The sequence below is a fragment of the Rosa chinensis genome, chromosome 2 (assembly GCF_002994745.2).
Source record: "Rosa chinensis cultivar Old Blush chromosome 2, RchiOBHm-V2, whole genome shotgun sequence".
In the NCBI taxonomy this organism is placed as follows: Eukaryota; Viridiplantae; Streptophyta; class Magnoliopsida; order Rosales; family Rosaceae; genus Rosa; species Rosa chinensis.
Window position 1 is genome coordinate 31,679,813 of NC_037089.1, and position 72,089 is coordinate 31,751,901.

Sequence of the window (72,089 nt, forward strand, 5' to 3'; positions counted from 1 at the left end):
TCGCTCCGACCAATTCTAGATGGACGACACACGTGCACTAATTATGCTCACAATAAGACACAAAGCCACGCTTTGGTATCAACGCCGCAAGAAAACCCTCCTTCACTAGGGACTTCGGGGACTTTTACATACAGCCCAACATAATTAGTGATGGTTATACTCATGCCTTATGGCATCATCCCTAAGCTTCGCCCTCATGAGCTCCAGGCTCACACCTTCACGGCACCCCGAGCTTCGCGCTCACGAGCTCCGCCTTCACTCCTTCACGGCACCCCGAGCTTCACGCTCACGAGCTCTGCACTCATGCCTTCTCGGCACCACCGAGCTTCCCTCTCACTCCTTCACAGCACCCGAGCTCCGCGCTCACGCTTTCCCGGCACCCCCGAGCTTCACGCTCACTAGCTCCGCGCTCATGCCTTTACGGTACCCCGAGCTTCACCTCACTAGCTCCGCGCTCACGCCTTTACGGCACCCTGAGCTTCGTGCTCACGAGCTCCGTGCTCACGCCTTCCCGGCACCCCCTAGCTTCACGCTCACTCCTTCACGGTACCCAAGCTTTGCGCTCACGAGCTCCGCGCTCATGCCTTCACTGCACCCCCGAGCTTCCTGCTCACTAGCTCTAACGCTCACGCCTCCCCGGCACCCCCGAGCTTCCCCCTCACGCATCCCCGGCACCCCGAGCTTCCCGCTCACGCCTTCCTAACAACCCTAAGCTTCCCGCTCACGCTTTCCCAACAACCCTGAGCTTCCCGCTCACACCTTTCCTGCACCCCCGAGCTTTCATACTCTTACCTTCCCGACAATTCCGAGATTGACACTCACGTCTCCTCGACATAGTAAACATTAATGGAACATTGAATTCTTCTACCATTTGTCGTTTGCAACAAATCGAATTCTTTTCGCATTCCATTAATACGAGCAAAAACCAAACAAACACAAGCGTTCGCGTATTCATTATTCACGAAATTACAAACGCTTGCCTTCATGGCACTCATGCAACTTACACCGACCGTAACCTCGTCAACTCGACCTCGTTCGTTCCCTTGCGAGCACCATGCGCATCATATGCAATTCATATTCTTATTCGTGATATGTTCACACAACCATACGCATTCTTGAGTTTATACGTCATAATCGATCGTACTCGGCGCCATTCACATGTATACATCAACATGTATGATGCACCTCATACATTCGTATAGGCCAATGCATATCTATGCAAGTCACATACATTGCCCAATACAACAAGCATTCTAATTGCAGGTTAAAGATTCCCTTATTGATTAAGGAGTTCGGGGACTTGTAGGGGCTCAGTGCCGCCCGGAGGTTACTTATGCCTGATGACATCATGTTTATAACTCCCCAACCAAGAGGCTCCTCTTACTTGGGGACTTCGGGGACTTGTAGATACATCTCATTAGCATGACTAAATTGCTACATCACCAAGCATAAGTAACACACTCTTAGGGGGCCCACAAGCCATGGTGGGGCCCAACCACGATATGCATACCGTAGCCCGACATACAACCTACCCCGTGGTAGTCGGAAGCGGCCAAGACCTCGCCGGGAAGCAACCTTCTCGGCCTTGCCAACTTGTCTTCACAACATGCTTTGAAGACTACAAATGGGACTCTCTGTCCCACATTGAAGAAAATGCAAATGAGAGGGGTTCCCTTACCTATAAAAGGGACCCCTCCTCCCACTTAAACTCCATCCCATTACAACTCATGTAATCCCCTTGGGTCGCAAGGCCCAACGCACATAGTTAAACATTCAAGTGGGGGAGACGAACCACTATACTTCTTGGGTCTCGCTCTCTCTCTCTCTCTCTCTCTCTCTCTCTCTCTCTCTCTCTCTCTTTCTTTTACGTTAATTAGACCCCTTCGGTCACAAACATTAACAGTATGTTTATTTGATCAATTTTTTTTTTATCAGATAAACAACGTTGTAGTGTTTCGTGAGTCAAACTCACAACCTCCCACCTACGAAGGGGAGACTATGCCACTCGACCAAACAGTACTAGGCTTTATTTGATCAATTATATACTCTATTTCAAAAAAATATGAAGCAAATTTTATTAAGAAACAAATTAGGATAATTTAAAGTGAATTAGTATATATTGAGTCACAAAAAAATCTTGATACTTTACTAATTTTCATACATAACATTGGTAGTTTATTCAGATTCAAATTATTCAAATTATTTAAAATAATAAATCTAATTATTTCAAATAAAACAAAGGGTTTTTGTCCATTTGCCCCATTTTTAGAGATTTTTTTCTTACTTACCCCATTAAGTTTTTTTAATTCCCTCTTACCCAAAACACTCTGAGGAGATCTTCCCTAATACCCCATTAAGAATTTTTTTTTAAATTTTTTTTAATACCATTTTACCCTCACCTCTTTGTTACTTAGAGAGAGAGAGTGGAAGAGAGAGAAACCATAGGAGACTTCGGAATCCGGCCAACTGTCGCCTGATTCCGGTCACCAGTCGCCTGATTTCGGTCACCAGCTGCTGCCCACCGGAATTTGCTGAAAATCTCACCAGAAACGTTTTTTTGCCCCCAATAGAGATCTATTGCCTCCTAATAGAGGGGCAATAGAGGTCTATTGCACTCTAATAGAACTTTCAATCGCCGAAATGAAAACTAATCTCTCTAGATTTAGACAAATAAAACTTTAATTAAAGAAAAAGAACGAGAAGATTACATCAATTCAAAACGTCTATTGCCCCCCCTCCCCAACATACCTTTAACAAGCCTCTATTGCCCTAATAGAACTTTTTTTTTTCATTTTTCTTTCATTCTGGTCTTCTGCCCCCATTTTACCAAAAAAAAAAAAAAAGTGAGACAATAGTGAACAGTCACAGTGAACTTGCTATGATAACCTCATCAACACCAACACCACCACCAGCCATGCATTCAGAAGGTCCAGTCTGGCCTCGCCGACCTTCTCGGCGATGAGGAGTTCGACTCCTTCAAAAGGTTCAGCCCTGTTGCGAAGAGTCCGAGCTTCTCGGCGAAGAGGACTGTTGGCTTGGCTTCGAGCCTGGCCCCGGAGAGCACGACGACGGCGATGGTGGCAGAGCCAGGTGACCATGGGGAGAGAGAGAGCCAACGTCGTGGGCAAGTGTCCGGCGAGGAGAACGTGATCTGCTAAAACTAGCATCCAACTTAACCCTACAAAATGTCATTGTTAGTATATAGTAAATAGGGATCGTTCTATTCCGGGGATTGAGGGTACACCTTTCATTGTAAAACAATTAAAGAATTAAAATAAAAACAAAGTATAATATTTACAAAAATATATACTAGTTAAGAAATTAAGGGGGGTTTAGATTTAGATTTTCAAAAATTAAAATAAAAGAAACAAAATTAAGAAAATACAAAAACACAAGTACAAGAATGAAATGTAAGAAACAAAGATCAAAACTCATTCCATGTATCAAATTCGATTCAACCCTACAATTGTTTATCTAAGTCATGAGAAAGAAGTTGATCATGTAAAACATTTGAAGCAAATGATTTTCCATATTTTACTTTACTTTGCTAATTAATCTAAGTGAAAGCACCTAGATCAATCCTATCAAACATGCAATCAAAGTCTAGAAAGCTAGCTAATCAAAATATGTTCAACGTAAAACACACAGAGAAAGGTTATCAACTTAAGTGCACAACCTAGTATGAATAAGTTCATCTATTTGCAATCCTTTTCAATTAAATTCGACATTTGTCCAAAGCCTTTACTATTTTTGATTCAAGTTCACAAAACTATTAGGTGAATCATAAACTTAAATCTAGCATCAATTATATGCAAACCCTAAAAGTTTTGAACTAAATAAGATAAACATATAAAAGATATCAATCAAGCAAATTTAATTGAACAATCTCACATAAGCAACTATAGAATCACAATCATAGGAATAGAAAATTTCATTCAATCATAAGAATACGGATTTAAACTTTGTTCAAACATTGTTTTCAACTAGAAACAATTCCAACAAAAATCAAACAAGGTTACAAAGAAAGAGGACGAATTACACCGTGAGATGGAGATGGGAATGGAGGTTTGACGTTGGATTCTTGAATCTTGGAAGCAAGTCTTCAAGGTGGACGATGGATGATGATGCTCACGGCTCCTTCTTCTCTTCTTCTTCCTTGCTTGAAAACCGTGGAGCTTGCCCTAGAGGATGGAGAGAGCTTTGACGTTTATTGTGAATTTTCTGAATAGGGGGGGAAGTCTGTGTAACGTCAAAATATGGGGAGTATATAGAGGGGACGTTGGCCTTGGCCTCCAAGCTTCATGAATCTTCTTTTATTTTCCCAAAGAATTATCTAATAATTCCACATAGCTTCAACCAATCACGTAGCGCCATGTAACCCCTATTGTGTCATCCAACCAATCAAAACTCTCCAAAATAAATCCCAAATATATTATTGCCAAATTTCCATGAATTAATTCTGATTTCCTTCTTTATTTTCGGCCAAAATTCCTTTAGGAATTGTAGGAACGAATCTGGACTTATTTTTGAACATTTTCTTCCTTAAATCTCTCCATGGACTACCTTTAACGTCATCCCCTTTATTCTCTCTTGATTTTCATGGCAAAAATCTGATTTATTCTCCCAATAATATCTCCAACGTGATCTTCTTATAATTCTCCCTTGAGAATTAACGGCAAAATGCATATATCCTCCAAAAATATCTCTTTGTGCGTGAAAAACCCTAAATCAATTGGGCTTTTATCCATTTTGCCGAAATCCACATTAATCTAGAAGGATCTTGGGCCTCCATGTGTCATCTTCAAGCCATGATGTCTCCTAGTGCCTCTAGGAATCTCCTGCCAATGTCATTTTCCTTCATTATTTCGATCATGCTTCCTGGTTGGCTTAGGAGTCTTGCTTGACAAAGTTTTCTTTTCTGAACAGTATTTCCTGGTTGAATTAGGATTTCCAGGCTGGACCAGGAAAACTTCATATCTTCAGCTCATTTTTGTAGCCCCTGTGCCTTGTCTTAACTCCCTCCAACGTTCTCTAGCTCCTCTTTCCTCTTTTGAGCTCATTTCAGCTCATTTATTCCAAGGACCTGAAAATAGAAACTATTACTAAATATAGAAACTTTCTAAAAATAAGAAATGGAAACTTTCCTAAACTAAAATGGAAACTTTCTAAAAATAGGAAATAGAAACTTTCCTAAACCAAAATGATTTATTTAAGGAAATAACTAAGTAAATATGAGGAAATAACCGTTAAAAAGTCGCATTAAAATGCTCCTATCAGAACGAAGAGGATGACGCCACAGGACCACACGTCGGCCTTGGATCTGTCGCACCCGACCCGGTACAAAACCTCCGGCGCTATGTACACCTGCGTCAAGCAAGCCGTGTGGAGGAGAGCTCAAGGCTGGTCGGAGGGTCCGAAATCGGGGACCATACACTAACGTTTCCGGTGCCTTCAAGGAGGAGGCTGTGCGGTGGGTTACTGAGCTTTCACCCAGAGATAGAGAGAGCAGAGAGAGTTCCAGATCGGGAGGAGAAAGAGAGAGAGAGAGAGATCGGGGTAAGAGTTTGAGAGAGATTGATGTTGATGGCAGTCATTGTAACTCTTTAATTAGTTTGAGGGTGAAATGGTCATTTCATGTTAAATTGTGTATGTGGGAATAAAAATCTGTTGCTGGGGTAAGTGGGATAATTTTTCCTTATTCTGGTGCTTTAGGTCAAGGACCCTAAAACAAACTATTGAAAAATAGAATCATAAACAAAAAAAGATGAGATTTATGAAGAAAGTGTTATATATAAAAGATATTCAATTAATAACCGACTCCAGCAGGAATAGGTGAGTTATTTGTCTTGTCAATAACCGAATCCTCTTGCAGCAGGAATGGGTGAGTTGTTTGTCTTGTCCTTGCAAGACCAAGATTTGAACCTCTGTAAGATTGGCTTTACTCCTTTTCCCGAATTTTGAATTCTATTTGGCAAATTGGGTCAATTTGCGTTGTTGGCCCACGAGACGAAAATGACGAGATTTCCACAATAAAACTGTTTAAAAGAGCTCCTCATTCCTGACCCGAAAAATTCGTCTACATAACCAGGGCCAGCTCAGTGTTAGACAAAATGGATATTGCATGACTAAGTAGATCTTTGAAAGAACCTTATTTCCAACTACCATTGCTTTTGGGCATAACCATAACGCATGAATTATGGTTATTCTCCAAAGCCAGTCGACACCTTTGACACATTGGGGAGGAGAGCAAATGCCTTTCATGTAACACAGTGCACATGGCAATATATCATGCATGACTCTTTAGATAAATGTTCTTGCTACTGGCGGTACTTTCAGTCTCTAAATAAGCTTTCAAACCGGGTCAACTTGAGAAATTGAGCTACCACTTCTATCAACAAACCTTTCTCTAAAATCTTGTGCAACCCGATGACCACTTTTTATTGTATAGAGACCTTGCTAATTGGTATAATTCGAACAAAGTTTGTTCAGCACCGGGATTAAAGGCAAAGGAATTGAAAAAATAGTTGCTGCATCAGTATGCCAAAGGAGTGAAGGATGAGATCAAAGTTCCAAGTTCCGTTCGCCATAATCAAATCAGAAACCAAAGAGCTAAGCAGTAAATTAGGAGGAGATTATATGCGAAATGAATATGGAATTAGTTCCCAAGCATCACTATAGATTGAGATTGAGCAACCATCCCCCACCCTCCATCTAAGACCCTTCATAAGCAATTCTCTACCCCAAAGTAAAGACTTCTAGATCAGTGAAGCAGAGCTACCAACAGGGGCAGACATAATGAAAGATTGTGGAAAATACCTACCTTTATAAACTTACGAAACCAAAGAGTCTGGATTGGAAGTCTCCAACATTGCTCAACCAATAGAGCTTGCTCGGCCAAAATAATGGCCCTACGGCATTTAACACGGCATATGGGATGACATTTTGGGACTACAGCACCCAGGAGCCAAGTCTTGCCAACTTTTTCAATGATGCCATGGCCAGTGATACTCGTTTGGTGACCAGTGTGTTACTTAAAGAGTGCAAGGGGGTATTCGAGGGATTGAATGTTAGGGTTTGAATAGAAAATGTGGGCTATTGTTGGAACTTGTGGGACTCTAGTCCCACATGGAAGAAATTTTGAAGGATCATACCCTTTTTAAGGACACACCCATGTAAAGAAATAAATGGGCAACAAGTACAAGATGTGGGCTTCGGTGGGCTTTCCTATTGGGCTTCCCATAGGAAGATGAATATATATATATATATATATATATATATATATATAAGTCAAAGATGGGCCTTGGGCCTTAGGGCTCTTTGGCTCGGTTTGACTAAATATGATTTTCTTTTTTGCTTTACTGTTCAATTTCGGATATAATCGAACAGTTGCAACGGATGGAATCAAACAACTGCTGACGTAACTCCTCATCTTGGGTTCTATATAAGGACGACCTTCGGTCGTCATCGATAAATCAATCGATCAATCTTCTTCTTCCTCCTCCAAAAGTTATTCTGAGAAACATAAAGTAGAATTCATCAGGGTCAAGTTCTTGTGCAAGAACTTGTACCAGATAGTTGTATCCTCTAGATAGACGTCCGAAACTACAGCACAAGTAGGGGCGAATTTCTGTCTTAGGTCACTGCACTGCAGCCTCTATCTGATCAAGTTAGTTAATTCAATTTCAAATTAAAGTTATTTGATTTCAATTGATTACTTGTTATATATATATATTCAATTTGTGTTCTTTAGATTATATATACTGTTACTGTTCGTATATATTGTTAGAACCAATCAGTATATACAAACAGTAACAGTATATATAATCTAAATATAGAACACAAATTGAATATATATATATATAACAAGTAATCAATTGAAATCAAATAACTTTAATTCGAAATTGAATTAACTAACTTGATCAGATAGAGGCCTGCACTGTAGTGACCTAAGACAGAAATTCGCCCCTACTTGTACTATAGTTCCGGACGTCTATCTAGAGGATACAATTATCTGGTACAAGTTCTTGCACAAGAACTTGACCCTGACGAATTCTACTTTATGTTTCTCAGAATAACTTTTGGAGGAGGAAGAAGAAGATTGATCGATTGATTTATCAATGACGACCGAAGGTCGTCCTTATATAGAACCCAAGACGAGTAGTTACGTCGGTTGCGTCGGCAGTTGTTTGACGTTGTTTGATTCCATCCGTTGCAACTGTTCGTTTATATCTGAAATTGAACAATAAAGCAAAAAACAAAATCATATTTAGTCAAACCGAGCCCAAGAGCCCCAAGGCCCAAGGCCCATCTTTGACTTATATATATATATATATATATATATATATATATATATTCATCTTCCTATGGGAAGCCCAATAGGAAAGCCCACCGAAGCCCACATCTTGTACTTGTTGCCCATTTAATTCTTTACATGGGTGTGTCCTTAAAAAGGGTATGATCCTTCAAAATTTCTTCCATGTGGGACTAGAGTCCCACAAGTTCCAACAATACCCCACATTTTCTATTCAAACCCTAACAATACCCCACATTTGAATAGAAAATAAGAGATCGAATTAGGAACTCATTGGTATTCCAGAGGACTTAGATAGGATATGCATCGGAAAAGGTGTCTTTTGGACTTGAACCTTTCGTAGTGAAGGCTTATCGGATTTACTTTGTGAAGTAGTGAACTCAAGTCTTGAACTATTCACATTTTGTAGTAAACTGAGACAACAAGTATCACACATATCATATCTAGACATAGTTCAAATTCTTACGGTTGTGTTCATTTTGGTCCTGAACAACTCCTTACATCATGAGAGGTTTAGAGAACTTAGCCATGTCGGTTCTCATAGATGCGACCCCACATCAATCTCATATAGGTAATGCCAATTAAGAATAGTCCGTACTATTCCACTTAAAAGCTATTAGCATTATTAAGAATATATATTAATATTCATTGATTTTAGCGTTTTTCATTCGCCTATCGCGTAACAATCAACACGGTTATCAAAGATGGGAAGTATTTACGTCCCGGTTTATCGTACCTCGGGGATTACGAGCTAACTAAGAATCCTATGGTTCTAGTTTACCGAAAATCACTTGCACAAACAAATAAAAATAGAAAAAATGCTAAACAAGGCACCGAGCCTCATTCAAGCATAACTTTGCATCACACAAAGTCACATAGACGGCCTTGCACCAAGCAAGGCCTAAATAGGGCCGTGAAACACACAAAAGTGCTTGTAATGCTCACGCCCACATGGATTTACAAATGAATGGTAGTGGGAAAGTCACAATGTTTTTTTGGATTTTCATAAATGATAAATAAACTAACAAACTACGACATAAAAATAAGATAGATAGAAGGATGGGATGCATCGCATCAAGGGTCACCATGGAATTCAAGGTTCTCCACACAAATCTAAAATCATATGGAATGATGATGATTAATTCAAATGATGCTTCAAATGTTTTGTCGGATTTCCATTTAGCATTAAGAGGTCGAAAAGAAAGCTAAATTAATCGTCATAAAATAGTAGTCAATAAGCAAAAACAAGAAGAGAAAGAATACTTAGTTTTAAGCTACCCTGTACTAGTCTCAAACCTTATGCCTTGTTAGGGCCACAAGTGCTCAAAACTAAATGCTTTATGTTTTGACAATCGATTGTAACACACTCTAGCAACCATCACCACAAATAATAAGGTCGAAAAGAGTATTTGTGATAACAATTACCCTACCCAACAATTCCGAATATTATTCCGACAATCAAGGGTAATAATACTCAAAATTGGGTGACTTGAGAACCACAATCTAAGAAATCCAAATGGAAATAGAGATATGCAATGGGCAAATTAATTCCACCACACTCATGCCATAATTTAAATTGAAATATAAATTTCCCAATTTAATATTCCAATTCCAACACACCAAACATAGATTAAGGAGGGGAAAACCTAAACCATACATCTAGAGTGAAGAAATTAAAGCAAGAGTACACAAATCATATGAATAAACATCAATTTTATTAATTCCTCAACAAAACCATATAAAACTAAACTTGGGTTTCAAAACCCTAAAACCATGAGAGGTCACACACAAGTATATATCAATACACATCAAACAACACCATAAGCAAGAAATAAGAGAGAGAAAGAAGAGGGAAAGAGAGGAGAAATCCATGAAATTTAAGGCAAAGCTTGTCACTAGCTATTGCCATAACTTCATGGCTTCTCTTGCTACCCTTATGAAGCCATGGTGTAGAGATGGTGGCCTAGATACCAGAAATGTGTGTGCCTCCTTGTGCAAGCTTACATGTGAAGAATGGGGGATGAAGAAGAGAAGAAGAGGTGAGAAGGGAGAGAAGTCCCAAATTTCGGCCAAAAAGCCTAGGGTGAAGAAAAATGGGTCTTAAGCTTGTGAAATGTGTTTGTAAAGGTGCTTAAATATCCCATTGGGTTCAAGGGTCAAGATTAGACTTGTACCCTAGATCCAAGGGCTCAAAAACAAGTAGAAAAATGGTAAAATAAAAAGACTAAAGCAACCTAATAAAAATGTAGAGAATTAGAAGTTTAGAAAACATTTTGGAAAATAAAAAGAAAACCGAGGGGTAAAAGTGTAAGTAAGTGTATGCCTAGTGTGAACACAAATAAATATCTCCATTCACATGTGTGATGTGTGTGATCCAAATGGGCTTTTACTTACACAAATAAGTAAGTGTATGCCTAGTGTGAACACAAATTATTATTGTCATTACATCAATTTTAAATTTGAAATTTAAATACAAATATATAATACAAATGGGCTTGGGTCTTCACTTGTGTGCTTCTTTGGTCTTGGGCCCGGACTGCTTGCTATTGGGCCAAGTTGACTTGGTTGACTCGATGGTCAACCAGTTGACTTTTGGTCCTTTAGTCGGAGTTGACTTTTTGCTCGAATTTGCTGCGTCTTTCATCTTTTTCCTCTCTTAACCATAATTTCCTACAAATGAAGAAAACAAAGTAATACTATGAAATAATGCTTGAGTATTCGCTAATTTCAAGGTAATTAGGGCTAGAAACACACATAAATTGCGTGTGAATCATTCATCCCTCAATCGTCAACGGAAAACACACTTTGTTTCATCTTAGGAATGAGCATATATGTGTGTGTTAAACATCTTGAGTCTTCCCCAACTAGTTTAGCAAAGTAGCTTGCTAGTAGAGGTATCTTCAAGTCCCCGAAGTCCCCAAGTAAGCGGAGCTTCTTGGTTGGGGAGTTATAAACATGATGTCATCAAGCATAAGTAACTGGGCAGCACCGAGCCCCTATAAGTCACCGAACTCCGTAAGCAAGAAGGGACTCGTTAACTTGCATAACAAAGACAAAAACATGCATATGTAGAATGCTTTGTTGTATTGGTTACCGTTCGTATTAATGGAATGCGAAAAGAATTCGATTTGTAGCGAACAACAAATGGTAGAAGAATTCAATATTCCATTAATGTGTATGAAACTGTAAAATATTGGTAGTTATATATGTGGATCTTATGGCCATATAACACGCACAATAGATAGTGGCAAGTGTAATGGGTGTCCATAGAAAATTGTGGGAGTAGTCCCGGTGACATCGTATGAAGCGTTTGTGAACTCGGGGCTTAAATAAAGCATGTTGGACATGATCGAGCAAGTTGGGTTGTTCGAGCAAGTTGGGTGTAGTTGAGTGTGTAGGCGCTGTGCGAGCATGCGGGGCGTGGCCCAAGCGCAAGTCGTGGACATACTCGATACCCAAGTGAGTCGTAACCCGAGCAAGTCGTTTATCCGAGCATGTTTAATTAAGTCGTAAGTGTCACAAGCTTCTAGATGCATGTCACATGAAAGTGAATTTAAGCATGTATGTGTGTAGCATGTACTTGTAGTAAAGTTGCTAATAACATGTTGTAGGCATGCTTAAGGGTGATGGAGACATGTATAGTCATGGCAAATGCTCTAATTGCAAGAGCATAAGAGATAAGACATAGTTACTTATCTTATGCCGATTTGGAGGCTAGCGGAGTTGGCCGAGCATGACGGTCCATTGCTTGTGGCGGATAAAGTACTCAGATAATGTCCGTCAACTTGTAGTTATGGTTGAATGAATGTTCATGTTTCCTCTGAAAAAATAAATGATTAGCATTTGGTTGACATAGTTTAATTTTGACCAAAAAAAATTTGGCTTGTTTGTGCACATATATCAATTACGAAGGAGTGCATACAATATAAACATATTGATTATGTACATGTTGTAGCTTAACATTTCAGACTTTGATAATGAAATACTAAAGAAGTGTTTTCAATAAGTCATGCATGTACTAGGAAAAGTAGCCTATATATATATATATATATAGAGGCGGGATCAAGAGAGGACGTCCGCACTTTTGCTAAAGTGGACGACGGCGCTGCAGCCCGCTTAAGCGTCGATGGCGAGGCGAATCGGGCCGGAAGGAGGCCGGAAGCATCCCAGACGTCTTCTGGGCACCTTTCGAGGTCGGAGGAAGTCAGGCTTGCCGGTTTCTGGGTAGCCACCTCACCTGCAACTACAGGTTCTATGCAGCACAGCAAAACCCGTCACCGGCGACTCCACCCGACCGCAGACCCCTCCGCACGACCCCTGGCCTCCCTCCAGCAAGCCGCGCTGCTCCATCATGGCCTGAGTTGGGCTGCAGCGCCGTCGTCGCACTTTAGCGAAAGTGCGAACGTCCTCTCTCGATCCGCTCCGTGTGTATATATATATATATATATATATATATATATATATCAATGCCGACATTGAACAAGTACTAAAAGTAGAATATATTCATGCATAACAGAGCTAGCATGTACACAGCAGCAAATGAGCTTAACGTGGCAGTTAGAAACTTTGGCTTTATATGCACGTATGTACATATACTACAAGCACTTCATGGCAGATAACTACATATCTATATTATAGATAAATGCTTATATCATATGCATGTTAAGGCATACACACCATGTTTATGCATAGGCGGACTATACATGGGAGAAGCTGCAAGTGTGCATGAGCACGTGTTCACAGTCATTTAATCAAAAGGCCTACGACGGTGCGACTTTGAGTAATGAACATATAAAAGTAGGTCTGTGGCTATGTGTCGCATGGGCGTATATGAACAAGCACAACATGCTGTGGCAGTAGGTCACGGGTTTATGTATGGACAGATTATTATTGTTGACTTGTGCAAAGCCATGGGTACGTGGTGTCCATATAAAACTCAATAAATAGATAAAGAGAGAAGGAAGAGAAACTCAGCTTTGTCGGTGGGTGGGTACGAAGTTGCAGGTGGGTGCCTGGGTCTACCATTTGAGCAGAGTGCTTCGACAAGATTGGTGAGAGTAGTTTGGGGAGCTTCGCCAGATGATGACTGGTGCACAAATTTGCTTGTGCTGGGTGAAATAGAGGTGGCCGGTGTATAGAGCTAATTGCTCGGTGGCTGGGTACGAAGAATATGGGTTCTTGGCGGAGCAGGTTTCATCAGCGGAGTGGAGCTTTTGGCCTGTGGATGTTTTTCCGGCAGAGGAGCTTGGTCGGAGGTTGCCAAGCGGAGATTTTTCTCTAGCTAAGTGTGGTCAGCGGAGGAGAAGTTTGGCAGTGGAGCAGCTCAGCGGAGGAGAAGCTGGTGGTGAAGCTTGGTGGAGGAGAAGCTCAGCGGAGGATCTCGGCGGAGGAGAAACTCAGCGGTGTCTACCCCGAGCGGTGAATTGCAGCCGAGAAGCTCGGCGGAGGTTGCCCAGTGGGGATCTTGCTCAGGCGAAGCTTGGTCAGCGGAGAAAGGCCACTGACGGAGATTGGCGGAAGAATATGCCGCCAACTGGAGCTCGGCCGACCGAAGCTGAGAAGCTTGCTTTGCCGCCGACTGGGGTTTTGCCGCTGACAGAGATCGGCTGAAGAATGCGCCGTCAACTGGAGCTCCGCCGCTGGTAGAGTTGCTGCTGGGCCTCTGGGTGCTGGCAAGCTGGGATGCCGAGCAGTGACCTGGCTGGCGGTTCCTTTAGCGGCAGAGCTGGGCAGAGCGGAGCCGCTGACTGGTGGTGGCAGTGAAGCCTGCTACTCACTTGGAGCTCGGCGGAGGGACTGAGCTAAGCGGAGGTTCGATGCCGGCAGAGTTGTGCCGCTGGTGCTTATCCATGGGTGCCCAGAGAAGTCTTCTGGGTGTCAAGAGTAAATTAGTGGCAATTTTTTTCTTTTTTTGAAGTTCAGCGTTGACTTTGTTGTTAGCGTTGACTTTGTTGTTGGCGTTGACCAACAGTGAGTTAGTATTGACTAGCGTTGACTGAATGTTGACCAGATCTACTCAGCATTGACTAGCGTTGACCAGCCCCAATGGGCGTTGACCGGCTGTGTTGGGCGTTGACCAACCTTGATTTGGATTTTTGAGAGCACTGAGCCCAAGTTGCACTTGATGCAAGAATTGTTTGGTTTTTGTTTTACTGCTAGGATGGGTTGCGGCAGATGTAAGGCTTGATTGAGAATACAAGGCAAGGAAGACCAAGTGCTTCTAGCGCCAATGTTAATGTTAGAGATCCACAGGGTCTCTAGTTAGCTTTAGAGAGAGAGAGAGAACGACACAAGCAAAGTAAAAGTATAGTAGTTCGTCTCTGCCTTAGCGGGAGACTACGTCCACTTGAATATTGTACTATGTGTGTTTGGGCCTTGCCGCCCAAGTGATTACAAAGTGTGTAATGGAGTGTCTTGAGTTGTGGGAGGAGGCATTCCTTTTATAGGTGAAGGAAGTCATCTCCTTTACATTTTCTTAGATGTGGGATGTAGAAATCACTATTCTAGTCTTGAAAGCATGTTTGTGAAGGCAACTTGGCAAGGCTTGGAAGGTGGCTTCCCGGCGACGTATTTGCTACTTTCGGATACCGTAGCGTAGCTTGAACATAGGGCTATGGGATGCATGTCTCGGTTGGGCCTCACCATGGCTTGTGGGTGTCCCAAAGAGGGTGTTACTTATACTTGTGATGTAGCAAAGTAGCTTGCTAGTAGAGGTATCTACAAATACAAGGCGCTACATTTTCATCATTCATGAACTCAAAACCCACCTTCTCAAACGTTTAATATGTTGAGAGTGATCCACGTATAAGAAATCTAGGCTATCTATTCATGCAACTGCTTGCATTTTGTCAAATCAAATGGGATTGGCCTTGTGTTTTCTGTAAACACCAAATAGGATTGGCCTACTATCACATGTTATACACCATTGAACCATTGCTTTTGTCAAACCAGTGTTCCTAATTCATACCTACACTAACACATCACCAGGACATAAGAAACATTCCAATTTATCCCAATTCCTTTCAAATCGATACTTATATAATCATGGAGGGATCTAGATCATATGCTTTCAAATCTATCCTTATATAATCATGGAATCCCCAATCTTTCAGATTCAACAGTTTAATCAATGTTATGATTTTCCCAAATAATGAATTTGATGACAGAGAGAGATAGTTACCTCCGAACTGAAGCGAGAAGACAAAGAGAAGCATTGAAGCGTCTGTATGTGGAGAAAATTGAATCGTTTGTGCATTCCAATTGAAGCATCAAAGGTTGTTTTGCATCTGTGACTGGAGAGCGGCTTCTCTTCTTCAGTCGGGTTCCATGGCTGTGCGTAAATTGTTCAAGGAAAGGAGGGTAATCGCTGGTATTATCAAAGATTCATTTATCTACAGTGAAGCGCTATAGTTGCACCGTGCAGCTTCTGGCTTCCAAAAGCAAGGGTTTCCAGGCTTTTGCTTTTCGATGGAAAAAACGATGGCTTCGCTTAGAAGCAGGCTGAACTTTGAGTTACCAAACGCTACACGATATTGTGCTTATAAGCAGGGGAGCAAAAAAGCCCGCCCCCCCCCCCCCCCCCCAAACATAGCCTTAGAGACTTTAAAAGTTGATTTTTTCTTTTGTTCACTTTTTTCATAAAACTTCATTCACAAAAGTTGTATGGAACATGAAACTGAGTTCTTGGGCATTTAGCATGCTATAATCGGAGTAAGTTTCCACCTTGGGTAAGTTCCAATCCAGCTTTACCCAAAGCCTAACTAAGATTCTCTCTCTATGCAACCCGTCACTCGACCCGACCTGAACCCGGAGATCCGACGGGTTCTCCGCCTTCTGGCCACCTCCGGACATCGTACCGGCCCTTTTTGAAGCACCTTCTCTCGCCAATGAGGTTTTTGGTTGTTCCTTGCTCCAATCGTCAACCAGCGGTGCAAATCGAAGCAAAAAGGAGCACGGGCCGGCGCTCTACCAAACCAGAGCTTCCTTTTCCGACCACCACAAGCCGCCTTTGCCTCGCTGATCGTCTTAGTACCCGCCATTTAAATCGAATCGGCTGGAGATGGGAGAATCGAAGCAGACAAGTTTCGGGCTTCCGGCTATTTCGACTCCTTTTTCGGCGGCTCTAGTGACCATTTGACATGCATGAGGTGAGAATCTTGGTCTTCTCTTCACACTCTACGTATTGGTATACATAGCTTTTAATTTTAGTCGAGTTTTGAAGATTTGGTGTTTTGGGATTCTCAGTCTCCATATCTGCCTCAGTCCGTTGTGGAGTTTTTGGATTTCTGAGGTCGTTTCGGGCTCGACTCTATGTGTTGGATAGATATTTTGATGTTAAAGGAAAGAAGTTGTCAAAGGAAGGAATCCCACCATATCAGTTAACTGATTCTGTAACCATGGGAGAATCCCAACCACCCTTTATTTCTCCACTCTCGGATCAGCCTGGTGCAGTACTTGTATCGCAATCCTTGATGGAAGACAATTATACAACATAGATTCAATCCATGAGCATGGATCTGACAATCAAGAATAAGAAGGGGTTCGTTGATGGATCCATTCAGAGGCCAACCAACAGGATTGAAGAACAGCAGCAATGGGATCGCTACAACACTTTAGTCAAGATATGGTTGCTAGGATCAATGTCGAAAGAGATTTTTGGCAGCGTGATTCATTGCAAGAATGCAAGAGAGATGTGGCTTGAGTTGAAGGAGCGTTTTTCTCATACCAATATTGTCCAACTTTTCAACATAGAAAATGCAATCCATGAATGTAAGCAAGGAACCGGATCAGTGACGTCCTTTTTCACCAAACTCAAGAGCCTCTGGGATGAGAGGGATGCAATTTGTGAGATTCCACCTTGTAGCTGTGTTGAGAGAAAATCTGCACACTGTGAGTGTAAATGTCACCCAACATAATTTCACTCGTATTCATTTAGTGAATAGAGTTTTAATTATTTCGGGTTCAACCCATTCAAGACAGAATGTGTCTCTTAATTATATTCCCTTGTTACTGGGAAACACCCTTTGATTCCATTTATGAAGAAACCAATTGTGGATGTGTGTTTGTCTATTTGTTTTTGCGGCTGCACCCGGATATTTGAATGGGTTGCCTACGTACCCTTAGAGAGGGATCAAGCCATTCATAGTTCAAGATTTCCAATGGGTGAATGACCCATTGGAGGGTATTGCTTTTTGGAATAGGAATAGTGTTTGGACGAATTTGGTGTGAGTGAACCAGGGATTCGATTTGTTTGGGAAGGCTATGACGTTTCTTGGTGTTTGGTGGAATTTGACTGATGCGGTCAGGGATTTGGATTGGAAGAACCAGGGAGTCATAGATTTTATTTGGAAAGGCTGTGACGTTTCCTGGTGTTTGGCAGAATTTGACTGATGAGGTCAGGGATTCGGATTGGATGAACCAGGGAGTCATGGATTTTATTTGGAATTGCGGTTGCATCTAGGGAGTCGCTAGATTGCCTACATACCCTCGGGGAGGGATCAAACCGTTGTAGTTCTTGAGGAATTTGTATTTCTGGTGTTGGGAGAATTTTGTGTCGACGGATGTACATATATTTATTTTCGAATCCATCGGATGTATTTCTTCTGCAGACACCGGAATTTAATTTGGGCACCCGATGTGTTGGACTTTATACTGGGTCGTGTGAATGGGCTTTATGTTGTCAACAAACAAATTTTGTCGGACCCGAACATCGGAATAAACTGTTTGGCAATGGGCCTCAGAATTCGTGGATGGGCAATTTAGCAAGCCCACCAATTCGAGCCCAATACGAGTCTTGTACAAGTGTGAAACTCTCAGCCCAATAAAGGAAACCCAACCCGTGTAACCAAAGGAAAGCTTCCGTCTACACAGTAACTCGCTCTAGCTAAGAGACTTGATGGGGTGACTGGTTGAGAGTTTGGCATGAACATTGGCTTGAGTTAGAAGTTGAGTTGGATTGTAATCCCAGACGGAGAAAAAGCTGCAGCGCCAAGGCGTGTATAAATGGATTGGATCTGATGCCCAGGTCTTGCACTCTGTCTCTTGTGTCTGGGGTTAGGTAACAGCTTCGATCTCCATATTTTCCCTTGGTAGCTCCAACTTCTTGTTCACACTTTGACTGATCTTAATCAATCTTACCCAGATTTGCTGCTGTGGGTTTAGAACGAGTCCTCGAGCTATTGCCGCATACTCTTGTACAAACCCAACTTTTCACTTCTTTTCAGTTATAATTGAAAGCTGGAGCCTGGAGCATCTTGTTTGACTGAGAGATGAGCACGTAGCTATTGTATTTCTTGGTCCAACTTGTATTCGAAATCAACCTGCAACAAACTTGTTCAATTATATATATATTTGAAAGCCTTGACAAGCTCTTATTCAATTATATATAATCAAAGCTATTTGTCATTATTTGCAGGTCTTGACCATTTCTCCACAATCAATACTTTGGAAAGGTTGGCCTATTTACTTGACACCTACAGCATTAATCCATCGTTTGACCTTGCTGCAATTAGTCATGCCACCCTTTGTCTTAGGGATGGCAAAAATCCCCAGCGGGGCGGAGCTCCATTGGATACCCGCCCCTAATGGGGGGAGAATTCGGGGACAAATGGGGAATGGGGATGGGGATCCCCAATCCCCGCTATATAAGATTGGGGATGGGGCGGAGATGGTATTGTGATCCCCATCCCCAAACCCGCCCCAATAATATATATATATATACATATATTTAACTTATATATATTTTTTAATTTATTTTTTATAATATAAATCACAAATATACATTTACTACTTTACTTTAATGGCTACACTTTTACTTTAATGGTGTTTTGACTTTTGCACTCACTAAATTATGATTATGAATTTAATCATATTTTAAATTTATTTGTTGTAGATTTTGATTTTAAAAAAGACAATATAAGAAAAAATTATTTTATTTATTAAATTCTTATTGGGGATTTGGGGCGGGTTTGGAGGTTTAGTCCCCAATGGGGATGGGGACGGGGAATCCCCAATATATTTTTATTGGGGATTGGGGCGGGGATGGGGATAGAAAATGACCCCGGAGATGGGGATGGTATTGTGATCTCCATCCCCAACCCGCCCCATTGCCATCCCTACTTTGTCTTCTAGCTTGCAAGATTGAATTAATTAATTGAATCATGCTTGTCACCGTTTGCTTTTTTGCAAGTTCCAGCCATGTTTCTTATTTTCTTGTTAATCATGATTCTAGAAACAAGTTCCATTTTTTTATATTTGTTGCTTCCCAGCTTGCATCAACAATTTCAAAGAAGTCATATAATTAAACTAGCTTTGCTTTGACCATGTATAGCAACAACTAGAATTTGACTTCATTTGATCGCACCACAGCGTCAAAATAGCTACTCCACCACTGCCTCACCACCGCTTCACAAAGCATTCGCTAACTGTTTTTTATTTGAACATCAATCTAGCCTTTTCGCTTCAAAGATTTTATTTTCTGTGTGCAGGCGTCGTTGTTTCTCCACCGCCAAGCCCTGCTGTCAATTTTTACAAAGGTGAGTACTGCAGATAATTGGTAGCCTGCAGTTTTGCCTTTCTTTCGTTTACCTTCTGTTCACAACTCTGCTTTCTTTTTTACCATCATATTTTATCTCTTTTGGTTTGTAGGTTACAGAAACGAATCATTAAGGGTGAGGCTTTGTATTTCTTCGCTTGGCATGTTGGATTGGTAGCTTAGGATTTGTATTTCTTTTTGTAAGTACAAGATTTTGTACATGTTATTTGTTGGCATTCCCATACAAAGCTAGTGAAGTATATCATGACAATTCATCACTGAAGAAGCTGGAAAAGGGCCTAATACTGATCTCAAATACGTTACAGGTAAATGCATCTCATGAGTCAGCATATGCATTGGGATTGCAATCTGTGTTGCAATCCTTGAGTCAGTCCTAGGTTTTAGGAAGTTTGTTTTTGGAAAGTATCTTTCTATTCTTAAATTTTATTATGCAAAGATTTTTTTTTCACCAGTTAAAATCGTCCCATTGAAGACCTAATTGATTTAGGTCTGTTTATTTTAATTGGCAATCTTTTGTTAAAAAGATCTTTCCTAATAGGAATCAATTAGGGTTAGACGCATTGATTGTACACGATTCTTTCTCCATATAATTCTGAAAATATGGTCTAGGTTCAGAGAGCTTTTAATTTGCATATCATATCAATTTGCATGTGATTGATGCATATATTGTGGGTCTAAACTCTCCAATTCAAATAGTGTTTAAGGAAAGGAGTTTAGGAAATCTTATCTGCATTTAGAATTGTTTTGAATACATATCAGATAAAAGATTGTGATTGCATATTGTTTTGAAAAACCTTTCCATGTTTATCTCAATCGGTGTTTAATGTGATTGGATTGAGGGGGAGTCTTTATCTTCTATAAAAGGTTTTGAAACTGCATTATGAGATGTAGAGTTTTCTGATTGAGAATTTTAATTGTGCTGCATAGTCTGCACTAACTGTTTTACAAAACTCTCATTGTTTGTTTGATTGATTGATCATACTGCTTGTTCACTGCATTCATCACTTGCATATGTGATTGAGATCAGTGAGGCTTCAAGGCAAGATTGAATTTGAAGGCGTGTCCAGATTTCTTCATCTATACAGATTGCTTCATAGTTGTTTAGAATAGGTCTTTTACAGTTGTGAGCAAGTTAGCATTGTTGCTAGTCAATGTGGTTGTGTTGAATACCACTACTTGTGATCTGTAACGATTTGATTCATATTGGATTTGATTCTCGTGTTGGCTACGTTAAAAGCCACGCAGTGAAGTTTCCTCAGTGGAGAGGTTTACACTGCGTCAGCAATTCTTGTGTTCTTTTATTTGTGTTGTTGCTTGTTTGAATAACTGTCATTACTCAAACTCTATCAATTTTGTTCCATCCGGTAATTACAATTGGCATCAGAGCGGGTTCTAAAGCTTTTTAGTAGATCCGAGGACATGATGGAACATGAATGTGACAGAGCTGCTAGTTCGATAAATTGTCCCCCATATTTTGATGGTGAAGATTACTCGCAATGGAAGATCATGATGAGGTTCAAGCCTAAGAAAAAGGTACAAAAGTTTGCTATCTCTTCTGTTAAAATGAAAGATGTGGATGATAGTGATTCTGTGGATTTAGCTTTACTAACCAAAGAGTTTAAAAAATTTCTGAAAAATAAAAACTCTTATGGTAGTACTTCAAAAAGTATATCTGAATCAAAAAGGGGGCAATTATCTGAAAAACGAATTGACAAAAACCCAAAAGTCAATAATTTTGATAAAGAGAAAAGCGTTGTTGAAAAACCTATACGTTATGAATGTGGTGGTATTGGTCATATCTCTTCTGATTGTGGAAATAGAAAATATAGCTCACGAAATAACAAGGCTCTTAAGTCAACTTGGAGCGACAGTGAGGAAAATTCTCAAACTGAGAATGAAGAAGAGAATATTGCTTTCATCTCCTCACCTTATCATGAGGCATCTGACGATTCCAACAGTAAAGGTAAGATTTTTGATATATCAGATGATGTGACTAATGATAAGTGCAGGGAACTGTATAAAGCTTCAAGAGTGATGTTCAAAAGAAATCTTAAACTTGAGAACGAGATTGAGCAAATCAGAAAAGCAAAGATCAAGGCTGAGTTAAATCTTGAATCATGCAAAGAAAAATGGGAAGGTGAACGCTTTGCTTACACTGACAAAATTGATATTTTGCAGGATAAGATGAATTCCCAAAATTGGGAGGTGGAGCGTATTGAGTTGATTGACAGGATTAAAACCCTTCAGGTTGAAGTTAAAGCCCAATCAAATCTGAATATCTCACTAACCTCTAAAATTGAGAGTTTGCAGGTCAAGCTTGAAGAGTCTCAAGAAAAGTTCAACAAATTCTCAATAGGGTCAGATTTGGTTTCCAAAATGATTGGAATTGGAAAACCACACACCAACAAGAAAAGGTTGCGGCATAAAGGTGCAAAAATCAATCGTTCTAACTTTGTGAAAGGTGTGAGCTCAAGTGTGCACTCAAGCTCATCAAATGACCAAGAAACTCATCCCCCAACTCTTCCTCAAAAGCCTAAATTTGATTCAGCACCTCCACCTCATCAAAGGAGAACTCAGGTAAGTTCTGACAGTCACATCTCTGTGCGTCAGCCTAGGTATGTTCATAACTCAAAAAGTTTCACTCCCACTTGTCATTTCTACGGAAAATTGGGACACATATGTCCTAGATGTAATATGCTCCGCAGGGTCACTCAAAATCAGAGGAAAGCATCAAAAATAGATTCAACTGCATCGCTGCAAGCAGAGCTGAAAGAGCATCTGAAGTTGATTAGCAGGATTGCAATCCCCAAAGAGCAGAATTTGAAGCAGAAGCAAATCTGGATGAAAAAAGGTTCAAATAATTATTTTTCTGCTCATATGAATAATCTTGATAATATGCTTGAGCTTGCTTTCGTTCCTACGTACTGAACACAAATTGTCTAATTCATTTACTAGGCCTTTAGACAGAACTCAATTTGAATCACTTAGAAGCACCGTTGGTGGATGCTCTAAGTATTGATACTCTCACTTCGCTTGATCCATTTTGCATGCATTCATGTTGTATGTCTTCATGGTAGTATAGGTGCATTATTATTTCCGTTTCTGCATTGTTAGGATCAGTTTCTAGAAATTCAAGATTGTGATTTGTATCCCTAAGTGTCTGACAGATTAATTTGAACTTAGATTGACGAGGGCTCTACTTCTTTTCTTAAATCTGTGTGCAATGAGCTGCTTAGCATGTTTTGAATTTGTTCCTGCATCACTCTGTAATTGTGAGCTTGAACAACATATTCTCTATCACCTTGAATCCTCACATGCACACATACTCTAAGTGGTGGTAAGTCATATTTGTTGGTTGGCCTGTTCTCAATACTCTTGTACGGAATATTTCCTTATTTTTGCTGCTCCTTGAAAAGAAAAAAAAAAAAAAAAAAAAAAAAATGTTTTATGGAGCATGGCCAGGCTATTGCCAAAGTAAACAGCCCTCGGTCGTGACGAACGATATGAGGATTGGGAAGAAACGGGAATGGTTTGGTCACCCCGGTGGATTATGAGACTATTGACTCGAGTAGATGTGCTCTTTGGGATGTCCTTGTTACATCTAGTACCCTAAAGTCATCTGACTTGGAAGCTGCTAGCTTAATACTCGTTACATGGGTCGTAGTCTTCTTGAGCAAAAAGGTTACTTTGTGTGAAAGGCCAAAAGAAAAATTCAAAATCATGCCATCACGGTGTTATAAGGGGGAATATAGTTTACGTGCTTAAATTTGTTTCGTATGTGAGGCTTGGTTTTCAGGTTTCCACAAATATTACACACCCTATCTTGAGATATGTTCACTCTTCACAACAAGAGGTATAGAATACTCGATCACCCTCTATCTTACCTTGTGATTGTCGGAATCAATTCACTCGTGTGAACTTATTTTGTTGCACTCTTGTTTATGATTAAGTGGTATTGCTCTTGTTGGAAAAGCTATGCGAATTAAATCTGTTCTTAACATTTGGATACAACCCACTCATTGTGTGTTTGCATTTCATCCTTGCATCTCTCATCACATGATCACACTTAGGGGGAGTATTGATACTTGGGCTATCTTTCTCTGATTGATTCTTCTTGGGCTGGTGTCTATTGCGAAACATCTACTGGTGATCCTCCTTCTACATAGCTTCCGCTACATAAGTTGCATTTGTCATAAAAATGTCAATGTTGCATCGCTTTTTTGTGTGTTCTGTGATGATATCATATTTCTGATATACATATACCAGAGATGGGTCTATCCCGTGGACAAAAACCGTGTAAATGATTTTGGTTTCAGTGGTGAAGCCAATCAGGTCACCGATCAGGTCATTGAATAGGTCACTGATTACTGAACATGAGAAGTTCAATGAATTTGGAAATGAAAGTGCGCTTGTATGACATGAAACCAAGCACTAATTGGGAGGCAATCCAATGAATGGATGAGGAGATGGCAACGGCGTAGGAAACTTTTATGTTAAAAGGGTGTTATAGTTTACCTGAATCTTCTTTTCAATTTCATTGCTTCTTTTCTGGTTCCTTTTTATGTTTTTAGTGTGTGTGCAGGTCATATAGTTGAGGAAAGATAGAAGAAGATCACTGTTGACCGAAACAGTTTTTCTGGCTCGCGGATCAGTTCATTTTGAACGGCTAGGGTTCACAGCTCACTTGGAATCAGAAGACGTGCCATACATGGATCAAAAGCCCCAGGAGTCTATTTTCCAATGGAGTTGACAGATAGAAATTCTGAGTTCTAATGAGTCTGCAGTTTCCAGTTGAGTACAGAAAGGTCAGGGCAGAAAACCAGAAAACTGGGCAGCTGAGCCACATAAAGCGCAAAACAGGGGATAATTCCCGGGGTCCAAATGAGACAAGCCTTATATGTATTTGAAGCCCCAGATGTCTACTTCATTCATACCAAAGGGTTTCTGAATGTGACCCCTGTAGCTTCCGGTATTCAGGTTTGAATGGACAAAGGACATTCTGTCAGCATTCTGACAGTTTTCTGTATTTTTTTGCTAACTTTGCAGGTCTCTAGTTTTCACATCCCTTGGACTTAGAATTCGCGCCACATATGTACAGAAAGCCCTGAATATGAACTTTCATCTCCAAGTAGGATCTTTGGATTCCGATTCTGAATGGATGAGCTATAAGCCTCGGAAGTAGGACTGCTGCAAGGTTTTAGCTGAAATCAGTTTGTGACAAGTGATGTTTCCTATTGTCTTTGAGCATTATTGGAGTACCTTTGGAGCATGTTTGGCATGGAGCTTATGTTAGGAAGTCAAGGCTTAATTAGCCTTGAGGTTTGTGTCTTTAGTTCGTCTCCAAAGGTTGTGTGCATTGGGAGGTCTATAAGAGGGAGCATTCTCTACTTTTCTTAACTATACTTGTTTTTGTTGTTTTCTTTTCTCTCTCTTTCTATACTTAAATCTTTTCATTACATGTGATTATTTGTCAAACATTGAGGACAATATTTGGTTTATGTGTGGGGGAAGAAAATTGAAACATTTTTGCTATTTTTAAGTTGTTAGTTTTGTGTTTTCGATATATATATAAAAATTAAAAAAAAATATATATAAAAAAAAAAAAAAAAAAAAAAAAAAAAACTATATTCAGTTTTTGTGTGCTTCATAAGCTAGTTCATTATCTTCCTCTATCTACTTGACAATGAATTCATGGATGGTTCTTGCAAGCTCTGGAGTTGGCTGCTGCATTAAATTTTGGAAAATTGGGAAGGCCATGCACATAGAGATTGATAGAAGTGGGAAGATACCAATGTTGAGGTTCTGAGTCCCATGCAGGGAATAAGACAAAGGAATATGATGATATCGGAATGAAATATTTGAAGTATGTGCTTTTGTTCCTTGCTGCATGCTCCTCTATTTATTCACTCAAGTACGAGCAGCACAAGAGCTGGTATTCTTGGATTCATTCACAAGCTGTGTCTACATGTTCGGTTTTATTATGTTGTGCTCTCACTTGTTCATTAACTACAAGCTGAAGGTTGCCTTTGTCATTCCTAGACAAAAAGGGGGAGAATATTGGTGAATTTGATCAACCTGTGCTTTGATTGTTTAAATCTTTTGATATTGATCTTGAAATTGCGTTGACATTCCTATGCCTTATCTTTAACTTGCTTTTTACAAGGTGTGTGTGATAAGTGTTACAGGAATTGTAGGCTTCTTCCCAAGTGAGGATCCTCAAGTACTTGTTGAGGGGGAGTTTGTATTAATTAGATGTGTTTTGTATAGGAATGCCAAAGGGGGAGATTGTAAGTACAAGATTTTGTACATGTTATTTGTTGGCATTCCCATACAAAGCTAGTGAAGTATATCATGACAATTCATCACTGAAGAAGCTGGAAAAGGGCCTAATACTGATCTCAAATACGTTACAGGTAAATGCATCTCATGAGTCAGCATATGCATTGGGATTGCAATCTGTGTTGCAATCCTTGAGTCAGTCCTAGGTTTTAGGAAGTTTGTTTTTGGAAAGTATCTTTCTATTCTTAAATTTTATTATGCAAAGATTTTTTTTTCACCAGTTAAAATCGTCCCATTGAAGACCTAATTGATTTAGGTCTGTTTATTTTAATTGGCAATCTTTTGTTAAAAAGATCTTTCCTAATAGGAATCAATTAGGGTTAGACGCATTGATTGTACACGATTCTTTCTCCATATAATTCTGAAAATATGGTCTAGGTTCAGAGAGCTTTTAATTTGCATATCATATCAATTTGCATGTGATTGATGCATATATTGTGGGTCTAAACTCTCCAATTCAAATAGTGTTTAAGGAAAGGAGTTTAGGAAATCTTATCTGCATTTAGAATTGTTTTGAATACATATCAGATAAAAGATTGTGATTGCATATTGTTTTGAAAAACCTTTCCATGTTTATCTCAATCGGTGTTTAATGTGATTGGATTGAGGGGAGTCTTTATCTTCTATAAAAGGTTTTGAAACTGCATTATGAGATGTAGAGTTTTCTGATTGAGAATTTTAATTGTGCTGCATAGTCTGCACTAACTGTTTTACAAAACTCTCATTGTTTGTTTGATTGATTGATCATACTGCTTGTTCACTGCATTCATCACTTGCATATGTGATTGAGATCAGTGAGGCTTCAAGGCAAGATTGAATTTGAAGGCGTGTCCAGATTTCTTCATCTATACAGATTGCTTCATAGTTGTTTAGAATAGGTCTTTTACAGTTGTGAGCAAGTTAGCATTGTTGCTAGTCAATGTGGTTGTGTTGAATACCACTACTTGTGATCTGTAACGATTTGATTCATATTGGATTTGATTCTCGTGTTGGCTACGTTAAAAGCCACGCAGTGAAGTTTCCTCAGTGGAGAGGTTTACACTGCGTCAGCAATTCTTGTGTTCTTTTATTTGTGTTGTTGCTTGTTTGAATAACTGTCATTACTCAAACTCTATCAATTTTGTTCCATCCGGTAATTACACTTTTGGAAGTGGTGGTGGCAAAGTTTTGATACGGTGGAAGGAGAAAAGCAAGGCAGCAAGGGAAGCTTTTTATGTGATGGGTTTTGCTGCGTTTGGAAGAGAATGTACTACATAGGTTGTGATATCGGAACTCAGCCGTTCATGAACGACCCTATGTTCCAATATTTAAAACCCCAGCAGCCATGTTGCATTAAGACGTTGGCCGTTCATGAACGACCATGTGAGTCTTAATTCAAGAGAAGATCATGGTTGTCTCAAAAGGGTATTGGTTGTTCATGAACAGCCCCCTTTTTCTTGAAGAAAACCTGTTAATTCCCTGCCGAAGCAAGCAAGAGCAGCATGATGCAGTGTATACCTAAACTTCTCCCTTCAAATTGCTTTGATTTCGCTCTCTGTTTTGACAGAGTCTTGGCCTCTTGTTTACTGAATATCTCTCTCTTCTTCCCTCTGTCTATTTCTCTTCAGCGTGGCCACTTTTATATAATAGTGGTTGGATAGCTGATGCCTTGTATTTGAATTTGGATAACAACTCAACTTTATCACTTGTTATCTTTCAAATTAATCAAATATCTTGACCAAGACTTGAATCAAGGCTAACAGAATATTATCTCCTCTAACTTGACGTCATTTGAACTTGTTAAAGATAATAGTCTCCTTGTTTGCCGTTTGAACTTGGTCAAAGATGTAACAATCTTATCTCATGTGTGAATTTGAATGAATGAGTTTCTTTTTTCATTCTGTACGGAAGCCATATATGTAGCAACCGATTTTTTTTATATCTCAACAAGCTGCAAGGCAAGTAAAGAGCTTAAGTCGTACATGGAGAACCAGAAGACCATGAAGTTTCTAATGGGACTCAGCGACAACTATGCTGCAATTCAAAGAAACACAGTGGCAATTGATCCACTGCCAACTGTGAACAAAGCATATTCGATGGCATCGCGGCATGAGAAGCAAGCAGAGGCTTCGAATGGGAAAGCAGTTATTCAACCAGAGGCGGCTGTTTTTGCCGTGAAAAAGGGAAGTCGAGACCTCAATTTGGGAGACGGCGAAGCTAGATGTGAAAAGTGCCACAAGACTAATCATAGAACCAAAAATTGCAGAGCTCATCTTAAGTGTACTTACTGCGGGTGGAAAGGCAACACTTATGATTATTGTAGAAGGAGAAAGGCTTCTGCAGAAGGAGGACATGGAAGCTCAAAGGGAAATCATGTTGTTTCCATGGATGACAAGAAATTTGATGGAATCAACTTTCCGTTTGCACAAGAAGATTGCAAGCAGCTTGTTGAGTTGTTGAGTAAGAACAAGGTTGCCACAGCCAACCAAGTCGGTAATATCCCCAATTATGAGGAACTTTCAGGTTTTCCTCAACATGATAAAGCAAGTGTTTGGATATTGGACGGTGGTGCTAGTGATCATATAGTCTGTACTCCTACTCTTCTCACTTCTTTGACAATTGTTCACAATCGTTTTGTTAAGTTGCTGGATGGTACCTCGGCCCAAGTTAGTCATATTGGCAAAGTGGTTTTCTCTCCTCAGTTCATTCTACATAATATCTTATGTGTGCCACTCTTCTATCTAAATTTAATCTCTGTTGGCAAGTTAGCACTTGATTCATTTTATGTCACCATCTTTCTTAGACAACTTTGTGTCATACAAGACCTATGATCGGGGAAGATGATTGGGATGGCAACTGAGAGAGAGGGACTCTACTGCCTCAACCAAGCACAGAAAGGAACATGCAATTCCATTGACAGTCGTACACCCAACCTTTGGCACCAACGTCTTGGTCACCCTTCAAGCAAAGTTTCTTTATTATTTCCATTTTCTGCAAATAAAGCTTGTGATACTAGCAAATGTTCTATTTGCCCTTTGGCCAAACAAACCAGAATGTCATGTCTGTTAAGTACAATCTCAAGTGAGTATCCTTTTGATTTAATCCATGTTGGTATTTGGGGTGGCTACCAGGTTCCTACACTTTCTGGTGCACAATATTTTCTCACAATAGTTGATGATTACACTAGGAGCACTTGGGTGTATTTGATGAAGCATAAATCAGAAGTCCGAAATCTCCTAATTAATTTTATTCAATTGGTTGAGAATCAATTTGCAAAAAGGGTTAAAGTTGTACATAGTGACAATGGTCCCGAGTTTAAGCTTGAAGCCTTTTATTCATCAAAGGGAATAATTCACCAAACTAGTTGCGTCAACACACCACAACAAAATGGTGTTGTTGAACGTAAACATAGGCACTTACTTAATGTTGCTCGAGCATTGCTTTTCCAAGCCAACTTACCTAAACATTTTTGGGGGATGCCATACTCACCTTAGCTTATCTTATCAATAGGACTCCCACGCCACTTCTTCAAGGCAAAACACCCTTCGAAAAGTTGTTTCACAAGGTTCCAAATTATTCACATTTACGGGTATTTGGTTGCTTGTGTTTCACTTCAACTCACCCTACCAAACCCACCAAATTTGATCCTCGTGCAACTAAGTGTCTGTTTCTAGGTTATCCTAACGGTCATACGGGTTATCGAGTCTATGATGTAATCGAGCATAAAGTGTTTGTCTCACGAGATTTATTGTTCTTTGAGGACACTTTTCCTTTCCAGTCTAACCCAGCCACAAAATCTCAACTTCATGTGCCTATATTTCAACCACAACCACAATTGGCGTCCTTTGAAATTGAACCTACAGTTTCATCCTCTTCCAACTCTAGTGTCCCACCCAATGATACTAATTATGCTGCCCATTCACCACATAACTCTATCCCAAATTTCTCTCCACCATCGACCACAGCTAATCCCTCAACTGAACAACTAGTTCCTTCACCACCACCTGATATCACTGAACCACCTTCCATGGTGGCTCCACCACCATCACCGCCACGCCAGTCTTCCCGTCCTACCAAAACCCTAACATTTTTGCAAGACTTTCATGTTGAGGGAGCCCTCCCCTCAAGGCCTGCACCACCATCTTCACCGAGCACAAGTACTATTCATTCCCTTTCCAATGTCTTATCATATGATCGTCTCTCATCCAAACACAAAGCCTTCATTACTCAACTCACTGTCCAGAAAGAACCCACTTCTTTTTCACAGGCAGTACAGATACCAAAGTGGCGTGCGGCCATGAAAAGCGAGATCCAAGCATTACAGGCCAATCAAACTTGGAGTTTAGTGCCTCTCCCACCCCATAAGCACCCCATTGGTTGCAAATGGGTGTACAAAATCAAACTTAATCCCGATGGGACGGTTGAACGATATAAGGCACGATTAGTGGCGAAGGAATATAGCCAAGTTGAGGGAGTTGACTATAGAGAGACTTTCACACCAGTAGCCAAGTTGACAATCGTGCGAGTCCTCCTCAGTCTTGCAGCTTTGCAAGGATGGCATTTACATCATCTAGATGTTAATAATGCATTCCTCAATGGTGATCTTTCCGAAGAAGTTTACATGCAGATTCCTCCTAGGTTCGGACGAAAGGGGGAGAATAGAGTATGCAAGCTTCACAAGTCTCTTTACGGCTTAAAACAAGCATCCCAGCAATGGTTTATCAAGTTGTCAACAGCCCTCAAGTCAGCTGGTTTTCATCAATCTTGGTCAAATTACTCATTGTTCGTCCGAACTTGTTCAGGTAGATTCACAACATTGTTGGTGTTTGTAGATGATGTGATTTTGGCAGGAAATAGCTTGGAGGACATCACAAATACTAAGCAATTCCTTTCGAGCCATTTCAAACTGAAAGACATGGGGCAACTTAAGTACTTCTTAGATATAGAAGTTGCACGGTCAAAGCAGGGCATTGCACTTTGCCAAAGGAAGTACGCTTTGGAAATCCTTGAAGATACAGGCTTTCTAGGTGCCAAGCCATCATGATTTCCAATTGATCAAAACTTATCACTCACACAGATGAATGGTGAATTATTAGAAGATCCATCTCAATATCGAAGGCTTGTAGGATGATTAATATATCTAACTATTACAAGACCAAATCTCGTCTATGTTGTTCATGTATTAAGTTAGTTTATGAACAAGCCTAGATAGCCACATCTTGAAGTGGCACACAAAGTATTACGTTATATCAAGCAAGCACCCGGCCAAGGAATTCTTTTACCTGCCACAGGATCATTGGAATTGAAGGCATTTTGTAATGCTGATTGGGCTCGTTACAAGGACATGAGAAGGTCCGTAATTGGATACTACATTCTACTTGGTCAAGCACCTATTTCCAGGAAAACAAAGAAGCAAAGCACAGTTGCTCGTTCAAGAGCGGAAGCAGAGTACCGGTCTATGGCTACAACTTGTTGTGAGGTAACGTGGTTGCAGAATATATTGAGAGATTTAAATGTGGATCAAACACAACCAGCTAAGTTGTTCTGTGACAATCAAGCTGCCATTCATATAGCCTCAAATCCAATATTTCACGAGCGCAGAAAACACATAGAAATAGACTGCCATGTTGTGCGTGAAAAGGTGCAAAGAGGAGTGGTTAAGACAGCACATGTTCGGACCAAGGATCAACCTGCAGATTTATTTACAAAGCCATTGAGTTCAACACAATTTGAAGCACTACTTGACAAGTTGAGTGTAATTAATATACACTCCAACTTGAGGCGAGTGTTGAAGGAAAGAAGTTGTTAAAGGAAAGAATTGCTTAAGGAAAGAAGCTGTCAAAGGAAGCAATCCCACCATATCAGTTAACTGATTCTGTAAAATAACAATGAGTCAATTGTGTATATATTAGAACTTGATCCTAGGCCATAATTGTGGATCGGGTATGTAAATGAGATGTATAAAACATGTAAACTGATACAGCGTCAATCAAGAATCAATTTTCTATTTCTCTTTAGTTGTTGTGCTAAAATTGCAGAACTGGTGAATTCGTGGAGAGAGTGAGCAATGGAGATTCCCCCATATCGTGAAAGTGCAAGCAGCAGGTGAGAGACCATTCTTTGATTTTGTAAGTATAAGCTGAGCTGGAAATTATGTTGAAATGGCTTTGGAGTTCTAAAGTGAATCATGGTTGTTGTTGTTGGGATTGAATCTCTCAGGTTGTATGTTTAAATGACAGGACTTTGGAGACCAGATTGGAAACCAAAGAATTTGACAATCATTGTTATGGTTATTAAGGATTAGTTGCTGCTACCCGACCAAATCTAGCAGGAATGCTTGAATGTTCAGTTACTCATGTTGTGAAGGTCTGAGAACTAAAGGTTGATTTATGACCACAAAGAGAACTAAAGGTTGATGCTTGTGACCGAGTTCCGATTCGATGGCAGAATGAGATGTATATGAGAAAGGTAAACAATATTTTGAACTTAAATTGCTGTGCATTTGGTTTTGTCGTGCCTTCTATGAAGTTTTTTTGGACTTCAAGACAAAAATAGTTTATGATTTCTTTCTTTTTGGGATTAGCTTGTGAGTTTAGTATGGTCATGGAACCTTGACATATAACTTATGCGTAATTATGGAATTATTTAAATATTGGTATGGAAGCATCTAATTGTGAATTTGGTTTATTGTTAAACGTTGGGTCATTGGGATTTTAGTACAAGAGCTGATGTTGATAAGGAACGAAAGAAAATTATTATTAGGTGTTGTTAGTAGTTTTGGGTACACCTATCATGAAATGGAATTAAGCCGATTCTTGAAATATTTTGGTATGTCCATAATTGGTTGGAAATATATTTGTGGTCGATAAAACTATGTCACATGAAATTGTTGGTTCTTGAAGCATGTTATAATTCATAATTAGTCGTACGTCGGATTTTGTCAAACCCTAGTCAAACTAGGGAAATTGGTCGGGCGATTAGATCGATGAAATTTTCGTCTCTGTTTCCTTAATGAAAGTTATTAATGTTGATTCTGTTGGAAACTATGACTCCGATCCAGTTATGCAAGGAACGAAAGGTTCATAAGTCTTGGACAATGTATCGAGCCATTGCTCGACGAGGAAATCCTTAAGCGTGACTGCTCAAGTTGTATACTGTGAGTGGACTTATTATTTCAAATATATATATAATTTTAGTTGAAATCTCACACTTAAACTTCCATTATGCATGATTTGAGTTGTGTCATTTGAAAATACTATGGCATGTAGGACATGTTAGATTTTTCCTTGGTTTGTCATGAAATATTTCGAGTATGATTGGAAATCATACTCATGTATTTTCCTTGGTGATTATGATTTTATGCGAGATTCTTGGGGAAATTTTTTATACTGGTTGTCGGACACCATACTAGGTTATGATTACAATATCGTGCTGGCATGCTTGCCTTGTATTGTTCCACCTTTGTGGTGATGTGATTTCTACATTCGTGGTACAATCAGGAATGCCCCTTTTAGCCTTTGTGGTGATGTGGTAGCCACCTTGGTGGAGGCAGAATGAAAACCCGATATCCACTCCGCCTTTGTGGTTTATAATGGTTTTCAGATTGTTTTCACACCATACTTGGTGTGGCTCCTTGTATGGTGTTCTTTTATCCTCGTTTTTCTTTAGTTTTCTATTTGACCAGCAAGGCTGGTCCGACTTACGAACCTTAGAGTTCTTTGTTTTTGAAAGATTTTGCTAAATGTTGCATGCATTGGTTTTAAAGAAAGAATAAGCGGAAAAGTATTAAGTTTCCGATTTCGTTTATTTGGAATATTTATTTATTTTTTCTGTCCACTCATGCCAATGTTTTCAAAAAAAAAATTTTCCTTGGGCCCTTCATTGGCAAATGCTTAGTTTACAGATTAGACTAGCTGAGGTCGAATGTACATGGAGTCGAGGCATAGTCGTTCCGCCACTACAAAATGTTTATGTCGAAATCTAGATTATCCAAACTTGTATCTTTACATGAGTAAATTGTTAGTTTGCTCTGATTACCGATTAATTGTGTAAATGTAATTGATGAGTTTTAGATTACTTACTCATTTCTAGATGAGGTTACAAAGATGTTATTTGACTTAAGGTTTTGGGTAGTCCATCTTTAAGAGTGATTTTGTCAAGTTTTGTTAGAGTTTCTCCTACAGTGAACCCCGTAGGGTCACCTTAGATTTCATGGTGTAATTTGAGGCTGATCTTGTCACACTACTAAAAACAATTGCTTTTGCGACGCCTATTTTGCGACGGCAAATTAAGCTACGGCAAAAACTTTTCGCGACGGTAAATTGAGGTTTTTGCGACGGCAAGACAGGCGTTGCAATAGGTGGCGTCACAAAATCCAATTGCTACGGCAATTTTCCGTCACAAATACTTTTTTGCGACGGTTTTCTCTTGCTGTTGCAAATTTATTGTTTTGCGATGGCCCATTTGCTACGGTGACTTCCATCGCAATGACTGTTTTGGGATAATCCATGTGGAGGTATTTGCGACGGTAACCTTGCCGTCGCAGGAAAAGAAATTTAAAATATATATATATATATATATGGTGAAAATTGCACCATATTTTCATTCTAAGAACATGCAAAAATGAAAACTATTATACATGCATCTAAAGTTAAACTACAAATATCAAATCCATTATAACTAAACTAATCAACAATTACAACCTCATATCAGTGAAATAAATAATTAAAGCCCATCGTGGCACATTGAATAGAATTTCTTCACAAAGATTGTGGCACCTATGTACTAGTTTAGGAGGATAAAGAATTGCAGCACCAAAGTAACTGTATGCCAGCTTATGCCTAGGAAACTTGAGCTTTTTTTTTTCTAGCTTTTTAAGCTCTTGTCTCGATGCTTTGGCAGACTCATTATCTGAATATAAGCACATGAAGTAGGTGAAATGCGTATGTAGTGAAGAAGTAACAAGATCAGAATCGTAACACCAAGAAATACAGTTATGAGGATGAAGTACTAACCTGTTAATATCAAGCTCTTGGCTTTGGATTGCCAAAATCAACTCCAGATTCTTCACTACTGACTTGCTGATGAGCTGCCTTTTCAACTAATGGATGGTGTTCTCTGCTGCAGAAAATAAAATATGAGTGTTGCCTGCCATTAGAGAAGCACAAATGCACAAAAAGCTACTACCCAAACAATTCCTCATTTCCCATATAATTTTGAATAAAATAAGCTTTTTATTCTAGTCATTTTTATGAGCATTTATGATCAATTCATATAGAAAACTAAACTCTGAATACCACATTCAAAACAACCAAGTCCTTTTAACACTGTCTCAGATCTACCTTACATTCGGAGATAATATCTTACAATAATTTATGGGTAAAGCCTCACCATGCAAAGTTTCTTAACCATTCTGTGATATCTGGCCTAAGTTTTCAGATACATAATGTCTTTTGTTTTGTCAAGAGACGCATGTATAATAGGTAGTTCAAAGTGAACGTAATACATATGACTAACAAACTTCACTTTATAGGCATTAAAATGATCAAAGAATATATACTTACATCTCTTCCGTTCCAAAAAATTGGACAAAATACTTCTTAGGATCAGGGACTTTCTCCCAATCTTTAGGCCTGCTAATCTAAAAATTCAAAACCCAGAACATCTACTTCAAAGACCAATCACATTGGGGCACAAACAAAAAATTCAACAGAGTTATAATTATGAGAAAATACATTATGGCATATGCTAATGTGATAGAGTAAGCATGAACCAACTAGCCATATGGCAGATTATAATACATCAAACTAGAAATCAATGTATCTTTCTCTTAGAAAGAGTTTGCACATCAGAGGACTTATTCCTGTATAATGTAAGATAATGTAATGTTATATGCCTACATTCAATAGAAGTAGTAACTTAAAAGAATGCAAAGTTCCAAGTACAGCAATGCAAAGACAGGGTTTTCAATGATCATGAACCATTAAACTAATGTATCTAATCTACATCCAATAGAGTTGGGACCTTGCCTCCATAAACAAGAAACCTACCAAATGGTTCTGGTATACAAAGAATACTATATTACACTATAGAACCTCTCTAAAAAGTGGAATAAACTGTAAACATAAGGCTGCAGAAAAATTGATATTCCAAGTCTCTAATCAAAGTTTCCACTTAAAGGAAACTAACACTGAAAACTTGTTGATTCCATGAATGAGAAGATGGAATTGTTGTCAGATTAAGTGTACTTTCTGCCTCTTCCCTTAACTACATTGTTTAATAATTGGAAATAATGTCACTATGCCAATAATGCCTTCAGACGACACATTTCAGACGACATAATTTTTGTTTTCTGTCATCTGAATCTTTTAAACTTTTTTAGACCACATATAAATTAATTATGTAGTCTGAATAGCATGAGAATCCATACTATTTCATTTTTTAGTAAGTTAGAAAATTAAGACGACAGATATCTGTCGTCTGAAAGAACTGATAAATTTGCTTGAAAAAGTGGAAATTTAGTACAACATTCATATGTCGTCTGATTAAATGGGAAACAAGTGGAAAATTAGGACTACATTCATGGGTTAATTACATATAAGTGCATTTTAGAATGTTTTTTTAGCCATAGGGCCACCAACTAGTTTTTTCCCTCTTAAGGCCACTAGATTAAAAATTGTGTTAAATTTTAGATATAAAAAACTAACATATTTACATAAATGTCACTAGAGTAAAAAGTCAACAATCACTCTCCCCCTCTCTCCTCTCTCCGGCCGACTTCCGGCAAACTCCGGCGGGTCTCCAACTGACCCCTGGCCAACTCCGGCAGGGTCTCGGTGACTTCCGGCGAGGTCTCCGGCGACCACAAAAGCTATTGTCACTATCACAAAAAGCTACTGTCACTAGTAACAAAAGCTACTTATGTGAGATTTCCGGCAACCTCCGGCGAGGTCACAAAAGCTACTGTCACTAGCAATGAAAGTTATTGTGACCAACAAAAGCTACGTTCCCCAAAACCAAAAGCTATTATCCCCACCAACAACGAACACTACTATCACCAATACCAGAAAACTATTCTCACTAGTAACAAAAGCTACTCTCACTATCACCAAAAGTTACTCTCATCAATGCCAAAAGCAATAACCAAGCAGAACGAAAACTACTAACAAGCATAATAAACGCTACTCCGAGAGATTGAGAAAGTTATTCTCAGAGACTAACAAAACTATGAAAATGTAAAAGATACAACTAAACTTAAAAGCTATTGTAATTGAGAAAATAAATCATATTTAATGATACAAAAGGCATGCATGGTTCAATAATATAACTATGTAAAAAGCTACTACCATAGTTGTAAAAAACCACTAACATAGTTGTGAATATCTATTACAATAGTTGTATAAAGCTACTATCAATGTTGTAATGCTACTGTCATTTTTCAATGGTGACACTCAAAACCCATAGGCATAATTTTGCCACCTTCAGTGCGAGACTTCATTTAAGTATTTCTTGGTTGGCTGAATGATCTCTTGGTCAATGGAGGCTTCAATATCCAAATTCATATGATTTTCGAAATCTACTACTGCAAATGCAAAGGAAAAGAGTTCTGCAAGAACAAACATATAACAAAATATTAGTATTTGAAATGAAAACTTAAAACTGCAATGGACTGCTGCACCGCAAATGTGGCACTCTTTATCAATTGAATAATAAAAAAAAGCAATTTTAAAAGCAACTGACAGAGGTACAGAAAGCTACTAGAACACATATACAAAACCACTGGACCAGTAATAAAAATCTACAGACACAGGTACCAAAAGCTACTATAAAATACGTATAAAGCTACTTGACCAGTAATAAAAAAAAAACTACTGATATAGGTATATAAAGCTACTATAACACGTGCAAAGCTACTTGAACAGTAGTAAAAAGCTACTAACATAGGTACATAAAACTACTATATCACATGTACAAAACTACTAGACCAGTAATAAAAAACTACTGATATAAATACTGATTACACAAAACCAGCTTATTATACATGTTGGTAGTGTAACAAAAATTTCAAACAAGAAATGCTAAATATACGAAATCACAACAAGAAGAAAATCAAATTTCATTCAGCTTGAAAAGATATTAGCATAGGCATGGATAGCTACTATCATTATGTTGAAAAACCACTATAATAGTCATAGAGAGCAACTAACTTGAAATCAATCAAAATGAAAACAGAAAAGTTACTGACATCAGCTTGAGAAAATACTAACATAAGCATAGAAAGCTACCATCACTGTATTGAAAAGCCACTACAAACATCTTGTCCCATCCTCTCGGCACCTATAATCACACACATGACCTAACTAAACCAGAATACCCTCCCCATAAATTCCTCATTAATCACACAAAATCTCCATACTTATTATTGCATAAGCATCAAAACACACACGTCCACAACTAAACTCTAACAATTAGGCTGTCTTTATTTCTTAGCAAACCTTGCAGAAAGATAAAAATGGTTGATCAATGTGCTCTCTGATAATACAATATACATTATTTCAATTGAATATAATACACACAACATTATAAATTCTGAAAACAATTTGAAATCTTCAATGCTTACTACCAAACTCAAGGAATAATAAAAGAGAATAGTCAAGCACGTTTTGTCTATGGCAGGTGATAGAATTTATTGAAGCCATGAAAAACTCATCTAACCTATTAGCATACCCAGGCTAAACTTTGTCCCCTCATTGTGCAGATCTATACACTCACATCCAGTCCATATTTTAAATCAGGAAACTCCAATTTGTTTGTGGAACTCCTCCCTGTAATTCATCACAACCACAAAACCAAACACTGCATAAGATTAAAATAAGAGCAACGACACATTGACACTACAGAGATCACTCAATACAAATCGAATAGTAAACAAAAAAATTGTTTTCACATGAAGATGAAGAAGGCTCCAGCAGGACGCTTCAAAGCATTAGCATCCTTCTTGCTTACTTTCTAAAATTTTTCCTTCTTCAGCGTCTTTTTTGGTTCAGCCTTGGCTTTCAGCAACTTTCAAAAAAACACACGAGAAATTAGACAAAGAAAATTTAATTTCACAGAAACTCCTCTAAAGCATCTAAAGTGACTGTGAAAACTGAAAACAAAAGGCATTATGCAGTTCAAAAACGCAAAGCTTATAGATAATCATTACAGAAACAAACAAAAAATACACAGATTCAAGAAATTAGATGAATCATAGCTAATTTCAGAAAAATCGAAGTCAAACATCAAAATTAAGTAGCAAAAGTCTGAGAAAACTAAACTGATTGTAAAATAAAAATGCCTTGTTCATTCCAAAACCTCAAAGCAACAAGAAAACAGTCACAAATCAAATAAAAGAGAATATCAAAAACGAAGCACAAAATAGGAATCAAACCACGGAGAAACTAATTCCATAGCTACACTAGCTAAACACGAAGATTAAACAAAGCAAAAATGCTATGAACAAAAACAATCAAAGATGAAGGCGTAAGAAGTTACTCAACCACAAGCTTCTTGCTCGCAACCACGAGCCGTCATATTCTGAACGACGTTCTGGAGGAAGATGAGGACAACCGGAGCTGGAGCAGAAACCAAATAAGGAGGTCGCCTACGGGGAACAATCTGAAGGAGAAGCGTCACCGATCGATGTGCCTGCCGATCGCCGGTGATTCCGGAGATCAGGGACTGGTGCCGGAATCTCATTAACAGAATCGGAGGAGGGAGACGTCGGAGCTACGATGTGAGAGAGAGAGAGAGAGAGAGAGAGAGAGAGAGAGAGAGGATAATATTGAATTGATCTTTTGGCCCGATGCGGTTAAATTTCGATGTAGTTACATTTGGTTGGTGGAAGGGCAAAATCGTCAGATAATGAATAATATGATAATGCAAGTGGCCTTATGTGTACAAGAAAAACTATGTGGCCTTATGGCTAATTAAAGTTTCAAACTGACACTTATGAGTAATTTTCTATACATTCATATGTCGTCTGAGTAAACGGGAAACTGAAAGCTAATTTGCTAATCTAAAGTATTGGATCCCTCCCTTGGCTAAAAAAGAAAAACTCGGGCTCCTTTTGCTAGGACCTTTCCCTTAGCTGAAAGAAAAAAAGAACCAACCCTAGATCTAAAAACTCGGGCTCGTTTTGCCGCCTCTGACTCTCAGCCAATCTCTCCCTCGCTCGCACGCTCGATCTCACTCTCAAGAACCTCAGTCCCTCAATCCACCATCAATCCCTTTCACCCTCTCAAGCTCACACACACTCTCATCCTCCTGCGATTCCGGTAAAGCAAGTTTGGGTATGGAAGTTTTGGGTATAGAAGTTTGGGTAAAGTAAGTTTGGTAAGTCTTCAATCTTCAAGTCTGGTTTTCTCGGTTTCTTTTTTTCACTCTTCAAGCTTCATTCTTCAATCAATCGGTCTCTTGCTTTCTGGGTTTTCAATTTCATGTGTTCAATTTGCAGCAAAGCATAGACGTCCTCAAGTTTGGTTCGATTTCTGGTTCGATTTCGAATTCTTCAAGCTTGGTAAGTTGCTGCCTTTCTGGGTATTCAGTTCTTGTGTATGATACTATGAATAATGAATGATTGGTAACTGAGAAGAGTTGTATGAATATTTGCTTACTCTCTTCCTATGGGGTTTCTGCATGTTAGGGATCTATCAAAGAATCAACTGACTGGCTCATTACCAGACTTGGGGAGCTTGCGAAACCTTCGGTATCTGTAAGTCTCTCAAGTAATCCAACTTGGTGTGAACCGTGTGATGATGTACGTTAACATTTGAATCATCTGCCCCCCATAGATATCTACAGTACAACTTGCTGGAAGGCGCTATATCACCAACCTTGGGTTCACTAGTGAATCTTCGGCAACTGTGAGTACATGACCTCGATCATGTCTTTTCTTTGAATTACTGCTATCTCCTAATTTGTCTGGGATTAATTTGCAGGTATCTCTACTTCAATAGGTTATCAGGCTCAATTCCTGATGAATTGGGAAATCTCAGCAATCTTACTACATTGTTCGTTCTCTGTTCACTGCTCACTCTGCTGAGACCACCTTAAATTATATCACACACAATAATAGTCTTTGGACAATCGTCCTCACAAGTCTTTATCATTTTTTTCAAGGGATATTTCTGAGAACCAGCTCACTGGTCCTCTTCCCAAAACACTTGGAAATTTGAAATCCCTCAGCGGCTTGTAAGTTTTTACTTCCCCCTTCTTTCCCTCATAAACAGCTCCTTGTGCGAAAAGTTTATGAGCTGGAACAATAGAAATTGAAAGTGAAAATATTGGATCGTCTTTGTTGTTGCAGCTGGGCCACAGCCAATTCCTTGAATGATAAATTTCCGGACACTTATGGGAACCTTACGAGTCTAAAATATTTGTAGGTGTTTCCTGTTTTAAGTTTATTAGGATACTCCAAGTCTTTTCAATTTCTACATGTAACCTGATTGTCATTTCTTACGAGTAATTAAGAGTGTTTCCTCAATGTAGTTCAATATCCGGGAATTATATCTCTGGTCCATTCCCAGTTGACAGCATAAAGAACTGGACTAATATTGAAACTCTGTAAGTTACCTGTATAGTCAATTATATGATGCTACGAGTTTACGTCTTTTCTTGCATCGAGTTATCAACAATTATCATATGTATGAATCATACACCCATTTAGTCTCTTACCATTTTTTACAGGTCACTCGTGGGAAACAATTTCAAAGGAAATTTGGCTAAAGAAGTATTCAATTTGCCAGAACTTCGGTATCTGTAAGTGTAGTCTCAAGTCCCAAGCTCATCCTCCCTCTCTTCACTTGATTTATGTTTCTTTATCTGAATACTTTTCACTTTACAATGTATATAGTGACCTGGAATATGCTACTTTCGAGTTACCATCAGAGATTACGAATAACAAATATGTTTCTCTGTGAGTGGTTTGCTGTATGCAATTGAACTTAAAAACATTAAAGGTCCAGCCTCTTCAAACTCTTAGACAGTCATGTACCTATCATCTACCGTTACATTTCCTGAACACATTATACTCCAGCAGTGATTTCTAAAAACATCCACCATGCACCATGCATGTAACAGAAATTGGTGGCAAAGGAGCTCAGTAATTATGACATGACCCCAGCCATTTCATAATTCTGGGCACAAAATACAGACATTGAGTTCTCGGAATATACTTAAAGATATAGAAATATTTACAACAATTTTACAGATTTAATACTCCCTGAGTTCTCAGAATGCATATGGCATATATGAATAATTCACAAACATGTTGTAACTATTAGTTGCCCCAAGGTAATATCTACAGTTATGCAGGCAGTTTAAGTGTTTAAGTAATATCTTGTATGTTTACTATCCTGCTTGCTTGTGATTCTGTCCTTTTAGCTTTGCAGTATAGTCAAAGGCATCTATCTAGACGTGGAAACCTTTACGCCACAAACAGGAAATGAAACAACAACTTTCACACTAGCCCATCCTCTTCCTGACAAAAAAGAGTCCCTGATAAACAAAACAGTTCGCAGGTAAACCTCTACAAAATTTTTCTTCATTCAACTTCATTTTTCTTGACAGCTCAAGTGTGAAAAAAAATAGTAACTATGTACTTGTCTTTTCTTGGATTCTTTCTCCCCTGTGAATATTGTACTGGAAATTTCTTTTTTCTTTTTCTTTTTGGCAATAATAGAATTGCTTGTTTGAACTTCCTACTTCAAGGTGCCTTAGCATATAGTCAGTGATGCCTGTACGTTACACACACAATTATACAAAGACGTGTTTGAACAAAGTAATGCCAGTAGAAGTTGATATATATTCTGAGTTGCTATAGTTTGTTCTTTTGTTTTTAGATTTTGTGAATGGAGTTATGTGCCCTTTTATGTGTTTTTTCTTCTGCTGTTTGCTAGCTATGTGGTTCTTGCCTCCAGTGTTTTGGTCTCTAGTGTTGTGCTTGAAATGAACTGTGTGCTCTTCGATTCTTCTGATTATTCTCTGTTTTGTCCTTTTAAGAGTAACTATTGCCAATAAGCTGCAAATTCTTGCAGTCATTTAAGTTATACCAGATCCCTTAGTCAATCTTATATGTTTTCTGTTGTTACAGAGTGGTAGCTTGGGGATGCATATTCTTTTGTTTAGCCTATTTTGATAGAGGTGGTCTAACTGTATGAATCGTGAGGGTCTTTGTAATTGTGAGGTGTTTGTTGCTGCAACGTTCTTAGAAACAAATTTCCATTACAGAGAAGTGGGTTTTATCTTGACATGTTTTCTGTTTTTCACTATAATAGGGAAGCTGACATTGAACCAGCAATGTCATTGCAGCTCTTGCACCACTTTTTGTGTAGATAGAACTGGAACAAGCAACTTTTGGATAGGCTCAACTAGACCAACTATTTTTTGAAAAATGTTCCAGGAGCGACTGTAACCAAGCAAACCTCAAACTTATATAGCCTATTTTTTGAACAATAAGATCATCTTTTGTTTTAGATGCTCTACAGTAATGAAAACAGTTCTATGATTTTTATCAATTGATATATAGTTATTGTTAAACTGCTTTTGTACTTGATTTAATGATCTGCAATATGCATATAACTTCCATATGAGTGACACTCACGCGCACACAAAAAAAAAAAAAAGATATGAGTATCCTAACCACTTGTAGTCCATAAATTGCTGATCCAAGAAGTCATGGATAGGTGCTAACTTCTTTTGGAATTCTGCAGAAACTGCCTTACAGCACAGCTCTCTTCTTTCGATATTGCATTGCTATTGTTGTTGGAGTGGTGATTAGCCTATAGTGCCCATTGGATGTTGACGATTGTGAACCCAAATGAAGAAGTCGTGCACTTCATGGATCCACTTAAAAGGCGACTCGATACTGGGGAATGGAAATCTATTGTCAACAAGTAAGTCTCTTATATTGTACTATAGTGATTGATCAGTTGGTGTTACTTGGTCATGTACTGGACTTGTTTACTAATTATCATTTTCTGTTTGAAGCTCCATTAAAATCTATAATGCTCACAAGAATCGGAAAGGAAGGAAAGTAATTCAATGGAAGAATCTTGCTGTGAGTCGGTTGAACTTTTTGTAGTGGTTAGTTTTATGTACTTCATTGTATATTTCACCTTCCATTATCTTAATTCTGTATTTTCAGGGTATTCCGGAGCAAAAAAATGACAAGACGTGTGGATATTTCATTATGCGTTACATGAAAGAAATTGTGGAGGACAAGAACTTCGATTTTAGTATGAAGGTAAAATTGATCAACTGCTTACCTATGGACTTTATTGTTTAATGATATAGTACGTGCATGCTCTGTGCATGAAACTTTCATATTTAATTTGCTGCATTTCCTTATTGCAGTGGGGAACGAGGTCAAATTTGGTTTACACAGTCAATGATATTGATGAGATCCGAGCGGAATGGGCTGAGCATGTTTTGAAGTTCCCAGAAAATTAAGTATCAGCCTATATATATGCTTTTGTTTCTGGTAGGTTATGAGCAGTAGTAGTGTCTAGGAACTGCTTTTGTGCATTTTGACAAAAATGCCTATATATATGCTTTTGTTTCTGGTAGGTTATGAGCAGTAGTAGTGGCTAGGAACTGCTTTTGTGCATTTTGACAGAACTGATGGAAAGTGTTGAACAAATGCATGCAGTTGCTGTAACTACTCTATGGATGCTACTAGGTTTTTGTCTTAGTTAGATTAAGATCCGTGCAACAATGGCAGTCATTAAAATCATTTAATGTAAAGGCTAGCATGCTAGCTAGTTTAGTATTATGCTACTGATGGGAATGTATTTTGGTGGGTTGATTTATGCAATGAGGAATTTGTTGATTTCAGATCTTATAATTAATCTGCCTTTCTCGATTGACTACTGTACAAAATGAGGTTTGCTATGGTTCAAATCCAACAAATGCAGGTTTATGATATGTTGTATCACAAATACAGTAACAACAGAAAACTGAAGTTTATTTCAATGTCAAACAACAGAGATGCCTTTAACAGACAACAGAAAACTGAAGTTCAATTCACTATCAAACAACAGATATGCCTTTAACAAACAACAGAAAACTGAAGTTCAATTCACTATCAAACAACAGATATGCCTTTAACAGACAACAGAAAACTGAAGTTCAATTCACTATCAAACAACATAAATACTTCTAACAGACAACATAAAAATGAAGTTCAATTGATTATCAAACAACAAAAACGCGAAGTTTTATTTTCTATCAGACAACATAAAAACTTAAAATTGTGGTTGGAATACGAGACAGACGACATAAAAATAAAGTCTTACAACTACTTAGACGACATATGAGCATAATTTACCCAATTATAAGTGATTTACAAACAACAATTAAATGTCGTTAAAAATGCATTCAAACAATAGATTGTCAAACAAGTCTTTATTTTGGTAACTTCAGACCACATATATATGTTTTCTTATTTGTCTTAAGACGACAGAGGTTTTATTAAATCTGTAGTTTGTACCTCATTTCAACAACATTAATATGTCGTTGTATATGATTAATAACTACAGAAAGTTCCATATCCTTCAAAGTTGGGTTGTTCAGACGACAGAGCCTTACGAAACTTCTGTTGTCTGAGTGAGAACAGACGACAGAGGATATTTGTCGTCTGATGCTATAAGAGATGACAGCTGGATAGACTACATATAATTTGCATATAATCTGTCGTCTGAAGCTATTATTGGCATAGTGTGTGTTCTGTGTATTATTTTGCCAAAACTTTACATATCACTATATAACCTTTACTATTTTTGACCACTTCATCATTCACATATTACACTTTATTTTGAAGACTGAAAATAGTAATGCTCCAATTAGTTGGATCAAATGTGAATAAAAATTTCAGAAATTACCCACCAATAAGGTTCACAGAAAGCATAAGTACATATAGTTGTCCCCAATATAAACCCTCTATAAAACAGGTTTATTGAGAAAGGTCTATAACAACTGAGTGGAAAGATACAGTTGTTTTTAGGTTGTTCAGATGAGCAGACAAAAGAAATAAAAAAATCCAACCAAAAGTAGTGATTTATTTAAATAATTTCAAACTCAGAAAGCCATAGTTCCAACTCTCACTTACATTACTAGAAACCATTCAAATACGGATACTCACCTTGAGGCTTATACGAAGGGAACTAATAGATGTCTCAATTAAGCATTTTTCAGCCTCATTTTGACATATCAAAACCTGTAATAGCAATTCCATGAACAAAAGACTGATGTCAAACTCCTGGAGAAACAACCTTAACAAGCTAGTAACAAAATTCTTTTTCCAGAATTTTCGAGTTTTATGTGTTCACTGACAATTTTAAATTCCTGTAAGCTGTAGCTTAAACTATGAAGTCTATATATTAACTTTTCAGGTGAAGACTACATTTCGGAACCTAAAAAAAAAAGTTGTTCCTACAATATGGCATGAATACTCAAAAGTATGTTTCCACAAGAACAATATTAAAACAAAAATGGAGAGGAACTGCTCAGGATGTTTCCACTTTATTAGCTCTAACTTCCACCTTTTATATGCCTGTTTAACTCTGAAATTCTTCATCCCTACTCAGAGAATTTGTCTAAAAATGGTAAAGATATTGTTAATAAGGCTTAGGCACGAATAGGAACTATCTTTGCCAAACTCTGAAACTGATACGACAAAGTTTACATATTCCAACATGCTTATTTAGATTAAGTGTGGGAAAGAAAAAAGAATGTCAATCCTTGCACAAGACAAGGCAATAGAAACCACATATATGAAAAGAAAAAAATAAAACCATCTTTTGCAAACATAACCATTAAAGTAGGAAGGGTGGGATAAGAAAACTATTTTTTTTTACTATGTCAAGATGGTTCTCACAGGATTTAGCAGAAGTTCGGGGCTGGTCCTGCAAAATGTGAACAGAAGATTACAGCCTTCCTCACAAAATAATTCAGTCAACATTTGTAAATGGCACTTTAACTTTCAATCATATATCTATCTAACAATGAGCAACTAGGTTGTTCTATGAGACCTCGTTCAATCTGCACGCATACTTGCAAAAGAAGTTTATTTAGTTATTCTGAGCTCTATTATTTTAGTCTACTGCTAACCTTTAGTTACTTTAGATACCATTAATATAAAGTAGCCCTATAAAATCCAGAAGAACACTTAAATTTACGATCTGATGCATCATTAATTTAAGTTGCATGCAACAAGAAACCCCAAATGTATAGGTCAAATTCCAACCCCATCAAATCAAGCTCAACCTCAAGCTCGTCAACGTATCGATGTCTAAGAGAAAGATACCCATCTATTTACTAAACATGAAGATTATCCAGGAGGATTGGCCACTGGTGCTCAAATTTGAAACAAAACCCAATTAGTTTCATATCAAAATTGAACTCACAATCTAAATATTGACCTCTTATATACAACCAATTGAATTAACAAAGCCCAATCTCAAACTAAACTAAGACTATAAATATTAATATTCAACAAGAGACAAATGGAAAGAACAAAGGGATTTACCTTATAGATTCCTAAAGATATTGATCGGGATTTGTTGTGTCTAGGGTGTGAGAGAGCTGTTGTTACAGTTTATTTGGTGAAGGAGGAGCTATTCGACGGAAAGGAGGAGCTCGTCGGTCTCGGAGGTATGTTCCGACGTGGGACCTCGTTAACGTCGACAGAGGAGCTCGTCACTGTCAGCGGTAGGTTGTGGTGCGGACCTCATCGATCTCGACGGTAAGTTCCAGTTTGAGGAGCTGCAAAGCTTGGGGAGGGAGGGGGAGAGAGAGAGAGGTGTTGCGGTGTTGTTTGGGAAAAAGAAGGATAAAGAATTAGGGTTGTATTGTTGGTGGGAACTTTGGCCAAAAAAACACAAAAGAAAAAACAGGGGGAAAATAATTGGGTTAGCGCCAAGAGTAAGAGAAAAGTTTACGACGATATGAGAAAAGTTCGTCGCAATTGATTGCAGAGTTACTACGGCAAACATTTTCCATCGCAAATGATAAAGCTTAATCGCGACGAAAGATTTTCCGTAGCAATAGGATCTCAATTGCGACGGCAACTGTTGCCAAAGTAAAAAGGCGAAGCAATTGCAATTTTTTTTAGTAGTGTCATTACACCCACTAACTCATGGTTGTAACTCAAATATTAACTCTCTTATTAAACACACTACTAATTAAAAACATGTTTATTTTCTAATATTTAGTGGAGATGAAGGTGGAGCTTATCTAAGATTGATGAGATGGAGTAGCCATAGGTAAATACACTCAACAAGATGGACCCCTCACTGAAATGAATGCTCAACAATTATGGCTCACCACTAAACTCAACTATGCATGGTCCTTGCTAGGGTTTGTGAAGGTTTGCAGGCTACTTCTTGGAATAGGGTTTAGGCTCACCACTAGTTTAAACAGGCCATGAAAAGTTTTGAAAATTTATTAATTTGTAGAGAAATTCTACGACACATTAATGTACAAATATAGTAAGTAGACTTAGTGTGATATGAAAATTAGATGAATTTGATACGATTAGTTCCAAATTAGTCTACCAAGACAGAGAGCTAGTCTACCTCTAAGAGCATCTTTAGCAGACTCTCTATCTTGGCTCTTTAGCTATTTTGGAGAGCATGTTTAGCTTTTTATCAATTTTAGCAGCTGCATTAGACTCCGAAATGACTTTCCATTTTAACTTTTACCTATTGCACTTCTAAATATAGAGAGTGAGATGTGATTCTCTAATATTTTTGTTAATTTTAAAACATTCTTTTTATAAGTCATTCTATATAATTTATAAATATATTTGAATTATTTTCTGCTCATTCAATAAATAATAAAAAATTAAATCTCTCTAAAATAGAGAGAATTGATACACACGTATTTCTAAAGTGACTAGCTAAAATGACTTTTTAGCTAAAATTTGATTAAAAAATGGCTAGCATTACTAAAAATACTCTAATAGTCAATTTGCTATCCTAGATTTTATTATAGTGCCAATTTGCTATCTTAGATTTTATTTTTGTCAATTTATTACCTTAGATTTTTACAATTAGCCAATTTTCTATTCTAAAAGTTTTAGTTTAGCCAATTTGCTCCCCTATGTTTTCAAATTAGCCAATTTACTACCTTTCCGTCAAATTGACTTGTTATAATTCATCAATTCTTTGTCCAAACATTGATTAATTTTGAAAATGTAGGGAAGCAATTGACTAATTTTGAAAATTTTGGGAATCATATTAGTTAATTCAGAAAGCCTAGAGTAACAAATTTGACGGAAGGATGACAAATTGGCCCTTCCGTCAAATTGGCTGAAATAAAATCTAGATTAACAAATTAGCTTAAATAGAACTCAGGGTAGCAAATTAAGGTTAGGATGAAACGTATCATAGCAAATAGGCAATTATGCCAATTTCTTTTGGGTGACTCTGTTGAACTTCTTTACAATTAGCCAATTTGCTATTCTAAAAGTTTTAGTTTAGCCAATTTGCTCCCCTATGTTTTCAAATTAGCCAATTTACTACCTTTCCGTCAAATTGACTTGTTATAATTCATCAATTCTTTGTCCAAACATTGATTAATTTTGAAAATTTAAGGAAGCAATTGACTAATTTTGAAAATTTTGGGAATCATATTAGTTAATTCAGAAAGCCTAGAGTAACAAATTTGACGGAAGGATGACAAATTGGCTGAAATAAAATCTAGATTAACAAATTAGCTTAAATAGAACTCAGGGTAGCAAATTAAGGTTAGGATGAAACATATCATAGCAAATAGGCAATTATGCCAATTTCTTTTGGGTGACTCTGTTGAACTTCTAGAAGTAAATTATTTTTATAATTCTGCTTCAATCGATATATTGTGTTGTCTTTTGATCAAAAAATAAAATGTAGTTAACCCTTTCTCACAGCATACATACATAATGTAACTTTCTCTCTTATCAGAAATTACGTACTTACAAATATGCAAGAATATATACTAAAACTTCCGTGCACATACACTAAAAATGATGATAGTATATAGTACAATATATACTAATACTTTAAATATTAATTGGAAAACATACACCACTCTAATTATATCTTGCAGTTAATTGTCTTTTTCGTTGAATCAATGAACAACATTTTTCATAAATGAGCGTGGTTTGCACATGACCTCCGATGGTTGAAGTTTATGCATGATGGCTCCCTTTCCTAATTCAGTCATATCAACCTTCTTATCACTGACCCTCCCCCACTCAAAGCATTGAATTAATGAAGCCAAAGTCAATCCCACCTCACGTTGGGCCAAGCCTGCTCCAGGACATGCCCTTCTTCCCATTCCAAACGGCATAAGTTTACGTGCCTCATCGTTTTTGCCGATTTCAAACCTTTCAGGTTTGAAGCTTTCAGGATCATCCCACAACTTCGGGTCTCTATGTATGGCCCAAGCATTGACCAACACCGTTGTGTTACGTGGTATATTGAATCCGCTAACAACACAGTCATCAGATGCAAAATGTGGTACTAACATCGGTGCTGCCGGGTACAACCGAAGAGTCTCAGAAATGATACTTTGTAGGTATTGAAGATTGGAGAGGTCTGATTCGTCTGATAAAGTGAAGAATGTAGCTCATCAAGGTCTGCATAATCAAGGATTAGACTACACAGTTCAAGAACAAATATCCAGTCAACCAATTGAAGGCTCAGGATCTGATCTCAGTTAACAAGCCTCCTCATCAACAGAATGCACACGTGGTATTCATCCAGACAAAGATCAAGTGAGAGAAATTAGTTGTAGTGATAGATTGGAGGAGGATACGTGTCAGCTATCTCATGGTGCTGTTAGTAATTAGTTAGTACAGCTAGCAATTAGTTGGTGCTAATTGATCTGTTAGAGAGAGTTTGTTATTCTTGTAATAGTATAAAAAGAACATCAGCTCATAATTGTTAGTTAGCTCAATTGTAAAAAAACAGTTTCAACGAAAATATCAAAAGTTTGGTAGCTTTTCTCTCTAGCTACTTCGTCTTCCTCATTCGTCTCTGTACCTAGATTTCTAGGGTTTCTGCAAACTCCATAGCCATTTTCTTTGCTCTTTCGCTTTCACCATGATTTCTAGCATGGTATCAAAGCCAACGGCGGCCTGACCATTGCTCCACCACTATCTCTCTGCTGCGTTTTCGACCTCTGAGCTCTTCTTTCTCTTTGTTCAATTACCAGTTTGAAAAACCAACAATCAGTTCAAGTATCAAGAAAATCATATACAAAATCAGCAATTACCAGTGAAAGAGAATTGTCTCTACTCTTAGATCTACTCAGTTTGCTCTTGATTCAAGGAAATCTGTTCGTGAATCAAGGTTTGGGGCTATTCTTCATAGCTATTTGTGGTGCTCATATCAATCTTGAGCGTTTGTGGCTACATCTTGTACCTGTTTGTATCACTCATCAAAATCACTCTCCAAGTTTCAGTCTTTTTGATCAAGATCTGAAGGAAAGAAAAGAAAAATGGCGTTTCCTACTCAAGTGTGCAACACCATCTCTGTTCGTTTGGATGAGACAAATTATCCTACCTGGGTTTTTCATATGCAACATCATCTCAGAGGGCATGGTCTTCTGAAATTTGTGGATGGTTCTCATCCTTGTCCATCACAATTTCTTGTTGAAGATGATGGTTCTCTAACTAATAACTCCGCTGCTCGTGAAAAATGGATGGAGCAAGATAGTGCTCTTATCTCTATGTTGATCAATACCTTGTCACCTGAGGCACTTACCCTTGTCACTGGCTGCTCTTCATCTATGGAGGTATGGTTGATTCTCAAACAAAGATATGCAACTGTTTCAGAAGCACATGTCATGCAATTAAAATCTACACTGCAAAATATTCAGAAGGGTAGTGATTCAATTGAAAAATACCTGTTGAAATTTAAGACTGTTAGAGATCAACTTGCTGTTCTTGGTGTCAAGATGTCCGATCAAGATGTGAAAGTGTTAATTCTAGCTGGTTTACCAAGTGAATATGGCCACACTAGACAAATCATAAGGGGAAAGAACAATATTGATTTGGAAGAAGTTAGGTCATTACTACTATCTGCTGAAAGTGAGATTGAATTGGAAAACAAGTCATCACCTTTGATTCAGCTCACTGCTCTGCTAAGTCAAACTGTTGCTGCTGCATCCACTACTGTCCCTGCTCAAAATGATAAGCCAAACCCTCTTGTTCAACTTACTGCTTTACTTGCTCAATCTGTTTTGGGAAATACTAATGCTATGCAAGGAATGAATTGTAACAATGCTGCTGCATCTACTACCACAACACACATGAATGCCTATACTGGACCTGTGAATTCTGCAAGTCAAACTGGTTTTATGGTACCTCCAAGCAATGGAACACCTCAATCTGGGTTCTTGGCAAACAATGGTGGCATGCAGGGTAACAACACAACTCAGCACTCTCAGGGTTTCTCACAAAACAATGGCTACAACAATAATGGAGGGTCTTACTCTGATAATCAAGGTAGTTATCCACAGTTTCCTGCTCAGAGAAACTTTAGCAATAACAACAACAATAACCAGAGGTACTCAAGGGGCAACAACCCGAATCAGAACTACAACAGCCCACTTATATGTCAGATATGTGACAAACCTGGACATGGAGCATGGAAATGTCATCAAAGAAATCCTCAAACTCAGAATGATGGGTCAAGCTCAACCATAGAGTGTCAAATCTGCAAGAAACCTGGACACATTGCCAAAACATGCAAATACAGGATTCCTAACAACTCCAACAATCACACTGGTTCTTCAGCTATGGTTGCTTGTGCAGAATCAAATCATGAAGTCTGGCTTGTTGACTCAGGGGCAACCAACCACATGACATCAGATCTTCAAAACCTGCAGAATGTCTCTAGCTACAACTCAAATGATGGTGTGCAGATTGGTAATGGTGCCAGCCTGCCTATTCTCAGCAAAGGCTCCAACTCTATTATCACAAACTCTGGCTCACTTTCATTGCAGAATGTGTTTTATGTTCCTGACTTAGCTGCAAATCTTCTATCTGTTTACAACTTGTGCAAGGATAATTATGTCAGAATGATCTTTGATGAATTTGAATTTCTTGTGCAGGACAAGGTGACGGGCAACATTTTATATGATGGACTGTGTGATCAAGGCCTTTATCCCATTCCAGTCTATGTTGCTTCTAAGCTTCTTCCAGCCTCTAAACCTTCAGCTTTTCTAGGAAACAAAGTCTCACATTCTATCTGGCACAAAAGATTGGGTCACCCTTCTAATGTCGTTGTCTCTAGTATGTTGTCTAAAGCTCATATTTCTGTAGAACCTGATAAGTGTACATCATTGTGTGAATCATGTTTGTCTGGAAAGTTTACCAAACTTCCTTTCTCGTTGTCTTCAGAAAAGTCTAGTATACCTTTTGAGATCATACACTCTGATCTATGGGGGCCTTCCCCTAGTATGTCTTTTGAAGGCTTTAAGTACTATTTTACTCTCATAGATGAATGTACCAGATACACATGGATTTTTCCATTACGAAATAAAAGAGAAGCTTTTCCATTATTCCAAGTGTTTTGTGCCTTTATTGCAAATCAGTATAGTGCATCTGTTAAAGTACTCCAAACAGATGGGGGGGGAGAGTATACCAGTCATATCTTTAAAGAGTTTCTAGCCAAAAATGGGATTTCTCACCAATTATCTTGTCCATATACTCCACAGCAAAATGGCCTTGCAGAGAGGAAAAATCGACACATTGTTGAAACTGCTCTCACTCTCTTAAACAATGCTTCACTTCCACCAAGGTTTTGGTATCATGCATGTGCCATTTCTGTGTATCTTATCAACAGAATGCCTTGTACTACCCTCTCCATGAAATCACCATTTGAACTTCTCTTCAAAAAGCTTCCTCCCATTGACCACATTAGAGTATTTGGCTGTACCTGTTATCCACTCCTCAAACCATATAACTCCAATAAGCTTCAACCGAAGACAGCTCCATGCATATTCATTGGTTTCGCTATAGGCTATAAGGGCTTTATTTGTTACAGTCCAGTTTCCCAAAAAAGTATCATATCCAGACATGTCATTTTTGATGAGTCCAAGTTCTATTTCAAATCTATCCCAACTCATTCTCAGTCCAATGTTAATCACACCAATACTCAGTCTTTGCCTTGTTCTATGTCTACACCATTGCACACTAACCTTGTCACACAGTCACCATCAGTTCAACTGCCTCACCTTGTCCTTCATCCATCTCCACCAGCAACCTGCACTACTACATCAGATACTAGTATACCAGAATCAAGTTCCTCAAGCACAAATATTGATCACATCCCTACTGACAACACCATTGATTGCACACCTGCATCCATTCCAATGCATGACACTATCGTTCCAGTGGAATTTATTGATACTCCATACATACCAATCTCAGACATTGTTCTTGATATAAATCCTCCTAGTCCAGATTCACACAACAGGATGATCAATTTTCTACCTCCATCCAACCTCACAGTGAATGATCATCCCATGATGACAAGAAGTAAAAATGGCATCTACAAGAAGAAAGTCTTCTATGCAGCAAATATTGCTGCTACTGTTTCAGCAAATGAAGAACCTACCTCTCACAAGCAAGCAATGAAGATTCCCGAATGGAAGCATGCAATGCAGGATGAGTATGATGCCTTACTAAATCAAGGGACCTGGATACTAGTCCCACCACAACAGCAAAAAAATATTGTGAGCTGCAAGTGGGTTTTTAAATTGAAAAAGAACGCTGATGGCACCATTGCACGACATAAGGCCAGGTTAGTGGCAAGGGGGTTTAGTCAAGAAGAAGGTACAGATTATGATGAAACATTCAGCCCTGTGGTTAGGCATACTACAGTTAGGTTGTTCCTTGCTCTTGCTGCTCAATATCAATGGAGACTTTACCAAATGGATGTAAAAAATGCTTTTTTACATGGCGTTCTCAAAGAAGAAATATACATGGCTCAACCACCTGGTTTTGAAAACCCTTCTTGCCCTACACATGTTTGCAAACTCATTAAATCATTATATGGTTTAAAACAGGCCCCTCGAGCATGGAATGAGCGATTCACCTCTTTTCTACCATCTATTGGATTCAAGGGCTCCTATTCTGATCCTTCCTTATTCATCAAGTCATCTGCTCAAGGTATGGTCTATTTGCTATTGTATGTGGATGACATTATCTTAACTGGAAGCAATGAAAGTGAAATCCACTCTGTCAAAATGGCTTTACAACTTGAGTTTGAAATGAAGGACCTAGGTCTTTTGCATTATTTCCTGGGTTTACAAATCGATTATTTGCCATCTGGAGGGATTTTTGTTTCTCAATCTAAGTATGCAGATGATATTCTTCTAAAAGCTGGGATGATTGGCAGCAAAGTGTGTAGTACTCCATGCCTTCCTTATGCCAAACTACTAAGAGATGAGGGTCCTCCTTATGCAGATGTCACACACTATAGAAGTTTGGTTGGTTGTTTACAATACTTGACTTTCACTAGACCTGACTTGGCTTATAGTGTAAACACTGTATGTCAGTTTATGCAAAACCCCACTGAGGCTCACTATGCTGCAGTTAAAAGAATACTCCGATATCTCCTTGGCACTACCAATTATGGTCTCACTTACAGGTCAGCTCCGTTTGAACTTAGAGCATTCTCCGATGCAGATTGGGCCGGGGACCCCAATGATAGACGATCAACAACAGGATTTGTCATCTATATTGGTAACTGTCCTATCTCTTGGTGCTCAAAGAAACAGCACTCTGTGTCTAGATCATCTACAGAAGCCGAATACAGGGCAATGGCTGATACTGCCTCAGAAATTTTTTGGTTAAGACATCTTCTTGCGGACATCTCTATCCCATTACCTTATGCACCTGTTTTGCATTGTGACAATGTGTCTGCTCTAGCCTTGGCCTCAAATCCAGTTCATAAATCCAAATGCAAGCATGTTGAAGTCGACGTTCATTTCACTAGGGAAAAAGTGATGAGAGGAGAGTTGACACTGCAGTTTGTTCCATCCCTTGATCAGTTTGCCGATATCTTTACTAAGGGACTCAGTACAGCTCAATTCAAGCACTTATGCTGCAATCTAGTGCTTGGAGCTCCCACCACTAGCTTGAGGGGGGATGATAAAGTGAAGAATGTAGCTCATCAAGGTCTGCATAATCAAGGATTAGACTACACAGTTCAAGAACAAATATCCAGTCAACCAATTGAAGGCTCAGGATCTGATCTCAGTTAACAAGCCTCCTCATCAACAGAATGCACACGTGGTATTCATCCAGACAAAGATCAAGTGAGAGAAATTAGTTGTAGTGATAGATTGGAGGAGGATACGTGTCAGCTATCTCATGGTGCTGTTAGTAATTAGTTAGTACAGCTAGCAATTAGTTGGTGCTAATTGATCTGTTAGAGAGAGTTTGTTATTCTTGTAATAGTATAAAAAGAACATCAGCTCATAATTGTTAGTTAGCTCAATTGGAAAAAAAACAGTTTCAACGAAAATATCAAAAGTTTGGTAGCTTTTCTCTCTAGCTACTTCGTCTTCCTCATTCGTCTCTGTACCTAGATTTCTAGGGTTTCTGCAAACTCCATAGCCATTTTCTTTGCTCTTTCGCTTTCACCATGATTTCTAGCATCGTCTACTAAGCGTTCTTGACCAATTTGAACATCCAATTCGGCTCTAGCCTTCTTTAACACATTTGGATGGTTTAGCAAACACTACTAGAATAAGCCTTATAGGATACATATTTTATTATGTATCTTTTGCTTTAAAAAATATAGATAACTGTATCTAAAACTCATTAGATACAGTGCAGCCACGGAATGAAAAAATGTATTCTCTATTGCAGGTTCCAGTAGTCAAAAGATACGGTTTTTATATCAGTATCTCAATTTATTGCTGTGGGGTCCATCTATTATCAACTTTTAATTTATTTTGTTTTCTCTTTTTTTTTTTTGGACGAAATTTATTTTGTTTCCTTTATTAACAATTTTTTTTTTAATTTATTCACAATTTATTTTGTTTTATTTATTAACAATTTATTTACGTATTTATTTGGTATTAATTTAGGTATTTAGCCAGGTAAAATACAAGGAGTGTTTTAAATTCTGTATACTCTGTATAATACTTGAAGAGTCCAATCAAAACTTGTCTCATCTAGATCGGGCAACAGTTTTCTCTCCTCCGCCCTCAGTCCTGCCCTCGTCCCAAACTTGCTATAATCAAACAAGCAATAATTCATACTACCCAGCAGATCAAGTAATCCAAATTGGAGTTGAAGAAGACGAATCGGCTTATAGACCCAGACGAATCGGCCATATTATATTCTCTAGTATATCTCAGGCAAACTTGAAGCAAGTGAATGATCACCTTCATCATGAGATGAATAAATGGCTGAAAGATTAGAATTTATTATCAAATCCCAACATATATATATATATATATGTATATATATCAAGTCTGAGTTTATGTGATTTTAATACCTGTTGATGGGGAGGTGGTAGCCAGATATATATTGCTTCTTAAACGAGATTGATGAAGGAGATAAAGTCTGAGAGTTGAAAGAATGAGAAGAAGAGCACTTCTTATACAGTACTGGAGAATGGAGAAGATGGCTTCACGTCTAAAATAGTTTTTTGTTTTGGATTGAAGTCTTAAAAAGTTAATGGGATAAGGAGTGAATAACTGATTTTTTTTTTGTTTTTTTTTTTTGGGAAATAGATAACATTGAATAACTTTATTTATTTTTTAGGATAAATGTGTATAGTGAATGGAATAATTAAAAATTGTCGAGAAAAAAAGAAAGAAAAGAAAAAGTTAAATATAAAGTGGTTTTTGATGAAAAAAAAAACTTATAAAGTGGTTGATTAATAATAGAAAAGAAAAAAAGACATTTGCTAGATTCAGTTTTGTGTGTGTAGAATGAAAGGCTACTGTTTTTGGCATCCATTGCTAGATACAGTTATAAGTATCTATATTAGTGAATATTTGTCCATACCTTTATCCGTATCTAAATAAAATATTAATTTTAATATTTAATTTTACTGCATCAATTTAAATTGATAATTTATTAATGGATACCGATGTCTGTGGTAGCAAAATATTTTGTCTATTTTACCCTCTATTTTGCCACAGTCATCAGTACCTCTAGAGCAAAGAAAACTGAAAATAAAAAAGGGTGCCATTTGCTATGCCAAATGACACGGTTAATAAAAAGTATCTAAAAGGGGGGTGGCTAGTGGCCATTTTTCTAGTAGTGAAATTGGACATGGCCCATTCTAATGTTACTGCAGATGTATCTGTGCCCGCCAATAATAAACCTGAAAATTAACTTCAGTTAATTAACTAATAAATATACAAAAAATAATACTTGAATTAGATATAATGATACAGAGTTTTCAAACTCTTATTTGATTATCTTTCTTATTAAGTAAATACTAAACCGGTTTATCACCATAATTTTAGACGTAAATAGAACAGAAAAAAGAGAGGGGCTAAGTATGAGATAAACAAATTTGCACCAACCTGTATTAGTCCTTTGATAATGTCATCGGTGTAGTACTGAGGCTGTGACTCCTGCTGGGAAAGCAAATGGTCGATCATGGTAATTTTACTCTCCGAAGCACTTTTGTTCCTGTGTTCATCAATCAGATGTTGAAAGAACGCATCTGCTCTTTTGGCCAACTTCTTCACCTTCTCTTCAAAACCACTACCGCCAAACCAATTGAGAAAGGGCATGAATTCTCCGGGATTGGTTCCCCCACCTAACGAGAGAGTCTCGTTCATGATCTCAATGAACTCCTTCCCCTTTTCTTTGTTCAAAACATGGTCCCCGGCGAACCTCTTTCCTGCTACCATTGTCATTATGTTGTTGAAGGTCAGCTCATAGAACATAGACCTCAGCTCCACCTTCACAAAACCACCTTCTTCCCCTGCGTTTTGAGAGAGCTTGCGCAGCAAATGCTTGACTTCGTCTTTTCGGACATCAGAGAACGAGTTAAGCCGGCCAGTGGACAAGACCTCGACGGTGCCGATACGGCGAACGTTGCGCCAGTGGTCGCCGTAGGGTGAGGAGGACATGGTGGTGTTGTTGTACGCTAAGTGCTTGCCCAAGAGTGAAGGAGGACGGTTCGCCAACACGATGTCGTTTTTGGTGAAACATTCTTGCACGGCCGAGGAGGAGGAGATAATGACCACGCGGCGGGAGCCGAACCAGAGGGAGAAGATGGGGCCGTGTTTCTGAGCGAGGCGGTGGAAGGTGTGGTAGACTGGGGGTTTGAGAAGGTGGAGGTGGCCGAGAATAGGAAGAGAAAAGGAAGGGCTTGGAGGGAGATTGGGGTAACGACGCCGTCCAAACAGCTTTAGAGTGATGAGGAGGCACACGATCGATGATTGAGAGAGATGTGTAGAAGAAGATATCTTCCATGGTTAGTATAGTTTGATGTGGTGTTTATCTGACTACCATACAAATATTTATAAGGGCCATAATGGCCAATACTTTGGACTAATAGTACTGCCTGGGCAAATTTGATTTGGATACTCAAGTTCAATTGACATGTGGTCAGAAATGCGCGCATGACCGCATGTGATTGTCTTTTTTTTCTGATCTAGGTAAAAAAAAAAAATCTAAACCCTAGACCGCATGTGATTGTCAATTAGACTTTTAACCATGGGAGCGGCTGGAATGTATCCGATACGGAAGTAAGTTGTTCTGTTTGTTTTGAGTTTCAACGCTTCAGTACGTAGATTTTTTCCTTCATTTATCTTGCTATGTTATTTCTCAAATCTTACTTCTTCCTCTCGATCACATGACCCTTTTAGGATCCACTTCTCATGGAAATTCTTGATTCCTTCGGTTGCAGATCGAAAAAATTTAGATTTTATTTCTAGGAAATTTGGTATTAATTCCGTTATTGGGGAGGGGGGGAGAGAGTCTGAGAGAGATGGGATGAGATGAGATGTTTGCAGAATTCAATTCGCCAACGTACGCAACAAAATGTTGACCTTACAACTTGTAGAAGGTGATTCTAGAATTCCACACAGTTGTCTGGGACTTGATGCGTGTCAATGTGCTTGGTCTTCTTACGGATAAAACATTTTTAGCCATACAAGAAAACTCAAGGGAAGGAAAAGAGAATTGCCTAGGTTTTCTTTCTGGAACGCGCTCCACGCGCTGGAAAACTAGTGAAAGCCATAGTTTGCCACTATCCCTGTCCGGCTGCACACAGGCACTGGGGATGGCCTCTGGCCTTGCTGGCGTTCCATGGGTGCGGTCGGACGGGTGTTTATGTTTGATGGGTAGATCTCGATCTAGGGAGCAAGGTTCAGGAGGGGGCTTTTTCAGTCATTTTTGGTTGAAGGGCGTGGCTGTTTCGTGGCGGTGTGCTGAGATCGGAGCGGGATCTGAACTGGAATGGGTCGGAGCGGCTTTTGGCGACTATCAGTGATCGGCAAGCTGGGTGCGATGGCTGGCTGGAGGAGATCAAAGGCTGGTTCAAATCGGCGGTTTGGCGGGCCGTTTGACAGCGACGCTTGCAGCTGGATGCAGCGCTTATGGTTTTTGTTTGATACCAGGTGGGGATCGAGGTGTTGCGGACCTCCGATGGCCAGACTACAAAGGTGAGGCGGCTGTAGCCCGACGCCAGTGGAGGGAATGCAGGATTGGTGGCGTGACGAGGCAGCAGATGCTTTGGGCCTGGAGGATTGAAATCGGCCAGCTTGCTGGCTTGGTTTCTTAGGCTGGGAATCACCTTTGTGCCCCTGCTGGTGGCCTGCTGTTTTTAGTTGTTTAATCTATGTTTTTTTTTTTCACAGTTGTTGTTTTGTTGAAATTTAGTTCCTACAGTAGTGGTGTAGGGCTAGTCGGCCTTAGTGCCGGGTTGTGCACTTTTTGTACCCTGTCTGCTCTAGGTAGGCGGCGAGTTCCTTGCATTTGCAAATGGTCACAACCTCTTAGTGGCAGTAACTTGTCTGCTCTAGATAGGTGGCGAGTTCCTTGCTTGGTCAAATGGTTGCCGTCTCCTAGTAGCAGGATGAAACTTAGTGACCCAAAACTCGAACTTCACAAGTTAATTTCAAAGCGGAGCTCCGCTCTAGATAAAATCTATATATATATATAATTTTAGATTTTTCTTTCAATTAGCTTTCTTTGGCCCTAAATAGTTTTTCCTCTAAACCCTATAAATATGGATATTGTAATCGTTATAAGGGAGCTAGCTTATTTTAGATATTTTTCCCCACCACTTATAGTCACCAAGACTTGACGATAGTTATAGTGCACCACCCTAGAAGACTCATCTGACAACTAGTCATCAGATGGCCTAGCTGCAATGGTGCTACAAACAAGAAGCAAGTACCTTCACCATCACTGTTTTGGTATCGAACAACCTACTCAGGTGAACAATTGTTATTGCCATAAAAAGATGGCCATTCAATCGTCATTCCACGAATAAGCCACTTGAGCCAAGCGCTTAAGCCACTGGCTTATTTGCATCACCAATCTAGACATGGTCGATCAACCAACAATTCAGAACCCAAAGATCAGGAAGCAACACCATTATTGCCCAAATTGGTAGAGACGCAATCCAAGGAAGTAAACGTATGTATAAGATAGGGTGATGCTATTCACACACCCATTTTCTCTATTCACACACTCCCTATAATTTTCTATTACTTTAATTCAATTTGTTTATACAAATTACTCTAACTACACTCTCTTGTAATTATGTTTCTTTTTCTTTTTTTCTATTTGGCAAGTCAATCATGAATCAAATACTCATTATACAATAAATCAAATTTTTTTTACCTATATAAATGAAGGAAAAGTATTACGTTCATTAAGTGGAATGACCTGTATTATTAGACAAGGAATATGTTTCCCAAGATAATTATGTTCATCTAACTGAATCTAACTTGCAAAGTTTGTCCTCATACAAGTACGAGGGGTAAGAAGCATGCTTTACTCCTTTGTTGTCTCGGGTTCCAATATTGCACCTAGCTTATTTGATTTCTCGTCTCGTATAGATTGGCAATAAGCCATTTTCAAACGCAGTCTGTAAATTTGAGAAATTTCTAGTTACAAAAATAAAAAAATAAAAAAATTAGAGTATAGTTCAAAATTAATTGTTTGAACAAGACTTGCTTGAGCTAGACAAATGCAGACACAAGCATAATCAATGGTATGAAGGTTTTAATATAATGTATTTTAGACAACTATATTGAAAGAACACTCACCCATAAATAAAAGTTCAACATTAGGCTAGAAAAAAAAAGTACTAGACTTCATAACATTATTTCCAGTATGTAACAAGTAGATCATATGCAATAATATCTCAAATGTTGCAAAATAGCATAGTACACTGATCAACATGGAATCAAAGCACCTTATAGTCAACTAGCCATAAATCCTCAGCCATATATACACAGTGATGAGTATGTGATTGCTAATCTTGCAATCAAAAATAATAAGAATGTATTATGCAAGGCCAGAATAATCAAAATATGATCGAACATAGTCAAACATGTTAGTCAGATGGAAAAGAAAAGAAGCAATCGCAAAGAGCTTTGAATTCCTCATCTACGGGAAAACAAGGGTTTAGGATTTTTTATTTTCTTATATTATTTTATTTTTTTTAGAATAAAGGATTTAGGATTTGGAGATGGTTGACTTGCCAAATAGAAAAAAGAAAAAAGAATCAAAATCGCAAGGGAGGGTTTAGGGTGTGTGAATAGAGAAAATTGGTGTGTGAATAACACCACCCATAAGATAAAGAAAAATAGAAAGATGCGCTACAATGGGAGAATGATGTCATAAAGAGCAGAGCAGTAGTATTATTATAGCCGAGTATATTTACGAGCATTGGGATAATGACCATTTACACAATTTAGCTTAAAAATTGCCCACATACTCCACTAAGAGTTTTTTACTCTCATTTACCCAATCTAACATCTATTGACAGTATTGCCCTAATTTTAATTAATAAATTACACTCATATATATATATATATATATATATATCTCCCTCCCCGATCTATTCTCTCTCTCCTCCCCCCTCATTGGAGACTTTCCATGCCTCCTTCCTTCCTTCTCCCCAAGCCCACTTCCTTCTTCATTCACTCCACTCTCACCTACTCTGCTTTCCCAAGTTTTCTTGGATTTTGCCCCCTCTAAGCTCATGGTTTCGCCGATGAAAACGTTTTCGAAAGAGCTCAAGGCTTCCCAGTCGATGGTGTCTTCGACTTCGGTGATCGCTTTCGATCGGAGAAGCGAGGACGACACGACGAAGGAGTTGGAAGGGTCAAAATCGGCGACGGTTTCGCCGACGTCAGTGATTGGATTCGAGGAGAGAGCTGAGGAGAGGGGGGGCTGGGTGTGCCTTGTCCAGAGAATTGAGTAGCTCCGACGGGTTGGAGTTTGGGTCCGGGCTTTGCTCCTGGTCGGGGCTCTGACGCCGTCGTTCAGGCTTCTCTTCTTCTTCTCTCCCCCCCCCCCCCTCTTTCTGATAAAATGCATAGGAGGCCTCCAACATCATCCATGTTGTTACGGTGGTTTGTTTCTCCAAAAAATTGGCCGATTTCAATATGGGATGTTGCTAGTAGTGATTGTTTTGTTTATTATGATTTGGTTGGGCAATAATAAGATTATTGGGGGGTGAAAAAACGATTATTGGAAGGCAATAATAAGATTATTGGGGAATGATAATAAGATTATTGGGGGTCACAAAAACGATTATTGGAAGGCAACAATAAGATTATTGGGGGGCAAAACAACGATTATTGGAAGATTATAGATTATTGGGGGCCAATAAAAAGATTATTGCGGGGTAATAATAAGATTATTGGGGGGGCAATAAAGTTGGACGCCAGATTCTGGTCACCGGTCCGATCACCAGAGTCCGTCAGCTGATCATCGGAATCCCGTGACAGCCTACCGGAGTCCGGCAAAGTCTCTCTCTAAGTGATAAAGGAAGAGAGGGCAAAATTGTCCTAAAAATTAACAAAAAAGAATAAAAAATAACTTAATTGGGTATTAGTCCAAAAAATATATATATATATATATAATATTATGTAAGTGGGCAATTTCTTAGAGTGTTTGGGTAAGTGGGGTTAATTAACCCAAAAATTGTGTAAATTGTCATTATCCCTTACTATAAATACACCATTGGTGATTGTCAAATAGTCTCATCTAAAACTTATCCCATAAAAAACAGCTACATATAGCAAAAACATTTTCCTTTTCTACATAGTAAACAAAATAATGAAATTAGATTCTTAAAGGTAGTTTTTTTTTCCTGCATCGATCTTTTTTTTTAATAAGCATCAATCTTTTGTGAGAAGCAACAACTATAATATTGTTGTTAGAACTTGATGGATAATCACACACACTCAATATCATGGAAGATGAAATATTTTACTACAATGCACTAATAATTACTTGCAACTCATGCAATATACAGGACACAATAATTCTAAACTCTATAACGTTAATAACCAACGGTCAATAATTGACTCATAACTTTCTATCATAAATACTTACTACACTATGATTGACCCGGCCATTAACTTACATAATAGAAATACCTATAATCTCATATTGATTACTACCCTGTAGTTTGAGTCCAAAATCAATTCAGTACTTGAACTTCTAATTTCATCAAAAAACCCATGCACTTTCAATTTTAATCTAATAGGTCAAATCTGTTAGTTTTCCATTAATTGGGTCCGTTAACTTGCTGACGTGGCTCATATGAGGCCTATGTTTTATGATGTGGTGTTGAGGTGGTATGCATAGTCAGTTTAGGAGTGGGTTTCACTATTAGAAATCTATCAAATAAAAAGTTTTTAAACAAATAACTCAACTATAATTGGAACCCACAACAGAAAATTAACGAATTGGACCTATTAGATTAAAATTGAAAGTACATGGGTGTTTTTGATGAAAATAGAAGTCCAAGGACTGAATTGATTTTAGACCCAAACTACAGGGTAGTAACCAGTATTTAGCCTTACCTAAATTTATCAATTTACTAGTCATTTGTGGATGGTAAACGACAATTATCTTTACTTTTAACTTCGATTCGATACTTTTTTTTTTTTTTTTTTGAATGAAGGGCTGGTGCGGCTGCCCTCACGCCTTAATTAATGAAACTGTCGAATACACGGGGGGACATTAAGCCTAAACCCCTGATTACAATAAGCATCTAGAGTATGTCCCGAAATGATATCAGGAATCTCTACATAATACATGTATTCAAAGAAGCACCAACTAGCAAAAAGTGCTCTACTGGCTACTCGATTTGCTTTGACATAGCGGTGACATAACGGAAAGATAACTCGATATGTAACACGATTACAACGTAGCATAATTGCCAGCTTTAGCACAGCTTTCCTACTATGTTGCCGCCGGAGAGACCCGGCGACACTTAGTCTCACCCTACCACTAGGCGGTAGCGACCATTTGACGAAGCAAGGAACTCGCCGCCTACCTAGAGCAGACAAGGCACTTAGAGTGCACACACAGACACAAAGCCCGACTAGCCCTACACAATAATTGTAGGGACTTATTGCTCGCAAATAGCGCAAACAAACTAAATAGTATAAATAAAAAACAACAGTAAATGAAATAAAACCTAATGGACCTAGGGTGAAGCCCCAGGCCCAAGGACAGCCAGGCCAAGAACAGGCCCACAAGACCAAGGCCCGAAGTGCCCAAGCCCTGACCCCAGCCCAAGATAGCCCTTGCACAGGGAGGCCGGCCACCACCATCAGACCACCATGCCCGCCACTCCGTTGCCTATCTCGGACCCCGACATCATCGCCGACAAGGAACTGGCAGAGATCCTTCCTCACCACCACACTCACCACCAACATCCCACACCTCGTGAGCACCCTTCCAGAAAGGAGATCGACACCACTCCCTCCGTCGCCGTCCCCAATCGCACCGCCGCCCGCCCGAGGAAAAATCCTAGCCAACGCCGCCGTCGAGCCACCTAGGACAAGGTTCGGAATCACACAGCAACCAACCACCAGTGGATCTGCAACAAGATCCGAATGGATCCAATCACACATCCAGAACCCGGATCGGATTCGCATCACAGCCACAAATCCGGCCACCACCGTCAGCTGCCAAGCCCCGATCTGTGCAGAAACCACCTGTAACTGAAAGTTAGGACAATGGGAGTCTCTCAAGCCCCCTCTCCAATCACCGGAAACACCAAACTCCCGTCCGGCCGCACTCGACGCACGCCGGCGAGGCCAAAAGCCAACGCCAACGACGACAGGCAGCCGGACAGGCACAGTCAACCTCGGCTTTTTTCTCTATTTCTCTTTTCTAAATGTAATCCGATTGTAGTTATCGATTCGATACTTTTAAGGACTCTAAAAGTTGATTTTTTTCTTTCGTTCACTTTTTTATAAAACTTCCGTTACGAAAGTTATAGAAAACATTAAACCGAGTTCTTAGGCATGTAGCATGCTATAATCGGTTCTGTAAAAAAGCTATGGTCTAAAAACCAGAGTTACTATTTTCGAACCTTAGGATAAATAGAAAAGTTTCCACCTTGGGTAATTTCCAATTCAGTTTTACCCAAAGCCTAACTGAGGTTCTCTCTCTGTGCGACCCGTCACTTGACCAGACCCGAACCCGGAGATCAGACTGGTTCTCCGCCTTCCGGCCACCTCCGGACGACGTACCAGCCGTTTTTGACGCACCTTCTCTCGCCAGTGAGGTTTCCGGTCGTCCCTTGCTCCAATCATCAACCAGTGGAGCGAATCAAAGCAAAAAAGAGCTCGGAAGGCCGCGCGCTCAACCCGACCAAAGATTCCTTTTCAGACCACCTCAAGCCGCCTTTGCCTCGCTGATCGTCTTAGTACTCGCCATTTAACTCGAATCGGCCGAAGATGGGAGAATCGAAGCCGATAAGTTTCGAGCTTCCGGTGATTTCGACACCTTTTTCGGCGGCTCCAGCGATCATTTGACGTGCATGAGGTGATAACCTTGGTCTCCTCTTCACACTCTACGTATTGATATACATGGTTTTTTATTTTAGTCGACTTTTGAAGATTTGGTGTTTTGGGGGTTCTCGATCTCCGTATGTGCCTCGGTCTGTTATGCTGTTTTTGGATTTCTTAGGTCGTTTCGGGCTCAACTATATGTGTCGGAGTGATATTTGATGGTTGTTGTGCTTAAAATGCAAAATTGGTGAATTCGTGGAGAGAGTGAGCGAAGGGAGAGGTCCCCAAATTGCTGTGTTCCTTATCGTGAAAGTGCAGCAGCAGGTCAGAGACCATTCTTTGATTTTGCAAGTATAAGTGGAGCTGGAAATTATGTTGAAATGGCTTTGGAGTTCTAAAGTGAATCATGGTTGTTGTTGTTGGGTTTGAATCTCCCGGGTTGTATGTTTAAATTACAGAACTTTGGAGACCGGGTTGGAGACCAGAGAATTTGACAGTCATTGTTATAGTTATTAAGGAGTAGTCGCTGCTACTGCGGTGGATACCAAGCCTAGCGGGAATGCTTGAATGTTCAATTACTCATGTTTTGAAGGTCTGAAAACTAAAGGTTGATGCTTGTGACCGAGTTCCAATTCGATGGCAAAATGAGATGTATATGAGAAAGGTAAACAATATTTTGAACTTAAATTGCTGTGCATTTGGTTTTGTCGTGAATTGGACAATTTGATTTAGCTTAGTCTTCTACGAAGTTTTTCTGGACTTCAAGACAAAAATAGTTTATGATTTCTTTCTTTTTGGGATTAGCTTGTGAGTGTAGTATGGTCATGGAACCTTGACATATAATTTATATGTAATTGTGGAATTATTTAAATATTGGTATGGAAGCATCTAATTGTGAATTTGGTTTATTGTTAAACGTTGGGTCGTTGGGATTTTAGTACAAGAGCTGATGTTGATAAGGAACGAAAGAAAATTATTATTAGGTGTTGTTAGTAGTTTTGGGTACACCCATCATGAAATGGAATTAAGCCGATACTTGAAATATTTTGGTATGTCCATGATTGGTTGGAAATATATTTGTGGTCGATAAAACTATGTCATATGAAATTGTTGGTTCTTGAAGCATGTTATAATTCGTAATTAGTCGTACGTCGGATATTGTCAAACCCTAGTCAAACTAGGGAAATTGGTCGGGCGATTAGATCGATGAAATTTTCGTCTCTGTTTCCTTAAGGAAAGTTATTAATGTTGATTATGTTGGAAACTATGACTCCATGCCAGTTATTCGAGGAACGAAAGGTTCATAAGTCTTGGACGACGAATCGAGCCATTGCTCGACGAGCAAATCCTTAAGCGTGACTGCTCAAGTTGTATACTGTGAGTGGACTTATTATTTCAAATATATATGCATGCAATTATTCTTTCAAAAAGAATGCTTTCAATTATTCTTCGGTATTTGGATTTGGAATTGAGAATGATTTGTGGGTATTGCCTTGATTCGATTGTTCCATTAAAATTTTTGGATTTGAATCATATGTATGATATATGATTTTGCTCGGATGCTTTGAACTTGATTTCTGTGCGGATATATAATTTTAGTTGAAATCTCACACTTAAACTTCAATTATGCATGATTTGAGTAGTTGTGTTATTTGAAAATATTATGGCATGTGGGACATGTTAGATTTTTCCTTGATTTGTCATGAAATATTTCAAGTATGATTGGGAATCGTACTCGTGTATTTTCCTTGTGATTATGATTTTCTGCGAGATTCTTGGGGAAATGTTTTATACTAGTTTTCGGACACCATACTTGGTTATGATTACGATATCATGCTAGCATGCTTGCCTTGTATTGTTCCACCTTTGTGGTGATGTGATTTCTACATTCGTGGTACAATCAGGAATGCCCCTTTCCGCCTTTGTGGTGATGTGGTAGCCACCTTGGTGGTGGCAGAATGAAAACCCGATATCCACTCCGCCTTAGTGGTTTATACTGGTTTTCGGATTGTTTTCTCACCTTACTTGGTGTGGCTCCTTGTATGGTGTTCTTTTTTCCCCCGTTTTGCTTTACTTTTCTATTTGACCAGCGGGTTGGTCCGACTTACGTACCTTAGAGTTCTTTGTTTTTGAAAGGTTTTGCTAAATGTTGTATGCATTGGTTTTAAAGAAAGAATAAGCGGAAAAGTATTAAGTTTCCGATTTCGTTTATTTGGAATTTTTTTTTTTTTGTCCACTCACACCAACGTTTTCAAAAATACTTTTTCCTTGGGCCCTTCATTGTCAAATGCTTAGTTTGCATATTAGACTAGCTGAGGTCGGACGTACATGGAGTCAAGGTATAGTCGTTCCGCAGCTACAAAATGTTTACGTCGAAATCTAGATTATCCAAACTTGTATCTTTACATGAATAAATTGTTAGTTTGCTCTAATTACCAATTAACTGTGTAAATGTAATTGATGAGTTTTAGATTACTTACTCATTTCCAGATGAGGTTAGAAAGATGTTATTTGACTTAAGGTTTTGGGTAGTCCATCTTTAAGAGTGATTTTGTCAAGTTTTGTTAGAGTTTCTCCTATAGTGAACCCCGTAGGGCCACCTTAGATTTCATGGTGAAATTTGAGGCGGATCTTGTCATTACACCCACTAACTCATGTTTGTAACTCACATATTAACTCTCTTATTAAACACAGTACTAATAAAAAACATGTTTATTTTCTAATATTTAGTGGGGATGAAGGTTGATGAGATGGACTAGCCATAAGTAAATACACTAAACAAGATGGGCCCCTCATTGAAATGAATGCTCAACAATTACGGCTCACCACTAAACTCAACTATGCATTGTCCTTGCTAGGGTTTGTGAAGGTTGCGGCTACCTCTTGGAATAGGGTTTAGGCTCACCACTAGTTTAAACAGGCCATGAAAAGTTTTGAAAATTCATTAGTTTGTAGAGAAATTCTACTATGCATTAATGTACAAAAACAGTAAGTAGACTTAGTGCGATATGAAAATTAGATGAATTTGATACGATTAGTTCCAAATTAGTCTACCAAGACAGAGAGCTAGTCTACCTCTAAGAGCATCTTTAGCAGACTTTCTATCTTGGTTCTTTAGCTATTTTAGAGAGTATGTTTAGCTTTTTATCAATTTTAGCAGCTGCACCAAACTCCTAAGTGGCTTTTCATTTTAACTTTTACCTATTGCACTTCTAAATATGGAGAGTCAGATGTGGCTCTCTATTATTTTTGTTAATTTTAAAACATTCTTTATAAGTCATTCTATATAATTTATAAATATATTTAAACTATTTTCTCCTCATTCAATAAAATAAAATAAAAAATTTCTCATTACCTATGTACGAAGTCATGGGTTCGAGTCACCATAGGGCAGGAGTGAAACCCTTTGATCCTCTTTTAAAATAAGAAAAAAAATAAATAATAAAAATTTAAATCGAGCTAAAATAGAGAGAACTGATACACACGTATTTCTAAAGTGACTAGCTAAAATGACTTATTTCGACCACATATTAATTCTAAAACTCTCTGACCTAGCTCTGCTAAGGTTTGGGGCGGCAGCGTCTTCTTTGAGATCGTCCTTCCCTATATCTACTCCACTTCAATGGAGTCATTCACGGGCTTTGGTCCGTCTCTTGCTATTCTTCCTGCCTTTTGCAAAACATCTGCTTACGGAGAATCTGGGACAGAGGCTCTGAGTTCTGGCCTTGAAGGAGTGCAAAGCCAATCATGGTCTTCGGAGGTCGTCCGCGATGGTGTTCTGGCTGATGGTGACAACGGCTGGGTATTCTCTTCGAGCTTGATTGTTGGGGGAATATGGGATCATGGTGATTTTGGTCTTGTTTATGCAGGTTGGTTCATACTCTCTCTTCGAATTCTCCACGTCGATGGTGGGCTAGTGATCAAGGATCGAGCCGGCGGTGGTGGTGGGCTGGCAATCAGGGATCTAGTCGGCAGCTTTGTAGAAGGATCCGGATCTGGCATCCTGGTGGTTTTGGCAAACGGGTTCAAATCTGGGATCCGGGTGGAGATTGGGCTTGGTCTATGGCCCACTATCTTTGGTGGGTTGTATATCAGCTGCTAGATTGGTTTGGGACTCTTGTGCGTTACTCGTATTGGATTCGAGACCCATGTCTATGGTATCTGTTTGTGAAATATCACTTGCCAACATGGCCATGTTCTGACACCCTTGGCCGGCTTCGATCTTTAGGTGGGAGAGTGCCTTCATTCCGGTGCCAAGTTGATTTTTGTCAATTTGTGCGTTGGAGTTCAATGGATAGTCAAACCACTGACTACTGAATTCACTACACGGCTGCAATCCGTAGTGTAAAATTAGCGCTGCGTCTTGACTTTGCTGCTCTTGCGTTATTAAGTTTTTATATTTCATATGTAATTTTCTTTTCGTACTGTTTTGTTCCCTTCTTGATGTCTTTCGGTATCGTTTCGTTCTAATTTTTCAATTTCAATAAATGGTTGACCTCCTTCACTTCAAAAAAAAAAAACTAAAATGACTTTTTAGCTATTTTTTGGCTAAAATTTAATTAAAAAATGGATAGGATTACTAAAGATGCTCTAATAGTCAATTTGCTATCCTAGATTTTATTATAGTGCCAATTTGCTATCTTAGATTTTATTTTTGTCAATTTATTACCTTAGATTTTTACAATTAGCCAATTTGCTATTCTAAAAGTTTTAGTTTAGCCAATTTGCTCCCCTATGTTTTCAAATTAGCCAATTTACTACCTTTCCGTCAAATTGACTTGTTATAATTCGTCAATTCTTTGTCCAAACATTGATTAATTTTGAAAATGTAGGGAAGCAATTGACTAATTTTGAAAATTTTGGGAATCATATTAGTTAATTCAGAAAGCTTAGAGT

General features: G+C 38.7%; 3 protein-coding genes and 2 long non-coding RNA genes across 15 annotated transcripts in view; 3 read left to right on the forward strand and 2 right to left on the reverse strand.

Annotated features, from left to right (window-relative positions):
* Positions 1 to 37,495: 37,495 nt before the first annotated feature.
* LOC112190785 lies at positions 37,496 to 39,976 on the reverse strand. 11 transcript variants are annotated; one of them, XR_002932589.2, is made up of 4 exons: positions 39,722 to 39,976; positions 39,189 to 39,245; positions 38,910 to 39,007; positions 37,496 to 37,788 (listed from the first exon to the last, which is right to left on the reverse strand). XR_002932589.2 is itself a non-coding variant. In XM_040515521.1 (2 exons), exons 1-2 carry the CDS (start codon positions 39,918 to 39,920, stop codon positions 37,664 to 37,666), a joined length of 324 nt encoding a protein of 107 aa, XP_040371455.1. In that variant the 5' UTR covers positions 39,921 to 39,976; the 3' UTR covers positions 37,496 to 37,663. The 11 variants fall into 11 exon arrangements, 1 of the variants encoding a protein (XP_040371455.1); XR_005807432.1 differs by having other exon boundaries at positions 39,130 to 39,245; XR_005807433.1 differs by having other exon boundaries at positions 39,717 to 39,976.
* Positions 39,977 to 40,846: 870 nt separating this feature from the next.
* Positions 40,847 to 41,988, forward strand: LOC112184119. Its single transcript, XR_005805262.1, has 7 exons — positions 40,847 to 40,935; positions 41,015 to 41,086; positions 41,162 to 41,233; positions 41,343 to 41,414; positions 41,530 to 41,601; positions 41,712 to 41,786; positions 41,910 to 41,988. It is a non-coding gene; the product is annotated as an uncharacterized LOC112184119 (long non-coding RNA).
* Positions 41,989 to 44,019: 2,031 nt separating this feature from the next.
* Positions 44,020 to 45,011, forward strand: LOC112190263. Its single transcript, XM_024329688.2, has 5 exons — positions 44,020 to 44,116; positions 44,211 to 44,280; positions 44,368 to 44,466; positions 44,577 to 44,707; positions 44,790 to 45,011. Exons 1-4 carry the CDS (start codon positions 44,061 to 44,063, stop codon positions 44,670 to 44,672), a joined length of 321 nt encoding a protein of 106 aa, XP_024185456.2. The 5' UTR covers positions 44,020 to 44,060; the 3' UTR covers positions 44,673 to 44,707; positions 44,790 to 45,011.
* Positions 45,012 to 58,263: 13,252 nt separating this feature from the next.
* Positions 58,264 to 59,685, reverse strand: LOC112190707 (cytochrome P450 81E8). The gene is made up of 2 exons (XM_024330176.2): positions 58,767 to 59,685; positions 58,264 to 58,561 (listed from the first exon to the last, which is right to left on the reverse strand). Exons 1-2 carry the CDS (start codon positions 59,319 to 59,321, stop codon positions 58,526 to 58,528), a joined length of 591 nt encoding a protein of 196 aa, XP_024185944.1. The 5' UTR covers positions 59,322 to 59,685; the 3' UTR covers positions 58,264 to 58,525.
* Positions 59,686 to 66,829: 7,144 nt separating this feature from the next.
* LOC121051833 overlaps positions 66,830 to 72,089 on the forward strand; it is an 11,875-nt gene continuing 6,615 nt past the window's right edge. The window contains exons 1-2 of the long non-coding RNA XR_005807139.1: positions 66,830 to 67,857; positions 68,475 to 68,570. This is a non-coding gene — a long non-coding RNA (uncharacterized LOC121051833). The remainder of the gene's footprint in view (positions 67,858 to 68,474; positions 68,571 to 72,089) is intronic.

What these genes read in the sequence shown, in the direction of transcription:
- LOC112190263 (XM_024329688.2), top strand. Translation starts at nt 44,061, where the DNA reads ATGGATCCACTTAAAAGGCGACTCGATACTGGGGAATGGAAATCTATT. An exon ending in TTCAATGGAAGAATCTTGCT is followed by an intron (nt 44,281 to 44,367) that starts GTGAGTCGGTTG and finishes CTGTATTTTCAG; the next exon opens with GGTATTCCGGAGCAAAAAAA. An exon ending in ACTTCGATTTTAGTATGAAG is followed by an intron (nt 44,467 to 44,576) that starts GTAAAATTGATC and finishes TCCTTATTGCAG; the next exon opens with TGGGGAACGAGGTCAAATTT.
- LOC112190785 (XM_040515521.1), bottom strand. Translation starts at nt 39,920, where the DNA reads ATGAGATTCCGGCACCAGTCCCTGATCTCCGGAATCACCGGCGATCGG. An exon ending in TTGCGAGCAAGAAGCTTGTG is followed by an intron (nt 37,789 to 39,721) that starts GTTGAGTAACTT and finishes TTGTTCTTGCAG; the next exon opens with AACTCTTTTCCTTTGCATTT.
- LOC112190707 (XM_024330176.2), bottom strand. Translation starts at nt 59,321, where the DNA reads ATGTCCTCCTCACCCTACGGCGACCACTGGCGCAACGTTCGCCGTATC. An exon ending in TTATCAAAGGACTAATACAG is followed by an intron (nt 58,562 to 58,766) that starts GTTGGTGCAAAT and finishes GTTAATTTTCAG; the next exon opens with GTTTATTATTGGCGGGCACA.